This window comes from Cibotium barometz, chromosome 27 (assembly GCF_041138505.1).
Source record: "Cibotium barometz isolate CiBa-2024 chromosome 27, ASM4113850v1, whole genome shotgun sequence".
Lineage (NCBI taxonomy): Eukaryota > Viridiplantae > Streptophyta > Polypodiopsida > Cyatheales > Cibotiaceae > Cibotium > Cibotium barometz.
Genome location: NC_141072.1, coordinates 4,290,988 through 4,363,076, shown reverse-complemented (window position 1 = coordinate 4,363,076; position 72,089 = coordinate 4,290,988).

Here is a 72,089-nt window from a genome sequence, read left to right as displayed (position 1 = left end):
TATCTTTTCACTATGCTATATTATTATAGTAGTAAGCTTGTAAGTCCATGGCTATAGGACCTGCTCCAAATCAGAATGCATAATTACATACATGAGAAGGAGGAAAAAGGAAGATCGAGCACACACAAGAGGGGGCGGTTAAAGATTCAGATAAATGATTAAACCCCCAACATTGAAGAGTTTCGACTTTGGATTTAGAAAGAAGAAACGGATTTTTGACCATTCATGAATATGGATAGATATATATATGGGCATCTCCAACACTACAAGTGCATCCTCTATACATGCACCAGAGCATAGTCTAGAGTAAAGTTGAACAAGAACTCTCATGTTTGTTACAAATTTCTATTGTTTAATGACCCAACCCGCTTCACTGACACAGAGCACTACATAGAAACTCTTCTCATGTGGATAAGAGCCTGACAATCTAATAATCGTAATGCCATATAGATGCATGAAGCCGATCATGGTACTTCTCAACCGGAAGTAGGATGCCATTAGGCCAAAAAGAGGTCTAAAGAACACCTTGTAACACATCCCTCCTTTTGGACACCACATCCTTATTTTAGAGAACACTTCAATCAAGAAGGAATTATTACAAATTTAAGCTTGTAGACATACATTAAAAAAATTAACGTAAATTTACATAAATACATTTACAGAAGGGGTTTTCTTATCGGTTTTGAAAAAAACTCATAATTCTATAAAGAAAAAGGGGTCATTTTATTCATAAAAAATTTAAAAGTAAGGGGTTTTTTAAATAACCCTTGAATGCACGTGATACATTGGGTTTCTAAGTAGTGCACCCTCTGAGCTCAAAAGTTGCTCCATCACACCTCCACAATCAAATGTGTTTCTTTTAGAATCCACATGCTTATGCAAAAGTGCCCTCCCTTTGACCATATTGCATTATATAGTTTGTACTAACATTAAACAAAAGCATGACATTTAGTATAGTGCATTAAATAAGGTATATACGTAAGATTGAGATGAAGAATATACTTACTTCAGTGTCACATCCTCTTGCATACTCATGCTCTTCTCTTGTGATCACCTCTCCATTTTGCGATGCCATCGATATTGCCATACAAAGCCATTCTATATTGATCATATTTGGTAGAGGTTCCAAGCTAGGAGGGAATGGCAAGCATCTATTTGCTCTTCTGAAAGCTCTTCTCTCATCCTTTCGTGTATTTATTGCATCCTTGTATCTCCCAATCCACTTCTCCATGATGGGACTATTTACAGTGCAGAATGTATTCACCTTGTGGTGTAATGCTTTATCAACCATTCGTTTTGTCTTCCTTTCCCCTGAGGCACATTAGTGATTAGTCAGTCATCCTCCTCATTGCTCCACAATCGTGGCATGAAAGGATGTATGTGAGATAGATGTTTTGAGATATACACAAGAGACTCTTACATTAAGCATCCCTCTACCATGCTTGCTTCTAGCCTTTCTCTTTCTCTTAGAAAGTGCTTTAAGGTTTTCATGAAGCTTTCAAGAAAAAACATCCATTGAACATAAAAAACACCACACAACGCCACTTCATCAACCAAATGCACCACAAGATGCAATTGGCTAGTGAGAATTGTTCTAATAAAGTTGTCCTTGGTCGTACACACTGTCTCAATAGCATTGAGACGAGCCATCTCAATGGATATAGGATCTATCTCCTTTAAGGATATGTACCTACATACATAGCAATTATGTGTACTATTTACCAAAACATAACTTGTGAGCGTATGAGAATTCCAAATAAGCAATATAACTTACTAAATTTAAGAGAAGACTCATACCTCACCAAACGTCCCATTTTCTAAATAGCCTCTCTCACGTTCTTGTCTTCACAACCAACTATAGCAATTGGAAGAATAAACTATGTATAGAAAAAATGGAAGTTAGTATATGAGCTTACAAATTATGTACCACAAAGAGAAAATGAATAAGAGAATATTTATATACCTGTAGTATCTTGTGCTAATCATGTTTCTTAAGGCCATATAATTGTTCCTCTCATTTCTTTTTGGTCTTTGTGAAGGCACCCTTCAATGAATGCATTACTCTCATTTGTGTACGAAAAGAGGCAATCACACTTTTCACCATATTATGCTCTCTCTTGCTTAATACCCATGGTGCCTTTGGTAGGACTATTTTGCCACTCTCACTTTCAATTGAGCATGGACTTTGAAGGCGTCCAATGTTTTGTAAGTCATCCCTTGCACCCTCTGTATCTCTTTTACTAATTAAATGGTCCCAAATATTTGTTGCCACATTCTTGAGGATATGCATGGGATCTAAGAGATTCATTTCACACTAATATGGAAGTTGAAAGAAGATTGAGTGTCTAGACATCCAATTTGGTGGTGGCTTGGGAGTGCTTCTCCATGCCTCAAACCAATCTCTACCTCTCATCACAAGTGGTGAGACATCATGTGACACACATACTTGGGATGTAAAGGAGGGAGAAATCGATGATGTTTGTCATACACCACCTTAAGTGCAGAGGGTCTTTTTGAAACAAGTGATCATCCACAAATCGAACATGCATAATGTCTGAAGGTTGCCAAACCTATTTTAAAATTGAGATAGAGATATAAACTTAAAAGTTTAAAGGATAAAGCCTTATGCATATAGCGATCAAGTAGGTACCTTAGCACTTCAAGAACCTAGGATAGTCATGCATCGTCCAAAGCAAAACTCCTTTCACCTCTGCCTCGTGCCTATTTATTGGCCTTGAAACGTCATGTACTTTGATACTTGGCCATACTGTCTCAAGCTCCTCAATCAAAGGCTCAAGGTACACATCCATGTTTACCACCTTATAGTTGCCTGCTGGTACAAGGAGATCAAGCATGATATGACCTTTCTTGATTGCCACCCATGGAGGGAGGTTGTAATTCACCAATACAATAGGCCAAGTGATGTGGACTTGAAGCCAAATGGGTTAACACCATCCATGCCCAAGCCAAGACGTAAGTGACAAGGCTCATCTTTAAACTCTAGCCATTGATGCTCCACATGTTGCCATGTGGTGAATCAGCATGATCCTCATGATGCCATCGGTCGAGCGATGGGTAGCATGCCATGTCATGAGTTCTACAATTCCCTTACATTTAAACATGTGTTCAATGTGAGGAATGATAGGGAAGTGTCTGAAAACCTTTCAGGAAATTTTATCTCCTTTTGCAAAGAAACACTACAGCGGCTCTCTCCACATTGTAGACATTGTGTTGCATCTTTATATTACCCCTCTAAATAGCATGCAATCATTGCGACATGCATGTAATTTTGTATAATCCGTACCTAGAATAGAGAGCATTTTACGACACCCATTGTGTGAGTTCGGTAATAGATTTTGAGAGAAGAATCTTCTTGAGAATCCTACAACATAGGGTAAGAATTCATATGTCAAAATATTAGCAAGGAGAGTATATAGAACATGAAATATTTTCTATTGAGAGAATAGAATGAGGCGGTCTTACCAAAGAAGACTTGTGACACTTGCATCACTCCACCCATAAGTTGTTTGCAAGTTTAATAGCTACAAGTTTGCTCGCATTGTGGAGTACGAACATCCCTCATAAAAGGGGTTCTTACCTCTCAATGCAAGGTTTCCTCCTCTTGTGATATTGGAGCTTGCTCACTATCATCTATGCCCTCCCTTCCAAAGAAGTCATTCACCATGTCGTCCATGATGAGATTCTCTTCCTCCTCATGTGGCAATGGTGGAGGCACCTCATTCATTGGTCGGGGAAGATGATTCTCAGCCATGTTTTCCATATGAAGCCTTGCCACCTTCCGCACTCTACCTGATGTCACCGAATGGTGTGGCATGTTACCTAGAACTCTCCTATGGTTCTCCTCCATATGTCCGGGCATGCTCAATTGTTATACAATGTTGTCATATATACTAGCCCTTGCATTGATCACACACACATCAAATGTTTTCTCTCAACCATGCCTCGGATCCAACTTCTGGCCGTTGAGATGATCAATGTCAGATACCTTTAACCTGGCCAAAACTAATTTAGGGTTCATAAAAAACACAACAACATTTTTTTACTACTCTCAGGAGGTGAAAATCTGCTCCTAGCCGTTAAAATCTGCTCCTAGCTACAAAACTAGTAGTGAAACTTTGGTGGTTAGCGACCCGCGAACTGTGACTCTCGCCTAAATCACCGCCGACGGTTGTCAATACCTACCTACTTCCCCTATCCTCTGCACATGCACAACCTACGCCTGCAGCCCGAGTATTCTTCCCACCACACCTCTTCTCTCAAGGGTTTTGCATCAAATCAATTCTCCCTCTCCAAGGTGAGCCCTTTGTTGCTTTCTTCAAGGTTTCATGGTTTTGTTGAATCTTTGTCTTCTTCCAAGCTTCCATGGAAAGCTTGAACATAGCTTTATATGTGAGCTTTTCTCCCTTCCCCTCTCTCCTTTTCTCCCTTTCCCTCCCTTTCCTCTCCCTTTCCCCTAGCCCTAGCCTAATTCATAGAGCTCTAATAGAGAGCTTTTATGGAGAGCTCTTCATCAAAGCTTTCTATTAAGCATTCTATGCATAGAGCTTGGGTTTAGGCTTAACATAAACTAGTTTTTCCATTCACTTATGCATTAAGAGTAGGGTTTAGGGTACTCACCTCTTTTTTCTCTTATTCTTCTTGCTTACTAATGTGTTAATGAAGACTAACTTTTTTATTTATTATGTTTCTTTTTTGTAGGACTATTCAAGTGAGCAAGGTTTTGGGCATAGCCTCTCATACGGTAAGCTCTCTTTCGTAATTTTGGCTTATGCTTCTTGTATTTGTGTTTTTGCACCCTTGGGTGCCGGGGATTAGGGTTAGGTCAATAGGAAATAGGCTATATTCATAGCCCTCTAATGCATAAAGGCCTTATCCATAGGCCCTATGCATAGCCCTCTTATGCAATATGGTTAGGCATAGGTCTTATGCAATAGGGCTATGCATAAGCCTTATGTAAGAGGGCTTATGGATAGGCCTTATACAATAGGGCTTATGCATAGGCTGTATACATAAGGCTGATGCATAGGGATGATGCATAAGCCTTATGCATAGGGGTTATGCATATCCCTTATATGTAGGTCTTATTCATAGACTTATGCATAGGCTATGCATATCCCTTATGTATAGGTCTTATTCATAGACTTATGCATAGGCTATGCATAGCTATTGCAATAAGGCCTTATGCATAGGCATTGCATAGGGCTTATGCATAGCCTTATGTATATGCCTTATGTATAAGGCTTATACATAGCTATTCCAATAAGTCTTTATGCATAGGCGTTGCATAGGGCTTATGCATAGGTGTTGCATAGGCCTTATGCATAGGGCTTATGCATAGGCCTTATGCATAAGGCTTATGAATAGCGTATGTATAGGCTTATGCATAGTTCTTATGAACTAATAAACTAATGTTTTGATTTTATACGATAAATATTTTATAGGTCTATTCAAGTGAACAACCACCAAGGGTTCCAACCACAGCGGTTCATAGGATTCGGCTAGTAGAGGTAAAACCTCTTTGTTTATTCTTCTTCTCTCTGTGTTTTTCCACCCTTAGGTGCCGAGGATTAGCTTTAGGTCAAGAGAATATAGGCCTTATCCATAGCATATGCATAGGCTATTCATAGGGTATGCATACGCTATGCATAGACCTTATGAATAGGGTATGCATAGGGCTTATGCATAGGGTATGCATAGGCTATGCATACACTATGCATAGGGTATGCATGTGCTATGCATAGGCTATGCATGGCATGTGCATAGCATATGCATATGATATGCATAGCATATGCATATGATATGTATAGGGCATGCATAGGCTATGAATGGAGTATGTATAGGATATGCATAGGCTATGCATGACATATGGTTTAGACTCTACATACGCTATGGTTTAGGTCAAGAGATATGGGGCATTGTTATATGCTATCTAAAATGCTGCTTATGTCAGGTTAGGAGTGGTTATCGCACGAGTAGGTGGTTATAGTGGAGGGAGAGCTCTCAAACTTCTCACGATAATTCTCTTTGGCTATGGAAAGTCCTCAAAAGCTATCATCCAAAAGGGGCACTATCCACCCTGCTTGTCTAAGCATTATTGTAGAAGGTCGTAACAATGTCCTAATATCACATGTTGTATTTTTTGTCTAAGCTTGTGTTGTTGTTTTCTATTGGTTGTCTTGACATTGTCGAGGTAAGTGGCCTTAGTAATTCAACCTCATGTTTATTGCACCCTTGGGTGCCAGGTTTAGGAAATGGACTTATGCATAGAGATATGGGACATTGTTATATGCCATTTAGAATGCTGCTTATGTCAAGTTAGGAGTGGTTATTTGTGAGTAGGTGGTTATAGTGGAGGGGGAGCCCTCGATCTTCTCACTATCCTTGTCTTGTAAAATAGGAGTTGACTTTGGCTTTAATAGTGGGAAGCGTGTGTGGTGGCAAGTCCTCGGATGTTATCATCCAAAAGGGGCAGTTTCCACCCTGCTTATCTAGGCAGTATTGCAGGAGGTCTTAACAATGTTCTAATATCACATGTATTCTTTGTCTAAGCTTTAAGTATGGCTTGGGTTAGAGAAATTGTGTTTTTTTTACTATGCATGTATGTAGCAGCAATGTCGATCGACCCCTCACAAGACCCCGATGTGGCCAATCTACTATCCATTATAAATGAACGATATGGGTAGCAAGCTTGGTCTCAGTTTACACAGACAAAGGTATGGTTCCATGAAACCTTTTCACATACACAAAGTTAATATTTTATGCATTCTCTAAGTCTTATATTTTAATCTTATATGCAGGCGTGCTTTTACAGCCGGGCCAATCGATGCCATGGGGGTAGACTATCCCACTTGGAAAGTTGCCACCATGGGGGAAATCTACCCCACTTACTTAGTCAAGGCAGACCACGCCTTTGACAGGTGCGGGGCCAAGTGGTGTAGGCCCATCACAATATGGTTGTGATGATCCTAAACCACTTTCCTCTACTAGACCCACCCCCGCTCTCTCACATCATTCTTCACCACCATGAGGATGACGTAGTAAGGAGTCTCGGGGGGTAGTAGACATGCTAGCGAGGAGGAGCAGGGTGCTTTTTCTTTGGCAAAATTAGCACTAAGCCTCCCGATGCGTCTCCCCAATAGGGGAGCTCTTCATCTACACATTTTGAGCTAGTACCCAGGAGACGCATTCCACCGTTTGATCCATGCCTCCTACCATACAACATGGATTCGGATGGTGCCCTCATGATGGATGCACAAGGAAAGCAAGTCATGAGCCATATGCATTGCGAATGTGGAGCTCATGAACTCCTTCAAAAAGTGGAAAGCAAAAGATGAACTTTCTAAGCAATACGCTATCGATGTGCTTAAGTTGGAGTTTCGGGTTCCACATGCGGGCCTTTCCTTCTCCGAGGAGTGGATGAAGAGGCGGATCAAGCTTTTTCTCTCTAATAGGAGAGAAAATATCAAGAGAGAAGCAAAGAATAATTTGGAGAATCCTAGCATGTGTACGGTTGAGGAGTGGAGGCACACATGAGAAAGCACCCAGGTGCTTTTCAAACAGCAAGTGGCCCGAGTGTTTCCTGACTACAGAAGGAGGGGCCTGGCACTTTCGCTTTGGTGGGAAATCCTCCTTTCTTGCTCGTTTCATAAGTAATCATTTCTTCTCTTCTTTCATTTCATTTTGTACTATATTGTTTTCTTGAAATAATTGTATATTTTCTTAATTATTTTTTGTAGAGGGAGGTTGTTGGGCGTGACCCAACAAAGGAGGAGTATGACTATAGGTATAGAGCCCCCCCTCCGCAATTATGGGCATGGATGCGTACACGAGGTGTACGCTTGGATGAGTCCGTTTTGGGGATTCAAGAAGATGAAGTAAGTGAGCCTAAACCATTCTCTTTTCTACATCTAATTGTATTTTAATGCTGTTTCTTACCTTACACTTGATGGAATGTATGTAGAATGAAGGGGAAGAAGAAGATGAGGATCTAGATTATCAGCGTGAAGAAGCAAGTGAAGAGGACGAGGAATTGGATGATGAAGATTACTCGGAATCCGATGAGGATTCTAGTCAGACACTTGTTCATACCACTTCATTGTAAAAACTTTACACATATATGGCCAAAGTCCTAACAATTTCTGAAATATAATAACTTTTTGGGCTCAATTGCATTCTCCACAATGTATGTGTTTCTTATATTTGTGTTTGTGTTATAAATTTGAAACTGTGACTCTATTTTAATTTTAAAAAAAGAGCTAGGGCAGACTAGGGAGTCTTATGCAAACTCTCCAGTCCGCTCGAGCTGTCCGCTCGAGCTCTTTGTTTGCTGTGCAGAGCGTTTTCTGCTCAGTAGCGATATTTCGCTGCTATTTTTGCTGTTGAGAAAATCTTCAATATCTTTTTTTAAAATATTTTTTTAAAGAAAAAGTTTCAAAAAGTTACCCCCCCTCACTTCCCTCTTCCCTCCAAAAGTAGGGGCGTGTTTCTCTCTCCTCCCTTTTAGACTAACCCACTTTCCCCATCTACCACTCACTACACCCTCACTTGCAGCCCTATCTTCGTCTCCAACTTGAGGAAAGGTCTTTGCTACCACCTACTCAGAGAAAGCTCTGTTATCAGCCTCTTTCTCTCTCTAGAGGAAGCTCTGTTATCAGACTCTATCTCTCTCTCTCTCTCTCTCTCTCTCTCTCTCTCTCTCTCTGTGCAAGCAGGCACCTAATGCAATCTCTCATTAGCTTTCTTTTGAGGAAAGCTCTTTGCTACCAGCTACTCAGAGGAAGCTCTGTTATCAGCCCTTCTCTCTCTCTCTAGAGGAAGCTCTATTATCAGACTCTCTCTCTCTCTCTCTCTCTCTCTCTGCATGCAGGCACCTAATGCAATCTCTCATTTGCTTTCTTTTGAAGGTTTAGCTTTCTGTGTGTGTGTGTGTGTGTGTGTGTATGGATTTGCAGCAAACTTCTTTGAAGCTTTAGCTAGCTCTCTCTCTCTCTCTCTCTCTGAGCAGGTATTTGCTTTTTTGCCACATTCTTAACATTCACTTTCTTTTCATTTGGGCCATCTATGGCTCTTCAGTGTGTACGCAGGCCATCATCCACTATCGAGTCCATGGCTATTTCCAAAGTACAGGATGATGAAGGTTATTGGATTTCTACCGTTTTTAAGCGGTTCATGTGGATAACAATGCAGCCCAGTTTGAGGGGTGCACACAAGGTTCCTTGAAGGCACATGGCTTCCACAAGCCATCACTGGAAAGGAAGGACCTTAGAATTCAAAGTTTGCAACAAGGATGGAAAGCGGCTTGCAAAGGTGCAACATGTTTACACCTCAAGCCAAATACATCTTGAAGATGAGAACTCACCACGGTTCCCAACTAACTGTAAGTTTCAGAACTTGTTTAATGTTTCTTTGCTTTAGAGAAATGCTTGCATGAAGACTATGTGAATATCAAGAACTCCAATGTATTCTATTGTATGCAGATGTTTTTCCTTCAACATGTGTAGAATGGTAGTCTCTCTAGAATGTTTTACAGGGACCTTTGAAGCATGTCATGTTGATCTAGGTAGGCTTATGTATGCTGGGGAAACAAGTTCCGAACTTGCAAATAGAGGAGTATTTTTCATTGCTGCAACATATGTTGTGCCACAGAGGGGAAGGTTTGGAGCACTTGAGCCAATTTCTCCTCCTGCACTAAATAGCCCGGAATGGCCCATTCCAGACCCCACCACAATGGAGAGCTTTCAGCGCAGGATTTTCCATGACATTCAGTCAAGCCTAAAGGCTGCATATGGATCCCACATGATAAGTGTATCTCTTTTCATGCCTTTACATGTGTTTATTGCTATTTTCAAAGTAGGCAAGTTCCATCGCACCCCAACAATGTGGATAAGCCAAGATGGGGCCTTTGAAGCTCTAGATACATTTCTAAAAGGCGATTGGACAACCAAGGTGGCAGAACATCAGGGCGATGTAATAAAGTGCTCAGTGGTAATGTCAATGGTAAGATGCACGTATCAGATAGGCAAGCAAAATCTAACTATGGTGTACCCTATTAGAAGGTGGAAATGCTCGCATGGTGAATGGGAAGCTTTGGACTCTGATCTCTATGCTAGGGAGGAGGTAGAACTTCATATTAAAGTTCACCCAGGAGAGGAGCATACAGTGCTAGTTAATGATGATTGGAATTCTGCTCAGTTGAGAGATCGTATTGTCATGTCCTTTAATGTAAGAAACCAATTCAAGTTTGTTGTTTCTAATCGACCCATGCGTCACAGGTCAGAGAAACATACACTCTGTGTGTCATTGGAGCCCCCTAGGGTCCTTAGCTTGAAAGACTGTTAAGTTGCAGACTTAGGTAACATTTTAGAATGAGAGTGGCTATGGCAGACAACAATGGGAACACACCAAAGATCCAAATTCATCCTTCACCTCCCCCACTAAGGGAACGTTTCTTGCCTTACCCTCTTGTTTGTGTTTGTTTTGTAGGATTTTCACTGATTTACTCTCGCAAGATTAAGCTCTCTCTTGTTCTCTCCTGCTCAAGCCCTCCCTCGAGACTCCAATTAGCTTACAATCTCTCCCGTAAGTTCCCTAAATATGTCATCTTCATTTTTTTAAATGTATCTTCTTAGTTTTGATGTTGCCCCTGGATGTGGCCTTTGGGTAGGTAGATCCTTCAAGACCATGCTCCTCTCAATATCTCCACCGTACCTACTCCCCTGATAATGTCCCCTAATGAGTTTCTCTATTTCATCTCTTAAATCAGTCTCGAGCAAAGGGCTATGGCTCAAGCGTACTTTTCAGGAAGGGATGTCACTTCTACATAAGCATAATACCCCACCACCGCACAAGTCACACCGACGGACATTCCATGACGAGTCACACAAACCTCACCCATGACTCTTCGACTAATTCCAGTCGTAGAAGATGAGATCGCTCATCGAGTTGTTACTATGGTGACTCCACAGATGCTTCTACCCCTCCGTGTAAAAGCCCACCCATTTCCAATTGTGAGGGGACACCACGCTCACACTCATCCCGATGCTTCGACACAAATCCCTCTACCCCCAATCCAGCTCGATAACCAATACCGAGTAGTGAAGGGAAATGTGGTCCTCAATGATGTCGACAATGAGATGAAGACTCGCATTCGTGATATATGCCATATAGTTTTTGCCCATGATTTTATGAATACATGGCATAAACTCAATTTATTTACAATTTAGGTAAAGAAAGACTACATCATCAAAATCAAATCATGCGTGACTTTAGGCCAGTGAAGAGATCCATCCTAGGTGGATCAAAGATCACATGGTGGATGTCATGAAAGCATTGGTGCAGTGACATCACACGAAGGGTGAAGGTAGGGAGAGAGAAGCCTTGGTATTGTCACCAAGAGATTTGGGACGAGAGGTGTAGGAAGCTCAATGTAAACCCCCATGCCACCGTAGCAGATGTATAAACAACAGGAGGAAGCCAAGCAGATGCAGAGTGTAGAGAGCTCCCATGTTGGGAGCAGTGTGGCTGGGACGCTTTCTACACATACTTTGTAAGTATTAATAGTAATATTTCTCTCTTTTGTTAACATAATGTGCATTCATTACCATATTGGAGAATTTGGAAAATCTAAAGACTTTGAAAATTTTCTTTTTAATTTATTTTTTTGGTGCGTCTTAAGCATACAAACTCAAAAGTTTTAGAAGAATGTGCAGTTAGAACCTACTCTTTAAGATCTTTTTAGTGATATGTCACATGAAGGGGTTTTGCCAAAAGCTTATAAGGTTTACCATGGTCTCTTTTTTACAATCTTGCAAAATCGAAATTAGGATTTTTCAAATTCTCTAATATGGTATTATTTCATGTACATAAGAATTTATGGTTGGTTTTCATGCTTTGGTGGGACGAATGATATAGAGGAAAGGTATGCCTTAAAGCATGGCACATACGCCCTCCTCGAGTAACTTGAAGGAGAGGGTGTCAACATCGGTTGGACAGATGTGGTCCATATGGTACCCATGCTAAAGTTTTGCATCACTTGCCATTTCTCCATTTTTGCATTATGAATATTTTTCACACTAAACACCACTTAATTTCGAAATATCTTAAACGACACCGCAGCAGTTTGAGGAATTGAACATTCTATGTCTGCATACATTCCCGTAGTAGTCTTTATCAAAAAAGAACGAGTCTGATGTCTTGACATCGACGTCAGAGCTCTAGGTTGTTCGATCTGGCAACAAATTAGCAAAAATTAAACGGCGCTAGTTTGTAACAATATTGAAGATGTGGGTCAGCAGGGGATTTTGGAGGTGAACCATGTAATGGCATGGAGTGGTGCATTGATGAGAGCGAGGACGAGGTTGATGATGGCGGGCAAGCAGATGCAGCAAGGGCAGATGCAGGTGAGTATGGAGAAAGGGATCCATAGCAGCACACCCACTACAGAGAGCAGCGTAGCCAACAAAGCGAAGGGCAGTCCCAGCAGGAAGCCCAGAGGTCGGCACTCGCATCCGCAGCAGCACATGTCGTCGACGACAGTCCTCTTTGTTTTAGAGATGGAAAGTCGAGTACGTGTTGGCTGTTGACGCCCCTTTTGTATGAGACACAAAAGCACCCAAAAGCTAAGCGAAAAAGCAACCAAAATGTCTACGTGGCACTTGCCTGGTTTTTTTTGTCATGTGGGTCCCACCCCTCCCGGGGAAAGTCCCCTGCAGCAGCCCCAAGCCTCGGGCTATGTTCAATGTTCGAATCTCACCGTCAATGATCCAAATTTTTTTCATTGAGACACATCTATATATCTATATACTCGCCACGTGGCCAAAGGCCACCAAAGGAGAGGGTCTAGGAAGAAAGGAGGGAGGGAGAAAGGACGCTTTTTGAAATTTGGAAATTTTAGGCAAAATTTTCACACGTTTGAAAAAGTATTTTTTGTTCTATAGATTTGTTTTAAAAAATAACTAAATCCTTCTTTCGAGAAAATTACGCTTGGGATCACACCATAGAGAGAAAGAAAGAGAGGGTGCATGTGCATGTGCATGTGTGTTTGAGAGAGAGAGAGAGAGAGAGAGAGAGAGAGAGAGAGAGAGATAAAGAGACACATTAGATGTAAGATGCATTTCTTTTAGAGTAAGCACACCTTACCACGCATCCCCACCCATTAAAATTTAATTGATTAATTAAAATATGTGTGTATATATAAATTTATTTGTATTTATAAATGCACATATATATGTATGTATAGGTATACCGGTCTAAATATAATAAAACATAATATTATGTATAATATATATTTACGCGTGTGTGTGTGTGTGTGTGTGTGTGAGTGAGAGAGAGAGAGAGAGAGAGAGAGAGTTTCTATGTGTGAAAGACTGTTTGTGAGAAGAGTGTGTGTGTGTGTACGTGTGCGAGAGAGAGATAGATAGATAGATAGAGAGAGAGAGAGAGAGAGAGAGAGTTTCTATGTGTTGGAGAGTGTGTGTAAAAAGAGAGGGGGAGAGAGAAAGTGTGTGTGTGGGGGGGGAGAGAGAGAGAGAGAGAGAGAGAGAGAGAGAGAGAGAAATTCTATATATGACAGTGTGTATGTGGGGGCCCGGGAGAGAATATGCATTTGCATTAGTGTATGTGCAAGTGTGTACATGTTTGTGTGTGTGTGTGTGTGTGTATGTTGGAGAGAGAGAGAGAGAGAGAGCATATAAGTAGATTTTAATAAAATATAAATATAAATGTTATATATATGTGTGTGTGTGTGTGTGTGTGTATTTTTATTTACAATTTAAATACATACAACATCACACATGTCACAGTTGGTCGGATTCACTCACAACCAATTAATTCTCTTATCACACTTGGGTCACCCAAGATAAATAGTCAATATTATTATTCATAACAGTCCATCTTGCTTGGGTTGCAAAACTGACCTCAGTTCCATATTTAATTAGCAAGTGAAAAGAGCCAGATTATATTATCCATCACAGATAAAATCCCTCTCAACTCTAGATCGTGATGATAAATTATCCGCCTGTCAAAGATAAATATCACTTAGATTATCACAGACATCAAATGAGTATGCTTCACATACACCAATACAAGTATCTTTCACAAAAAGTAACATGAGTATCTTTCATAGACATTAACATATCTTTCACAAACACCAACACGAGTATCTTTCATAGATACCAACACGAGTATCTTTCACAAACACCAACATGAGTATCTTTCACAAATATCTCGTTAACCTTATTTGAAATAGAAAAGAGAATAATTTGAAGAAAGTATTTTAAATGAGGTGTTAAAGTTTAGATATTAAATGTAAAATAACAATAAGTTACATATATCCTTTGGTGATGAGTCGAAAAACATATCTGCATAATTGGTAGTTCACTCAAGTCCTCATAGTGAATGGTCTAATATGTATTTTCTTCCACGTATAGAAAGTACATATTAATCATTGAACTATCTTGACGAATAACTTGAATTTAACTAAGCACTATTCTTTGTCTATTAATTTTAGAGAATCAATAAAGATACCCAAGAATATTTTTTTCCCTCTTTCTTTGCAAAAAGGTCACCTATGGATTCTAATTTTCTTTTCATATTAAACAATGTATAAGATTTAGTTTTAGCTTTACCTTGCTAGTGGTAGAAATCATGATTGGGAGTACCGTCTTGCTTACTTTGGTCATCGTCGTCTTCGTCTTTAATCACATTCACGATCACAACTCGATTCTTTCTCTTTTCTAGGCACTCATATGCATAATGTCCTTCTTTGCTGCACCTGTAAAATATGCAATCACACAATGTTTTCGATCTCCACCACTATTGTTGATCTTCTTTGCAGATTCAGTTTTCTTTCTGTTTACTTGTAAAACATTGTCCTTCTCTGCTTCATCTTTGTGCTCAAACTTCTCAAAATGTTTAGACCGAGAAAACTGAGGAATATGAGGATTTGCCACTATAGTGTTCGTGAAATCCATTTTTCTTCTCACAGTTTGTTGCTAGAGCGATGACATTGCTACGAGAACGAGGATAAAACATGTTCACTTCTACTCCAATAGCTGGCTTCATAACTTCTATGAACTTCCTTCTTTGCTCTTTTTCATACACTTTCTCTATATATTGAAGTTGCAATAACGTTTGCCAAAATCTGTCAGCATAGGATGATCTGTTCTCCTTTTCGAGCTGTCTAAAAATATCCCATTGCTTTGTGGCTTTACTCTTATATGATGGAGGTAAGAAATCCTTCTTGTTCAGCTTCTGGATCTCTTTCCATGAATTTGGTTTGCATTTACTCTGTCTAATAACATTCCACCAAATATCTCCATTATCTACCAAATGGTTAGTAGCACATTTAACCTTATCCTTCTTAGAAATTTTTTCTCCAAAAAAAATTTATCAAGCTGGCTCAACCATGCGAGTATGATGTGTGCATCCTTTTTGCCATCATAATCCTGAAAAGTAAAAGCCTTTCTACTTGTGTCCCTTTCGAGACTCTTGAGATTTGAGAGTAGCTTGCATGCAGTCCTTGGATAGGGTCCTCCTAAGAATCCAAAGAATCAAATTCAAAATATGCACATCGTCGCTTCTTGTGAGTAAATTTCCGCTCAAGATCTTCTCTTTGATTACGTTGAGTGTCGAGTTGAGCTTGAAGTGCATTTAGTTAATCTTCGATAGTTGGTGGTTGAGGATAGGCTTCCATTGTAGAAAAACCAAGTAACTAATATGGAAGTGAAAAAATAAAATAGAAAAAGTTACAAGCTTATCTGAGTCTTATGAATTTCGAAAGAAGGCTTGTTGAAGCATTCGAAGTCAATTGTGTCCAATAAACAACAAGAAAAATAATCCAATATTGCCCTGTTCAAAATTTGAAGTAAGTCCAAAATTTGCAGAATTTGACATAGAGATGAATCCGTCACCAAATGGTAGCGATTCGTCAATTAATACCAAAGCTAGGAGCACACCATGGTAAAATATGAACTCTAACTTTTTGTGTGGAAGCTCTGATTTTTTTGAGAAAAATGTGGGAAAAGGACACACGTCAAACGCCATTAAATTTGGACGTGATTTATCCACCTTTTGGTAAATTACGAGCTTCGGGAAGTCATTTTTTGACCAAATTTGGAAATCCCACAATTTTGAGATGAGGTAATTTTTTGAGTGAAACGGGTATGAAAAATTGAGAATATTTTTTGTTTGAAAACCGGGCCAAATTTGGATGAATTTGGGCTGATTTTGAAGGGTTTTTGACTTAGAAAGGTTCCGCACATGAACCATAGCTTATCTTTTAGGCTTTTTGTACATGGAAGGAAATAGGATTTTTGTAAGCCATAGATCTTGCAAGTTCACCTCCACCATTGCAAATTCAAAATCTCCGATCCTTGACGAAAGTATGCAACTGTGGAGTACTTTCTGAGCAAGAGGCCGAGCCGAACACATCGAATGAAGCAGAACTTCAATCCAGAGCAGTTTGCAGATTTCCAGAGCTTTAAAGTATCCCTCCAGCTAGCTTCTTTGTTTTTGGCTTTGGGATTACTTTGAAGCTTGATCAAGACCTCTTACTAGTGATTACGAAAAAGCATATAAGTGTTGATTCAAAAAGCACTTAGTTGAGAATTTGTTTAAGCTTTAGTTGATTCTTTTGGAGTTGATTTTAACTGCTTTAGCTAGCCTTCAAAGTGAGGTCTTGGCCCTTCCATAAAAGCTCCAATTTGGTGAAATCTTTACCCTTTCATGTGCTTGCTTCTCTCCAACTGCAACATCAAGTGCAGCTAAATGTTTTCAAGGAAATAGCCCTCGAGAAAAAAACATTTTCTTGACTTTTCTTCAAGTATCCATAATCCAAATTCAACACTTGAATTTGCCATGCTCTAATACCACTATTATAGGACCATGGTACATGGAGATTCGAATATTACAAAAACTATATAATAGAAGAGATAAACCATAAACACCATAGCGTAATTCAAGAGCATAAAAATCAAGGAACACAAGATTGGGTGCAGTCTCCCCCTCAACGTGTGTGGCTCCACTCCCACACGTGGTATCTAAATCATATTATCATAAATTTAACCTGGGAGCCATAAATAGCATAGATTTTTCAAAATAGGGTTTTTACAAAATTGAACCATAGTCCAATGCTTTTAAAGTATCTCATAAAAATAAAACCTTGCCCAACATATATACAATGGGCCAAACCATACAAAATCAAATATATAGCACACATGTTCTTGGCTAGATAATCTCGTCCAATGTCCACCCTATTGTTCCAAACTCATGATTGATACTCAACATAGTCCACCATTTTGTAATCACAAAAATAATTCTAAAAAATGTAAATCACTTTCTACCATGCTTTGCACATAAACCATGCATCACGCATAATTAATTGGATTCACTCCCATGATAAAATATTATGAAAAATCTGACTCCCATGATAGGTGCATATTAAAGATGTGAAACAAGAAGACCAAGAGACCCTTGTAGATCATGAAGATAGAGTTGTGTTGATGTGGGAAGATTTGGTAGCATTGTGTGGTGGCTTGAAGCACTCTTGTTTGCTGGGACAGTTACATAGTATTGAGGAAGTGGAGTTCAATCTTGCAGGACGTGATGGTGAGCTTCTACACCAATTGTTTCTTTGGAGAGTTATGCCAAGTATGATTCCAAGATTGATTCAAAAGCCTACATAGATAAGGAGAATGTAGATTTGAGTTCATCTTCAGAGATGGAGATGGCGGATGTTTCCCTATTAGATGAGGAGATTCTTGAGGAAACTACTATGGCCTTTGAGGTGGCAAAAGAGACAAGTGGCTTGGATAATGGTATTTATGCTTATGCTCATTCCAATGTGGAGGTGATCTATGCCCTATGTTATGAATAAAGATATGTAGCTTGTGAACTTTATGATGGGGAGGATATTGAAGAGGTATGTTATGATGTTTCAAGATTTACATCTCAATGTGTTTCAAGAGCCAATCCGTGATGTATATGAGGATGATGATAGTTAGACATGCAATAATGTATGTGTAACCTTTGAAGATAAACATGAGATGGGTCTTGTGGTGAACCTCTGTGGTGGTCCAATTTCTAAAGAGTTTAAGGAGGATTGCTCTATGATTTTGAATTCTATTCAGGATGTGAATCCTCTAGACAGTGATATCAGTTTGATGGTGACAGATGTGATTCCTGGACCATGTTTAATGGTCCCTGTTTCAGTTTAGAGATTTTGTCGGTAAGCTTTCGGATTGTGAGGACCACTAAAGGTGAAGTGTTTGGTTGTTGGTTTTTCTTCTATTTTTGGAGACATTGAGGAGTGTCACGAGTGAACTTGGTGGAAACAAGGTGGTTGATCAGCATTCTCAAAATCTTCTAGATGTTATGCATGTGGTTACATAAGTTCATAGGTGTTTTCTGAACAAGTTTTTTAGTGCATGTGGTTGATTTTCTTGGATCTACCTCATATTACAGTGATTTTTATTGTTCCTAGCCATGGTGTTTGGTACCTTTCTTGTTATGTTTGGTGGAAAAAAGCTCTTGTTGGAATTTAGTGGATGGCTATGTTTATGCTTTCGATGTGTTTTCCTTGCATGCCAATAATTTTGACAATATGGAAGGATTCCTTTGTTTTTTAAAGAATACACATGGAAACAAGGGGGATGGCTTACCTCTAAGCTTATGCGGTGGAACATTGCTTGAGACTTGTGATGCCTTTGTGAAAGAATCTATTACCTATTTGTATGTGGACATGCTTGGTAATTATGTGAAGGAGTTATTGAATATTAAGAGTGATATAGTTTTTTTTGTGAGAAGGAGTTGCATTTGATGCCTAGGATGACATACTTGGATGTGGATTCAAAGAGGGTAGATGTAGGAGGCAACACATTTTCTTCAATAGTAATGGTGTGCGCTTTTACCGCACGAGTCGGAGCTGGGGACTTGCCGAACACCGTATGCGAGCCACGAATGGCTCCAAGTATACAACCAAGAACTGGCAAGCTCAAACAGAAAGCAAAGGTGTGTCACTCACCGCTCAAACCGCTGTCGTGAAGGATTCTCGTGTCGCAGTGAAGAAGGAGCCCCCGTCGCTACTCTACTACCTCGCCACCGCCGTGCCGCCACACAGTGCTCGATCTCTCTCTCTCTCTCTCACATACGCAGGAGAAGGGGACCGAGAAGGTAAGGCAAGAGCACACTTTGCATTCAACACATTGAGAATGAGAGTTTTAGGGTTACATTTGACTCTTATATGAAACCTAACCGTTCACACATGGGCGTCCACACATGGCCGGTCGATCCTAACCCTTATCCTACTGATATTCAAGGTGCACCTCTCATCGGCGATCACCCAATCCCTTTATCCTTTACATATGGTGCCGACAAGCCCGGCCCATGACTCAGAATACTTAAATTAATTACATGACGTAAAACATAGAATGTCTCAATGTCCGTCTCATAGGTTAACATGCCCCCTTTCCTGATGTAGATTCCGCCCTCGGAAGCTATGGTATGGTAAGCTCGATAGGGTTTGTTGTGGTAGACCGTCTGCAAAACAGGGAAGTAGAGTGAAAGTATGCTGGAATTCAAAAGATATAAAGTGTAATAAATTCAAGCATGTTAGACCACAATGGATGTTGCCTTGAGAACTTAGTTTAAGGGGTCACATGAATGAGCTAGCGTAGCAAATTAACAGGAGTTTAAAATTATTGAAAGTAAATCAAGAGTTAGCAAGGTGTCGAAGATTAATCAAGGTCTATAACTATCTTGGGCTATCGGGGATATGTCCTCTACGGAGTAGGGGTCAGTCATGGTCAATAGGCGAATTAGCCATTCTAATTCCTCAACATTTTCCTCTCTGGCTATAGTACATCTATATGATCCAATTCGGTTTTAATTACAGGATAGCACATGTGAAATATCTGAGAAAGGTACAGATGATACCTCTCACCAAAGGTGGATGAAGTGTGTGATGCTCTTGCATTTGCCATATCTGCAAACACAGATATAGCATCAGTAGCTTTATGACAGGTCAATCTAGTTCCTGATTGTATACGAATATTTCTCCTCTTAATTTGCTCTTGCTCTTTTTATTATTTTTTGTTTTTCTTTTCTTTTCTTTTTTGTGTATGAAGCTATATATATACATCCCCTTGAATTTGGCAATTACATGGTCAGGGGAGAAGGTTAGGGAGGAAGTAATAGAATGTCGAGCGTGAGTACATGCTCCCCCTTTCCTTGGGTAGATCATATTTTTTGCAATGATGTTGCAGCCTCTTGGAACCAATTTGTCCAGCTGGTCATAGGTGGTGATGTGGGCAGATAGCTTTTTATAACCCGTGTGGCCACATCAAATTGCAGAGATGGTAGTGTACGCTCCCATGAACGAATGGAGGAAATGGTCTCCGACGATACCTTTACAAGGGGAGACCTAAACTCATCGGTCTCTTGTTGGGTGTTGACAAGAGTAGGTGTAGAGCATGTAGAAACTTCTATATCAATGTGTGCCTGGCATGAGGAGCTAGAAGCTTCATGTGGCTCCCCCGTTCCTGAGCTAGGTGGTATTGATCGATATCGTTTGGGAATCCAAACTAGCTCTAGAAGAAGTGGTGTGGAGCACTTTGTTACCTTTCCCTTACCACGGTCTTGAATTGTCGTTGGGGTGGCAACATTTGGTTTGCAAGGTTTTACAGGTGATGTAGAGGGATTCAGCTTATGTTTTGGGACCCAAATCTGGTCATTCCCTTCGTACTAATAATTTTTTAGGAATCCATCATGATGTTAGGTTGCCTTTTCTCGGGTGGGTAGCTGCTTTCCTTCTACGAGGCTTCTTGTCTGAACGAGATTGAGCAGGGGAGGTAGCTGTTAACAAAGTTTTTGGGACCCATTTGTATGTACTCTTTGGTATATGGAGAGACGAAAAACTCTCTCACTTGTAGCAAGAGTAGTATGATCCACATGTAGCTCAATCCAATGGGATTTGCATCCCTTTCGGAGCTAGGGATTCAACCCGTACCGGTGCACAAAAGCTTATCCATTTGATGGAGAGAATGCTTATGGCTACCATCACATGACACTAGACTAAGCACACACACAAGCTCAACTTGCCCTCATTCCTACACACCCATTCATTCACAAATACAAGCAAGAGGAACACATTCACTATGCACACAAGCAAAGAGAAAGACCTCACTCCACTCCTATCTTCCTACAAGCATGCACACTCTCAAGCATCAAGCTTCCATGAAAGCTTCAAATCAATCCACATACTCAAAAATGAAATACTAAAAGCATGTATAAGAGTAAAATGATTAGAGAAGAGGATGAGAAAAGACTCATGACATTGCTATTGATTCAATGAAGAGATTTATCTCATACAAGATGTAGATGGGGTGAGAGGAGAGTCTTCACCTCTATGGAGAAGAGGGAGAGTAGCTCTCTCAAAGGATCTCTAGCATGAACTTAGCCCAAAGTGTCCATAAGCTCTCAAATGAGCCACTTTTTATACAAAAACTCTAAAACTCCCAAAACTTTCCATGTGGGATTCTTCTTAAGTCCACTCCCACACTCATCTACAACTTGGAACTCTCTACAAAAGCCCTAAAGAAGAATGTCACTTGTTTTCCTGCTTGCATCATTGAGTTGTATCCTTGCATTGATCACCACTCGTCCACTCGTCACGCAACACTCCCCCCTTCCTATTTTGCGCATGTCCCTGAGCGCGGTAGAAGCAAAAGCTACAAAAAACAATGGATACAAGTAAAGCCTTTTATTGAAAAAAAACCAGCAATGACAATCTCACACGTGAGCATACAAGTGAAAGGCTGATTAGAGTTTTAAAGAGTGCTAAAAGAGGTGAGTAAAGAATAGTCAAAGTGAGACTAAGTGGTAGATAGTGCTATGCAAAGGCAAGTGTGCTTGCACACCACAGGTTATGACCGCAGCCTCAATGTCCTACAAGTTTTTAAGTTATTCCTAAGTAGCAAACCTACTCCTAAATATGAGCGAGGGTGATTGGACCTTTTTTTTTTGGTGTGTGTGTAAAAGATGATAAAGAGGAAGGTTCATCCCAATGAGACCCAAGCAATGGCCAAGAGAACTCCGCCAAGAGAATCTAAAGGCCGCCATGTATCTCAAGGGCGACAGACCCTTTTCTTTCTTTTTGACATAAGGAGTACCCCATGAAGATGAGGGCATCGGTCTCGAGGGCCCATAATGTACCCCAGAGTCCTACCAACATCTATCAAGGCGATAGAGTCCTTGAAGGTTTTTTTCTTAATTATTTAGACGTCAATGTTCACCCCATGGAAACCAAGGCATCGGCCCCAAGGTGTTAAGACAACCCTAGGTCCTACCAAGCATTCCACATGGCTGTAGACACGTCATGTCTCGATTCACTTGTATATATTTTTTAGGGCATGATTTTTGTAAATTTTTTATTAATCCTAGCATCTAGTCCATACCTAAGAGATAGCTACCACTAGGGATAACTAATATACTTCGAGAGCATAAGAACTTGGCATACTCCGTTGGTATATATCCTACACTATCTTCAAATAGAAATACCTTCTACTAAGTCCTCTAAGAATCTAGAAATCACTCACCACATTTTAACAACTAATTTAAAACTTAAACCAGCCAACTGTGTGTGTGAACATGCAAACAATGTAACCAAAAGTTAAAAGCACATAAAGAACAAAAGATTATGATTTGAATACACCTGTTGTAGTGCTCGTTGATGTTGTGTGTTTGCATTGATGCATTGCTGATGCTGATTGCTTCTCTTTGCTCCTTGTAGGCATTGCATGTCTCCCCCCTTCCTAATTTGTTTGCACGGTAGGTGGACTATTGGGGCGTGTTTGTATGCTCTTGTTTAGCTGAGATCTCTGCAAAATGTTTATTAACAAACAAGAAAAGAAAAGAAAGGAATAAAATTTGTTATTGGTGCCAATCACCGAATATAGCCGAGGGGAAAAACCCAGTGGGAGAAAAGTGCCCTGGCTTGTTGATCTTATTGTGAAGTCGATGAGCTTACCCTTGCCCTGGTGGTGGATCCGTGTCCACTTCTGCTGGAAAGATGGTATCAATCACCTCAAGATGCAGGGACAACCCTGTACAAAAACCGGCCTCTGGAGAAGGTGGTAGAGGAAGGAGTGCTTCCTCGCTAAAATATGGCATTGGTTCTATGGGAAGGTTAAGCATACAATTTTGATTTTGGAACTGCTCAATGTAGGTACGCATAGTGATCCAAAATTGACATGTTGAGGCTTGGGGAAGGAGGGCTTGCAAGATAGGTGGTTGCAAGTCATTTAGGCATGTATCCCTCCATTGTTGTGCTTGTACCTCCTCAGGTAATCTACGTTGATTTGGTTCTCTCTCTGGTATTCTCACATTAAGAAGGTTATGGCGTTGGGGTGTAATTCCCACAATTTGTTTCATTAAGCCCGTGCCATATCGTCGAAAGTAAGAGCGGCATATCCAACAAATGTGTGAAGCTTCTCCTAATACGAGTCGTGCACACTCTTGACAATGTGGAAATGGGTGATGCTGTTGATAGAACAAAGTGACAAAGTGATGCCCACAGCAATTTTTACCTAAGGGAGCATAAAAGTACCTAGAATGAGTTTGAAAAGGAGGAGCACTATAGCCCCTTGATGTTCAGGTTGAGTACTATCAGGGTCAATGCATGGTGGACATGTATCGCGCCAAGTATCCATCAGGAGGTATCTGGGCGTAGAACAATGAAATTTAGAACACTCATATCTATCATTACAATTCCAATCAAAAACATTGTAGACAAGATCATCTCAAAAAGAACACAATCCTCTAAAGGTATAAGGAACCACATTAGTAAATGTGAGACTATTCAAACACTGATCTACCAAAGAGCTTCAATTGTAGTGTTAATGCCTTATCTTTGGTTTTGGGTATGTCCTTCTTAAGAGGTGGAAATTTTAGCAATTGTCGAGGAATTTGAGCCAGATAAGAGGATTTAGGCATTGAATTGCTAGAATCTATGCTCAAAGGAGACTCATGTGAAGTTGGACTTGTCTAGGTACAAAAGTTGATGGTGGAATTGTGTAACAAGGAGAAATTGGGACAACTGGTGTTTCAATACTTGTTTTGGGAAGGTCAACACAAGGAGATTTGTAGGTGCTATCACAACCACCTATCCTATCTTGAAGAGGTTGTGTTGATTTCCTTTGCATCCACTGATATGGAAAACCAAGGGTGGCTTTTGGAATCTTATTGATACACTCTTTTACCCCTAGCAAACCATGGCATTTAGGAAGCCAAATTGCTGTTGCACCCTCATAATAGCCTTGTGCTTTAAGAACATGCTTTGGGACCCAACGAGTAACAATCTGAGGTTTAGGCTTGGAAAAGATGTGCTTTTTAGGAGGCTTAGCAACTAGGCTTTTTAGGAGGCTTATCAACTAGGCTAGACGGTATCAGTTTGTACGCATCTTTGGGTAGCCAAATTGATAATTCCTTCTTGCCTGGCCTTCTTTGAGCAGCGACTAGAGTAGTTGGAACATGCCAGCCATGGCCCTCACTTGAGGACTCATCAATTTTGTGTTGGAGCTTCAAGAGCAGATTTTGAAAGTGGGTTGTGTAGGGTAGAAACACCACCCTTTTGACATGATAAAGCTCGTGGAGTAGTAGATCCCAATACGCAATCAGAATCAATTTGCAATTTGTATTGTCTATTCTTCCAATCTAATGAACAATTGGTAGCACTTAACCATGATCGACCGAGAACAGCCTCTACCACTGCCTTGGACTTACTTGCCACATAAAAGAGAATTGACATCTGGTGATCCTGAATGGACATCATAATGACACATTTTCCCTCTATAGGGTTATCTTCACCTGAGAAGCTTCATAAGTCAATAGGAATGTGCACAAGTGTTGGTTGTCCCAAGGCTATCCATGTGTCAAACGAGAGAACATTATAATCTGAACCAGAGTCAATTAAGGCAGAGACAAAGTAGGTAGTCTCATGAAGATGAAGACACACTTGAATATTGAAAGGATCGACATATGGTTCATCAGTAGCCAACTGTAAGGCCAACATAGAAGCCTTGCGACGCTCCTTGGCTTTTGCAACTCTAGCTTTAGCCTCTTCTTGAGCCTAACGTTTAAGTAGGTCAAGTGCTTCTTTCCGTGTGTGTGCAGCATGCATTTGTTGAAGCATGGCTTCAGTTAATTGTTCATTGTATTTCTTGAGACGACTTCCATTAATGAAGTTAGGCATTTGCTCACCTTCTAGTGTCTCTAAACGCACTGCACCACTTGGAGTAAGCTCATTAATCACAAACGGTCCTAGGCCACGTTTCTTGAGCTTTCTCTTATGCTTCTTAAGTGTGTACAAGAGCACAAGGTCTCCTTTTTTGAATCGGCCAGTTGTTACATTTCTATCATACCATTGCTTTTGTCTCCTCTTCTCGGCATACATCCCCATTACCGCCAATAAGCGGGTCTCATCAAACTTTTCCAATTCATCAATGCGTTATGAAAGCTCATGACCAGTCTAGTCCAATTGTTTAGCTACTCGTAGAGTAGGTACAAGAAATTCAATGGGAAGAATTGCATCTAGCCCAAAAGCAAGCTCAAATGGGGTTGTGCCCACAGATGTTTTATAGGCTGTCCTATATGCCCAAAGAACTAAGTGCAACTTTTGCTCCCAATCAGTCCTATGTCCCTCAACAATCTTTGTGAGTGCTGTGTAGAGAATCTTGTTAGTACTCTCAGCTTGTCCATTGGTCTGGGGATGATAGGGTGCAAAACGCTTGTGAATTACCATAAATTCTTGAAGAAAAAACTCTATGACCTCATTCACAAAGTGCACACCTTGATCACTAACGATTTCAATAGGTAAGCCATAGCGTGTAAACACGTACTCATACAAGAACTTGGCTGTGGTTCTGGCATCATTTTTGACTGTAGCCTTTGCCGCTACCCATTTGGTCAAATAGTAGTCAGTTGCGACTATAATATATTCGGCATGCGTGTGACGAGCTGGAGGTTTAATGGGACCCACAAAATCAATACCCCATTTTGCAAAAGCACGTGTGCTTAACATAGGCCGCAATGGCATATTGTCCTTTGTGATGGGAGGTTTGGTCCTTTGACAATCGTCACAACGTTTTACATATTCTTCGGCATCCATTTGTAAGGTTGGCCACCAAAGCCCAGACCACCTAATCAACTTAGCTGTGGTATTGCCCGAAACGTGTCCACCCCCACCTGCATGTGCATGAGTCAAGATTTTCAAGTAGTCAGCTTCACATACACACATGCGTAAGTTGTCATCCTTACCCCTCTTGTAGAGTTGGCCCTCTATCAGCATATAGTTTGCCGCTTCAACTTCAATAGCACGCTTTTGATGTTTAGGAATTTTTTGATCAGTCTGACCATGCTGAAGATAGTCCACAATATACTTACTCCAACTTGGTGTAGTTGAAATTTGGAATAATGTGACATTATGAATTGGCTGTTGAATTTGACATGAAGCACAGTTACGAATAAATTTTTCAGCATCCGCATGCATGGTAGGCCACCATTGCCCATCCTGAGATATACGTCGCACACAAGTAGTAGCTGATGCATGGATTCCACCGATACCCGCATGTGCCCATTCCAAGATCTCCTCATATTGGTCAGGGTTAGGTATAAGCCGCAACACTCCATCATTACCCTGACGATATAATCTTCCTAAGATTAACTTGAATGGTCGCCATAGGTCCACATTAGGACCCGCTAGTTGTATCTGCCCACTTGTCAAAATTTCTAAGATGGGTTCAGACCATTTAGGAGCTGTCTCTACAAGGAAAAGTGTTGAATCTAACATATCATCATCCACACCCACAGGAGCTTCGCCAGAGGTGATTCGAGACAAATGATCTGCCCTAAGATGAGTTGTTCCTTTTCGGACTGCCACTTCAAAATCAAACTCAAGAAGGATGATAAACCACCTCACAATCCTTCTAGTTGCACAAGGCTTATTCACCAAATATAGCAATGCTTGATGGTCCACAAAAATATGAATTTGTTTGCCAAAAGGTAATGGCGAAACTTTTTCACTACATATATCATGGACAAACCTTCTCTTTCTGTCGTGGTATAATTCTTCTCAGCATTGTTCAACTGTCGACTAGCATATGAGATTGGGAAATCCTTATTATGTTCTCCCGATTGAACCAAAATACATCCAATTGCAAAGTTTGAAGCATCAATATGGACATGAAAGATTTGGTTCCAATCTGGTCCCCGTAAGATGGGTGCAGTCACTAATGCTTGCTTCAACTTTTCAAAGGATTTCTCACACTCATCAGTCCAATTAAACTTTACAAGAAGAGCATATAATGGTCTGGCTAGGACAGCGTACATGTAGATGAATCGACGATAATAGCCACAATGTCCCATGAATGTTTGTACCCCTTTAGGGTTGATAGGCCAAGGTAATGAGACAATGACATCAATTTTATCCATATCTGTTGAAATCCCATTGCGAGAAACAATATGGCCCAAAATTTTCCCTTGTCTTACCATGAATTTGCACTTGTCAGGATTCAAGCATATACGATAAAGTTGACACTTTTGAAACACAAGTCTGAGGTGTTCTATGTGATCATCACGCTCTTGTGAGTGAACACATAAATCATCCATGAAGATCTCAAGAAATTGCCTAAGGTACTCCTTGAATACATGACTCATTAACCGCTGAAAGGTTGCTGGTGCATTTGTTAGACCAAATGGCATAACACGATAGGCAAAGATGCCATCTTCAGTAGCAAAGGTTGTCTTGTGTTGATCCTTTGGATCAATTGACACTTGATTGTAACCGGAGAATCCATCCAAGAAACTATATGCCTTTTTCCCTGCAACTCATTCCAGAACATGATCCGGGTAATGATCACGTACAGTAGCTGCATTTACCTTCTTGAGGTTTACACATACTCGAAGTTTTCTATTTTTCTTGGGCACCACTACAATAGGGGAGACCCATTCAGTGTGTTCAATCTCATAGATAAATTCTACCTCTAAGAGCTTGTCTATTTCTTCTTTTATCTTTCGTGCAAAATTCTCATTGTAAGTATAAGGACGTTGCTTGGAAGGCTTTGCATCCTCTCGCAATGGAATTGTATGCTGACATATGCTTGGATCAACTCCAAGGTCTTTATAACTCCAAGCAAAAACATCGCGATACTCCTTTATTGTTTGAATTAATAACTTCTCCTCATCTAAGGACAAGTCTGTGGCAATCCACACATAGCGAGGCTCTTCTCCTGGCTTAGCGATATCAATCTTTTTTGCATCTTCTGGACCATCATATGAAACCCCTGGCATGCTTGGCTTTTGTCGCATGGGCTGTTGAAGAACAATCTTCCGATCTTGAAGAGTGTACTGTGTGAAGTTGGGGGGAACATTGAGACCTTGTTCTTGTCCACTTGAGTCGTCACTCATTGAAGACCATGCGGTTTTGAGCTCTCCTTTGCAATCTTGCATCAGATTTTTTTGTTCAACCGTTGTCTTTGCACTTCCGACATTCTCTTTTGAATCGGTTTTAGACTTGAGTTTTGGTTTTTGTTTCTTCGTTTTTTTGTGATTTTTGCTAACAGTTTTTAGCTTTTCTCCTGGTTGGAATCCATCTGATCGTTTTACTTGGTCTTTGATACTATCTTGTGCTTGGACATAGTATAGATATCCATTCTTTCCTGAGAAGTGAGGTGGTGGTCGAGAGTGTTCATTCTTAAACTCCTCCTTTTCTTTTTGTATTCTCTCACGTCGTTCCCTCTCATCTTGTTTACGGATTCTCTTATGGCTCTTACAGCATTTACGTTTAGGTCGGCTTCGAGGGATCTCTACTTGAACCTCCCTTCCTCTCAAGAGTAGGCGTGCCTTTCCTAACTCTTCCTCAGGGATTATCACATCATTATCAAAATCAGAGTCCCATCCATCTTCCTTATCAGCATCATTAGCAGATTCGAGTGTTAAATCCTCCATTGAGACTTCCTCTACATGCAATGCTGTTGTGGATGCATCCCCATAGTACAAAACATCTAGAAGGTCACGTGGTTGTACCATTCGTATAGGAATAATGTCATATCCATCTGAGTCACAAAATTGAATTGGCTTAGGTAAAGCACATGTCGATAATGTTGCAAGGACATGACTCCATTCTAGTGGATCAATTAAGTGCTCAGGGAAGGGTTGTGGAATGTATGCCTCATTTGAATCACAAAATTGAATTGGCTTAGGTAAAGCATTCATATAGGAATAATGTCATATCCATCTGAGTCACAAAATTGAATTGGCTTAGGTAAAGCACATGTCGATAATGTTGCAAGGACATGACTCCATTCTAGTGGATCAATTAAGTGCTCAGGGAAGGGTTGTGGAATGTATGCCTCATTTGACTCACAAAATTGAATTGGCTTAGGTAAAGCATTCATATAGGAATAATGTCATATCCATCTGAGTCACAAAATTGAATTGGCTTAGGTAAAGCACATGTCGATAATGTTGCAAGGACATGACTCCGTTCTAGTGGATCAATTAAGTGCTCAGGGAAGGGTTGTGGAATGTATGCCTCAGATACACTTCGATTACCCTTAAGTCTCTCAGTGTTGAAATCCCTACATGAGGCTCCACACATCCATAGATCTTCTCGCCCATCTGACAATGTAACTCTTGAGCCCTCAGATGAAGCAGAATCAAACTCATCTATTGGAGACCTTGTTACATCACGATATGAGTGATTCTTTAGGTTGACCCTTGTGATGATAGAATCATGTCGGAGGTACAAATAATTGTATTCCCAATCTTGAATCATTTGAAATTGTCGCATGAATGGTCTACCCAATATCACTTCATAGTTTGGATGTTTTCCAAAATTCACTACTGCAAAGGTGTGCTCATATTCAATCCCACCTGTGGTGACCAATATGTTCTCAAGCAGCCCAAGGGGATGTTCTAAGCTTCCATCTGCTAGCTACAAGCGCATCCTGGTACTCCTAATAGCTGGTTTGCCCCACTTTTCCCAAATGGACCTTGTCACAATGCCCACTCCTGCACCACTATCAAGTATTGCAGTTGAAGCTACTTTTCGCACTTCTAATGGGAGGGTAGCATTTCCCTAATCATCCTCACAAAATTTTCCTACTTTGTTGATAGGAACTGGCATAACATGCTTTGTCTCAGGGTGTATAGTACAATGATGGTGACCCTTTTGTAGCAATACCTGTTCTGACAAACATGTGGCAATATCATTTCACAACTCAGGTCGAAGCTTTATCAAATCAAGCAAAGGTAAGGTACAAGCCACTGGTGCTGACAAAATAGCTTGCACGATACCCATATCCTTCTTTTTTGTCAACCTTTTATGCATGGAGGGTATCCTCAAGGTTTGAGAACAGTTCTCATATTCTCCCAAATATGATGGTAAGGTTTTCATTGTATGCTTACTTCTAGGAGAAACAATTGTTTGAACTTCCTCCTGGATGCTTGGGCGTCTAAAGTTGTTTTCTGTGGCCCTGGTAAAATCCACCTCAGAGAATGGAGGTGAAATAATAGAGGACATGTTCTCATTAACTTTCTCATGAACTGCTGCCCACATCTCATTTACCATGTCCTCGTTAGCATCAATAACTTCATCATTGCATGGGAAGGCAAAGCTAGGTGATGGCAGAATACCTTCTTTCAATGGGGTGTCAATTGGTGCAGACCTCTCGCTATGAGCTTGTGAGATGAGCTCACTTTTCATTTCCCGACTTGATGACACTTATGGTATGGTTTCTAATGTTGGCTTAAGAGAGGTTGGGCCCCGAGGGATAGGTGGAGGTGGTCCCTCAAGTATTGATTGAGCTTCCCTAATGAGTTGCTGATGTACAGCTAGATTTATCTTCTCCTCACGAGGGTTTGGGTATTCTTGAAGCTTCTTGGGTAGCTCAGATAAAGCTGCAATGTGACTTCTATGAGCATCAATGATGGCATCTAGAGTCTCGTTCACCTTATCCAAAAAAATAGAACCCCCAGAACTATCCTCGGTCGTACTAGCCTCATCTTGTTTAGCACTAGGCCCAGGTTGAGGTTGATGCTCCTCATGCACTTCTTGGGATGTAAAAGCTTGATCCCTCATGTTTTGTTTAGAGGCTTCTTGAGAACTAGTGGATGCACTCTTAGTTTGCTTGTTGCGGTTCTTTTTCCTCCTAGTGGTCCTTTTTCTATTGGAATGTAGGGTCTTGTCCACTAGATTTGCTTTTGCATCCCTAGTTCGAGGTGTCTCATCAGTCTGCATTTCGGCATTTCGTGTCTGTGATCTAGTCATGACTCTAAGTCGCACGACATCCTCATTCTCTAATGAAGGTGGTGATGGAACTGCCCCTACAAGGTTGAGTGAGACCTTTGGTTGAGAGGTGCCTTTCTCATGTGGTTTCAGCAAACAATCCTTTGGGAAGTGTTCTACACAACATCCTAGACAATATCTTTCAATTGGTGGAAACTGTGGTACTGTTGTATTGGATCGAGCTGCTTGCCTTGAGCGATGTGGACAATCATGAGCCCAATGGGGTTCTCCGCACTCATAACAGGGGCCCATTAGTTTGGCTTCTACTTTCCTTTGCTACCATTGACCTGAGGGGCCTAGAGTCCTAGGTTGGTAGCCGCCTAGCAACATCAAAGAATTTTGTTCCCCTGGTTGAGCCTCCCCAGTGCTTGGCTTGGATATGCGAGACTTTCAAAGAGATTTTCCTTGGATGAATTTGATGCATATTCCTTCTCCACATAGCCTGGGTTTACCAAGTCTCTACACATATTTGAATTGTCGTAGTCAACAACCCTCACAGGAGCAGTCCCAGGAGCAGAAGGTTGAGCTCCAAGAACAGGTCGTGCTTGCTCTTGTGCCATCGGTGGCTTACGTTCAAAATTAGTATACTGTTGATGCATTTGTGGAGTCACTCCACCCCTTTGCTGCTCACGCTCCTGTCTCATTCTTGCAATGTGAGTACATTCCTGTGTGGTGTGGGTAAAGTTCCAAGCACAGGATTGGCACCACTTCTTTGTGGGTTGATTTGTGACTAGAGGAGAAAAGGTATTACATTCTTCGGTTTTATGGTTACTGCCACATGCTCCACAAAGATGAGGACCTGTAGGTAGTACACTCCTCATTCGCTGCTGCTGTTGTTGTGGCTGCATGGGTGGGCGATAGGTTTGTCCCAATCTCCTTAGTACTAGGTTAGCTATTTGGTCTGGATTTACTAGCGCGCTAGACCCTGAACTTTGGTCACCCCACTGATCTCTAGGTTTCACCTCAGGGCCAGTACCATCTTGGAATTTGAAGTTATCGATGAAATCCATAGCATCATGGCAATACTCATTGAAATTTGTATGCTTCTTTGCATAGAGATGTGTATGCAGTGTTGAATTTTTGAGTCCTTTTAAGAAGAGAGAAATTAATCGACTCTGGGTGGGCTTCTCATCTTCTAGGCAACGATTAATGTACTGCTTCATCCTATTTACACAATCTCTAACACTCTCAGTCTCGCCTTGCTTGAAAGAGTAGATGTTTGCTACCGTGTCATGTTGAATCCCCATCAAGGAAAAAGCAGCAATGAACCTCTCTTCCAGAACTCGTAAAGAAGATTTGTCTGAAGCCTCTAGTGCCTGAAACCAAGCAAGGGCCTTTCCCTCAAGAGTGAGCCCAAATCCTTCAATTTGAGTATGCTTGTCAGTCACTTGCTCAGCTCGAACAGCTTGCCTAAATGCTGCTACATGGTCATATGGATCTCCCGACCCTTCATACTTCTTTACCAGTTTCTGAAGAGTTGATGGCCTTACTTGTCTTGAATACTCATCATAGGGCCTATGGCCTCTTGCTCTCAGTGGGAATTGTTCCTCTCTTTGGTAAGATGGTCCACATGCATCCCAAATTGGTGTGGGTTCCCTATTACCTGCCTCACCAACCCCCTCCAAAGATCTTGTTACCCGCATTTCAGGAGGTGCATTTATGGGAGGCCGAGTTGGCTCCCCTATCCTCTGATTGTCATAGTGAGAGAAACGTTGTTGTGGTGTGATCTGTGGTGGTCGCACTTTTGGTGTAGGATAATGTCTTGGTGCTAGAGTTGGGCTACTTGCAGTGGTCCACTTTGATGTTGAGGGTCCCTCTCTAGTGAACTCTCGTAGGGGAGGAGCAACAGTTTCTCCAAGAAAGGCTGTCTCTCCTGGTTTAGCTGTATTTGTTGAGAACACTTCCATGAATAATGGTCGTCCTTTCCACGTGAGCTCCCGAATCTCCTTCAAATCTAAGGTTCGGTATTCATTGGCCCATTTATCAACGATTCGGTTCATGTGTCCTGCAAGCTGCTCGACTACCACCACAAGTGCTAGAGGAAGATCTAGTTCTGGCAATCTAGTTGTGGCATAATATCCTTCTAAAGAGTCCTTATAGACCTCTTGAAGTGGGTCATCATGTAAGACCTTTGTCACTGGAATTTGTCGTACAAACTCCCATTGGTTCTCAGCCCCCTGATCCATTTTGCTCTTGCCTTTCCTATCCCTTCCCAAATTTAGATCTACAAGAAGTAAATCATCTATGGATGGCTTTGAGGACTGGGCATTGGATGGTCCTGGCATGTCCGGCTCAATGAGCCAATCATCTCTAGACTCCCTTGCTCTGGAAAGCTTTGATAAGTCTAAGAACTCGCTTTTAGAGAGCTCCCCTAATTTGTCTACATTCTCTGGATGATGGGTGACTTCGTAGCGAACACCATCTCCACCCATGTACATGTTACCCTGGTCATTGACTAGAGGTGCTCTATCAAGTTCTGAGAAAAAGTCTGCGATCTTAACAAGATACCGTTGTTGTGGATCCCTAAAGATCTCAGCTCCTTGAGCGTTCGTGTAGACATATTGAAGTCTCACATTGAGTGTTAACCCCATGGTGTCGGCTTCAAATGGATTAAAAGATCTTGTGGGTGTCCTATTTGGGGCTAAGGGATGACTATTTGACGGCCCTAGATTGTCCATGGACAATGAGCTAGTTGTTCTGGAAAGGATATCAGATTGGGATTCGGAAAAGGTTTCAGCAATATCTGCCAAATTTCCTACCGATTGGGTCCCACTTTCCTGCGTAGGTACTCTAGAAGGTGCCCTAGGCCCTATGGCAGTGTCTATAAGACGTCCCGACCGCAAGTGCATAAGGTCAAATTTTTTTTTTGGTTTTTTTTATTTTTTTAAATTAAAAATATATATATATATATATTTAAACCCTACCTAACCACTAAATGCAACTAACTTGAATATGTGTGTAAATACCTATCTTATTTTTTTATTTTTTTTTATTTTTATTTTTTTAATTCTTTTTTTAATTACACAAAAATTATGGATTACGCTAAAAAATACTAATTATGCAAAAAATTATAGAAATTTAAAAAAATTCAAGTTACACTAATTATGCAAAAAATTACAGAAATTAAAAAAAATACAAATTATACTAATTATGCAAAAAATTACAGAAATTTAAAAAAAATGCAAATTACACTAATTATGCAAAAAATTACAAAAATTAAAAAATGCAAATTACACTAATTATGCAAAAAATTACAAAAAAAAAATTTAAAAAATAAAAAATTACAGAATATGCAAGGAATATGGGCTCCAAAAAAAACACATAATTTACAAAAAAAATTTATTTTTTATTTTTTTTTATTTTTTCTTTTCCTTTCTTCTCTTCTTTTCTTTTTTTAAAAAAATTATTTTTATTGTTTTATTTTTTTTCTTTTTTATTTTTTTAATTTTATTTTTTTTTAAAAAAAATACAAACAACATAAAAATTAACAAATAAATAAAAAAATAACAAATAAAAAATTTTAAAAAAAAGAAAAAATACTAACCCTTTTTTTTTCTTCTTCCTTATCGCGTCCGGATTTTTCGCCGGCTCCGGATTCCTCTGCTGCGGTCGCCTTCACGTGCTCACCTACTACCGTCTTCAACACGGCCTCCGCCTTCTTCTCCTTGCCTGCTCTGCTGCGGGTGGTCCGTTGCCTTCGCCTGCAGCTGCTTCTTCAGCCTTCACCGGCACTACCCTGCTGACTGCGGCCCTTCTGCAGCTGCCACCTTGCGCCACCTACGTTGGCCACTGGTTGGCTTTTTTTTTTTTTAATTTCACCGCCTCGTCTTCTTCTTCGGGTGAGGAGCCTCCTCACTCACCTTTCCCCTAGTCTACTACAGCCAACAATCTCTTGCTGCCGGCCTTCGCACCAGCGTCCACTTTGCTTCCGCCGCTCTCCCTCAGCGGGGTGAGGCAGAGATGGCCGCCCGCCTTCTTCTCCTCATCTGCTTGCGCTCCACGCTGACCTTCGCCAACTCCTTCACAGCCAGGCGGCCAGTGCGTCCCCGGCCACTCCTTCACTCTGCCTTCCTAGCCGCCTTCCCTCGCCTCCCCCTTCCTTCGCCTTCTCACGTTCGTGTTCGCGTTCACTGCTTTGCTTCCTTGCATTCTCTTCGGTGCCTTTTTACCCGGCCTTCAACGGCTTTCAATCAGCCTTGGCCACTGCAGCAACGCCCTCGCCACCGCAGCTGCCTCCTAGCCAGCAGCCCTCGCCTCCCCGCTCTACTTGCAGCCAGCCTTCGGCCACCTCACCCGCAGGTCACCTGGGCCTCTTTTATTTGGGAAAGCCTTAGTTGGGGTCACTTCTCCTTTGAGAGTAAAAGGCATCAATAACAAGAATACCAAAGTGTTATCTATGCTGCAAACAGGCCCTGGGTGAGCAATTTTTTGGTCATGCCTACCGAGATAATGAAGAAACAAGTAATCCTTGGCCGAGCATTATTTTTTACTAATTACATACATGTTAGCGAAAAGCATGAAAGCATGAAATGACAAAAAACAATGAAGGTAAGCATAATGAACGGTACTTGAAAAAGCATAAAAGCAATAAAATATAAAAAACAATGCGGGAGAAACCTCAACCGCTCAATGGGTTTTTTCTTATCCTAACCTTATCCACTCACACCGGGATCGCACACCCGAACTTAACCTAATCACTCAATGGTTTTGCAACCAAAAGAGGAAATAGTGGTGGTTTCCACACACTCTCAACCGGATTTGAGTCTTCTCCCTGGTAGCGGCGCCAATGGAGAGACGGAAAACTCTCTCACTTGTAGCAAGAGTAGTATGATCCACGTGTAGCTCAATCCAATGGGATTTGCATCCCTTTCGGAGCTAGGGATTCAACCCGTACTGGTGCACAAAAGCTTATCCATTTGATGGAGAGAATGCTTATGGCTACCATCACATGACACTAGACTAAGCACACACACAAGCTCAACTTGCCCTCATTCCTACACACCCATTCATTCACAAATACAAGCAAGAGGAACACATTCACTATGCACACAAGCAAAGAGAAAGACCTCACTCCACTCCTATCTTCCTACAAGCATGCACACTCTCAAGCATCAAGCTTCCATGAAAGCTTCAAATCAATCCACATACTCAAAAATGAAATACTAAAAGCATGCATAAGAGTAAAATGATTAGAGAAGAGGATGAGAAAAGACTCATGACATTGCTATTGATTCAATGAAGAGATTTATCTCATACAAGATGTAGATGGGGTGAGAGGAGAGTCTTCACCTCTATGGAGAAGAGGGAGAGTAGCTCTCTCAAAGGAGCTCTAGCATGAACTTAGCCCAAAGTGTCCATAAGCTCTCAAATGAGCCACTTTTTATACAAAAACTCTAAAACTCCCAAAACTTCCCATGTGGGATTATTCTTAAGTCCACTCCCACACTCATCTACAACTTGGAACTCTCTACAAGAGCCCTAAAGAAGAATGTCACTTGTTTTCCTGCTTGCATCATTAAGTTGTATCCTTGCATTGATCACCACTCGTCCACTCGTCACGCAACAGTATAGTAAGTGGAGCCTTGGAGACCACACTGCCTGTTTTCACTCTTGGCATTGAAGCGTTAGAGGGGTGGCAAACAATCAAAGATGGTTTTGCCACTTGACTGTGATTTTTTGTCATCTAGCATTTTGTCCAGAGTTGATGACTTAGGTACGAAATTTTGAGCGGTCAGACCGAGAGCGGGTTCTTGCGTTGTAACTCGCCTGGTTGCCCAATCAATATTGCACTTGGTGGCTAACATCCATTTGCACCCTAAGTTTACAGTCCCCTCCATTGTACCAGTAGGCATAACCAAAAAGCTTTGAATTACGGTCCCCTTGTCATAGGCAACCAGAGTGTGTAGAATTCCTAAGACAGGGGTTTTCTTCTTGTTGATTCCTTTAACTTGGATAGCACTCTTGGATAAAGGTGGTTTTCCAAGTTGACACCACACGCCATATGATAGCAAATTGTGTTGAGCTCCTATATCCAATAATGCATTATACAGCACCTCCCCGTAAGGACTCTATAACTCAATTGGGTATCTTAGAGGCGGGTCAGATTCCAGTGAATCCTCCTCTGCCTCCTCGAAAAATGCTTGCATAATCCCCAAGTTGGCTTCTCGTTGGCACCTAGCATGCTGTTGACGTTCTTTGGCTTCAATTCTTTCTTGTATATTCTTAAGCTCAGCTTAATCTTTAGCTGCCTTCTTCTGATGGATTGCATGTAACTCCTCTTGGCTCAGGGGGTCATAGCATCTTTTGAATTTACTCCCATTGAGGAATCCAATAGTTTCAACTCCGTCGAGAGTCTCCACTCGGATGGTACCTTGCGGGGTAATTTCGCATACTCTATACGGTCCCTTACCAGCATATTTGAGCTTCTTCTTTTCGTTACGCACTCCATACATCAGGACTTTATCCCCAACCTTGATGTTCTTGTCTTTCAGGTGGCGATCAAACCATTTTTTCCTTCTATCCTTCTCCACAAGGGCATTGTACACAGCCAATTGTCTTTATTCGTTTAGCCGCTCAAGGATATACAGATGCTCTACTAAGGGATTACCATCCCAACCCTCTTGAGTAGCAACATGAAGACTAGGAATGACAAATTCCCACGGCATGACTGCTTCTTGGCCGTATACCATCTTGAATGGTGTGCAGTTAATAGCCACTTTGTATGCAGTACAATAGGCCCATAAAGCTGTCGTCGTAAGCTTTAGATCCCAATCCGTGCGATGAGCTTCAACTATTTTTGTCAAAACAGAGATTAAGGTCTTGTTGGTACTCTCGGCTTGGCCATTCGCTTGCGGATAATAAGGGGTAGATTTATGGTGGGATAATCATGAAAGTGACAATGGATGGTCTAAAGTCTATAGTCCCGTCAATTGAGAAATTGTTTATGGAGACTTAAGGTGAGAAAGGAAGGCTGATTCAAGGAAACTGCTAGAACCAATGCTTGAAATAAATCGTTTATCTTTGATAACACAGCCTACCCTAAGGAAAAATGGAGACAAGGAAATGTTATTGGATGAACTAGACAAAAGAATCTCTCGTTTGGGAGTGTTCATAAAAAAAGAAACGTGGTTAATTCCTTGAAGGTTTTAACCTGGGATGAGGAAAAGTGATTTGATGTGCCATCAAGAAAGTTCTTAAAAGGATTGATCCTGATGATGTTCCTAAGTATAGTTTACTTGCACATGATTCTAGAATATGAGAGAGATTAAAACTTTCATCATTAGAAAAGACCTTTGTCTATAGAGAATTTTAATCTACTTATAAATGATTATCTTCCCATGACTGATTGATGCAATAATTTGGAATGTATTACGAGATGTGTGAGCCCATGTCTTATGAGCTTCACTAGGGGCCCCAACTCAAGAAATGAGGAGATCAAATGACCACGATATTCATTGTGTCTCTAAGGACAAGGTTGACTCTATGACCACTCTATGTGTTGTTATTTTTCCATAATGGCTCATAAGGATTGTTAGGGATAGGATGGTGTAAGTGTTAAAGAAGGGCTACATGAATGGTGTTGTTAATATATATAAAAATTTATGTTATTGTTAACTTGGATGGGTAATTCCCAAGTGAGCTTATATTATAATTTCCAAATGATGTGTCAAGTATAATTCTCAGCCAAAAATGGATTATTCTTTGAAGTTTTTCTTTGTTAGATGTATGACGAATTAAAAATGAACCAATCTAACAAGTATGGACAATAATACTGATTTAAGAATTATTTTCAGAGGGGATCTGTCTGAGAGGCTAGTGACATCACCCATGATTTTGAGGACTAAAGTATTTGACTTGGACATTGATTATGATTTTTGAGGACTAAAGTATTGGACCCTGATAAGGGGGCCTAAAGGAACTAGTCTAGAGTATATTGGGACCTAAGTGGAACTGGTTGGGAGCATAATATTTGTGCATAAGAAGATGTTAACATGGATGATGGTGGTTATGATGATGTGGAACATGAAGATGAAAAGAATTGTTTTTCAAGGAAATGTATTTGTCTTTAAGAAATGGTTTTCCATATTGTCCAATCTATCTTGAAACAATAGGTGGTCATAGAAGGAAACTAGAATCTGGGCTAGAAAACTAACTAAGCATGTAGACTCCCCAACTCACCGAGATAAGGAAAACCCAAGTTGGGTCACCTTGATAAAACATGACTAATTTATCAAGAAAAATTGGTCCTAGGGAATAAAGAGAATGCGGGGAAGAGAGAGAGCTTGAGTTCCTTGCAAGCAAACACACACACACACAAGAGAGAGAGATGGATGGCTGAATTTTCTTCTCTCTTATTCGCTTCTCAACTACTCTATATCTAAAAGAGAAGAGTACATACATAAAGGGAAAGTAATCTCCCACAATAACATACAATGGTTGGTCCATAGTGTGAATCTTACTATATGAGCTGGTGCTATAACTATGCCATAACTCTAGTACTCCAAAGTGGCTGTCACACAACCTCTCATCCATTGGCAGCATATCAACCATAATCTCACTAACCATTCTAATGGCATAAGTGCGGAAGCTATCACGGAGGTGGGTCATCAATTTTCGCTATAGCACTAGTTGAGCTCGATATCTCAACACTCCCCCCTGATCTCAACTCCACACACTACACTCCAAGTAAGATCCTAAACCTATGGAGCTTCTCTATGCCCAATTCCTTTGTGAAGATGTTAGCCACCTGATCTGCTGTGCTGACATATACCAAAAAAATCAACTGTGGACTTTATGTACCTGAGATTCCATCTAGCCGCATTCAAGTGTGGCTTCCTAGGAGCCCACATAAACTGATTCACAAGTCTAACAGCATAGCTCAAGTCTGGCCTAGTAATGGTCATATAGATCTAGCTATCCACTATGTGTCTGTACATAGTGGGGTCCTCCAAAATCTCACCTGTATCTATGGAAAGCTTTGTGTTTTTCTCCAATGGCACTGAAATAGGCTTACAACCTGTCATACCATACTTGGACAACATGTCCAAGCCATACTACCTTTGCAATAACAAAATGCCATGAGGTGATCTCATGACCTCTATGCCCAAGAAATACCACAGCTTACCCAAATCATTCATCTCAAAATTCTATTTCAAAAGCCTCATGACATCATGTATGTTAGCATCACTATCACCAGTCATAATCAAGTCATCCACATATATGAATAATAGCATGATCCCTCTATCTGCCTTTTTCACGTAAAGTGAAAAAGCTTCATTCGATATCTGAAATCCAATGGTAACAAGATACTCCCCAATCTTTTTTTACCATGCTCTAGGTGCTTGCTTAAAGCCATACAAAGCTTTGCAGAGCTGGCACACAAAATATTGGTGTGCATCACTCTCATAACCTGGCGATTGCATCACTGTCATAACTTGGTGGCTACATCACGTATACTTCTTCTTACAAATCACCATGTAAGAAGGGATGCTTTACATCCATCTGATGTAAAAACCAACCCTTTTCTGCAGCCATAGCAATGACAACTCTTATAGTTTCCATTCTTGAAACCGAGCTAAATGTCTCCTCATAGTCAGTTCCATAAGTCTACGCATAGCCCTTGGCAGCCAATCTTGTTTTATACCTTCTCATTGAACCATCAGTGTTATGATTGATTTTATACACCTGCTTACATCCAATTGCCTCCAATGTTGCATTTGCATCCAATGCTGCCACCTCCTCATTCATGGCATCTTCCCATTTCGTATTTCCAAGTTCTTAATGAAAATAAGTGGGCTCCAACTCCTGTATTTATTTAACCATGTAAGCATAATGATGTATTGTATATTCATCATATCTCAACCTATCAATAGGATACCTAACCCTCATAGACCTACATACACCTAGATCATGTGTCCTCAAAACAACCTTAGTTCTCCTTACACTAGGAGTAACCACACCCTTGGTAATCCTTGCACCACGAGTACCCATAGTCGGAATGCGAAGTTCCTCATCAAGGCTCTACTCAAAGCCACTAGAATTACCATCCACATGAGTGACATGTTGACAGATCAGGCACTAAAGATTGATCTACCTTTTCATGATACATGTGTACCTACATTTGTTCTCAACCTGCTTGACCATGGACTAACATTATATCCACTGCTAGAGGACTCTCCAGGTCCACTAAACACACGTCATTGTTGCTCTACATGTGGTGAACCATCAACACTTCTTACATTTTCATCTTTTGTTGCCTTCACTGCTAGTGCATACCAGCTATTTATCTTGTTAAAGAAAACATCTCTACTTACTCGTATCTCAGAGAGATAGGGTTAGAACATCTATAACCTTTCTTCCCCATAGAATAGCTAATAAGATGCGTTTTGGATCCAACTTTATTCTTACTTTCATCTGAGAGATAGGGTTAGAACATCTATAACCTTTCTTCCCCATAGAATAGCTAATAAGATGCATCTTGGATCCAGCTTTATTCTTACTTTCATCACACGAACATGCACATATGCAATTGATATAGCCAAACACTTTCAAGTAGACACATCTAATCTTATGTATGTAAACTTCTATTCAGGCATCATACCATTAATAGCTATGGGTTTCCTCGGGGCATTCACCTAAAAATATGTAATTCACTACAGCACGTCGGGGGTATAGCAGCGTTTATTTTTTTGGCATGTCGGAGATTCCATTTGTTTCCCAGTAACGAAATTTTGCTGCTTAGCAACGTTTATAGCAGTGAAATTTTGTGGCTCCACATCGTTTATAGCAGCAAAATTTTACTACTGTGAGCAGCGCCTATAGCAAAACTACACTACTATTTTTGCTGCATGAAATTCCAGAGAGTTCTTGGATGCTGAATTTTAAGAATACATGTCACATACACACATAAAAATATGTATAGTTAAAAAAAACGTCCATTAGAACCCTTGGAGCCATGTTTTGAGCAAAAAAACGATAGTTGAAAACTTTTGAGAAGCGAAACAATGTCAAGATTATGAATCTATTCCATCTTGTAATAAATCCATATGTGTTGCTTCATCAATGTATATATCTAATGGAAGCTCAATGAAAATATGGAGTTCCATATCAATATCAATATCACTATCATGATCGAAAAAAACATTGTCATGATTGATAGGTGACTCATCATCCTCTTCGAATTGATATTCCTAGTGCTCTTGATCGGCCCTCTCCAAAATGTTTTCTTCATCGTCTTCTTCCAATGAGCCGATTTGAGGTAGTACTTGCACCTCATCTAGAGATTTGGCCTCCACATCTTGATCTTGAAAGATATGTTTCAACAACGAGGGAAAACTTATATAACATACCACCACTTTGGATCAATTTGATCGGCGTGAAACACAACCTAATATGACAAAGCAAAGGGGTTACACTTTTATTATACTACATCAAGATTTAATTTGGGATTAGTTGGGTTACTAACCTATTGACAGTATTGAGGTAGTACGAAAGTATCTTCCTCATCATTCCAAAACTTGGTGGAATCAATTTGAAAGAACCCATTTGGATGGTTCTTCTTCACGGTTGCTTGATCACCTCTATATATCACCTTGAACCATTTGGATGGTTCTTCACGGTTGCTTGAGCACCTCTATATATCACCTTGAACCATTTGACATCAAAGATGAATAGACTAAATGCTCTAAATCCAACCTCGAGAATATCTTGAATAGTTCCACAATCCTCAAGATTGTCCTCTATGACATTGGTATCATGTCTAGCAGCTCGACTTTCTTGCTCAAAAGTTGCCATCACACCATAATCAAACGTGTTTCTTTTAGAATCCATAAGCTTCATGAAAAAGTCTCTTCCCTTTGACCATATTGCATTATATAGTTTGTACTAACACTAAACAAAAGCATGACATTTAGTGTAGTGCATTAAACAAGGTATATACGTGAGATAGAGATGAAGAATGTACTTACTTGAGAGTCACATCCTCTTGCATACTCACGCTCTTCTCTTGTGATCATCTCTCCATTTTGTGATCATCAATATTTTCATATAAAGCAGTTCTATATCACATTTGATAGAGGTTCCAAGCTATTCCAAGCTAGGCAAGAATGGCAAGCATCTATTTGCTCTTCTTAAATCTCTTCTCTTATCCTTTCGTTTATCGATTGCATCCTTGTATCTTCCAATCCACATCTCCATAATGGGACTATATAGAATGCAGAATGTATTCACCTCGTGGCTTAATGTTTGATCCAGTATTTGTTGCCTTCCTTTTCCCTTAGGCACATTAGTGATTAGTCGGTCATTCTCCTCATTGCTCCACAATCATGGCATTGAAGGATCTATGCGAGATAGATGTTTTGAGATATACACAAGAGACTCTTGCATCAACCATACCTCTGCCATGCTTTCTTCCGACCTTGCTCTTTGTCTCACAAAGTATTTTAAGATTTTCATGAACCTTTCAAGGAAAAACATCCATTGAACATGAGAAACACTACACAATGCCACTTTATTAACCAAATGCACCACAAGATGCAATTGGCTAGTGAGAATTGTTCTAGGAAAGTTGTCCTCGATCATACACACTGCCTCAATAGCGATGAGCCATCTCAATGGATGTAGGATCTATCTCCTTTAAGGATATGTATCTACATACTTAGCAATCATGTATACTATTTACCAATACATAACCTGTGAGCACATGAGAATACTAAATAAGAAATATAACTTAGTGAATTGAAGAGAAGATTCATACCTCACCAAGCTTCCCATTTTGTAAATAGCCTCTCTCACCTTCTTGTCTCCATAACTAACTATAGAAATTGGAAGAATAAACTATGCATAGAAAAAAATAGAAGTTAGTATATGAGCTTACAAATTATGTACCACAAAGAGAAAATGAATAAGTGAATATTTATATACCTGTAGTATCTTCATGTGTCTTGAGGCCATATAATTGTTCCTCTCCTTTATTTTTGCTCTTTGTGAAGGCCCCCTTCAATGAATGCATTACTCTCGTTGGTGTACTAAAAGAGGAAATCAAAATTTTCACCTTATTGTGCTCCCTCTTGGTTAATACCCATGGTGCCTTGGTAGGACTATGTTGCCACTCTCACTTTCAATTGGCCATGCACTTTGAGGGCGTCCAATGTTTTGTAAGTCATCCCTTGCACCCTTTGTTTCTCTTTTACCAAGTAAATGGTCCCAAATATTTGTTGCCACATTCTTGAAGATATGCATGAGATCTAAGAGATGATTGATCTTCATGTCACACCAATATGGAAGTCGAAAGAAAATTGAATGTCTAGAAATCCCATTTGGCGGTGGATTGGGAGTGCTTCTCCATGCCTCAAACCAAGCTCTACCTCTCATCACAAGTGGTGAGACATCATGTGGCACATACTTGGGATGTGAAGGAGGGAGAAATCGCTGATGTTTGTCATACATCACCTTCTTAAGTGTAGAGGGTCCTTCCGAAACAAGTGATGGTCCACAAATCGGACATGCATGATGTCTGGAGGGTGCAAAACCTATTTTAAAATTGAGATGATTGAGATAGAGATATAAAATTAAAGTTTAAAGGTTAAAGCCTTATGCCTATAAGGTTCAAGTAGGTACCTAAGCACTCCAAGAACTTGGGATAGTCATGTATCGTCCAAAGCGAAACTCCTTTCACCTCTGCCTCACACCTATTTATTGGCCTTGAAACGTCCTCACGTGCGTTCAAGAGGTATTAAAAAAACCCCTTAACTAAAAAATTTTCCCCAATAAAACAACCGCTCTTTACTTATGAACTATCCAATTTTTTCTAAACTTGAATTAAAAAACCCCTCCTGTTAATGTAATCTTGTTAATTTTTCTCAATGTATCTAATTAAAAAACCCCTCCTATTGAACTCACGTAGTACACTAATATTTTTTGAGGTGAACCCCCTGAGATGTTACTGAATGGTGTGGCATGTTGCCTAGCATTCTCCTACGGTTCTCCTCCATGTCATCATCCGCACTTGTTCATGCCACTGCCTCATGAAGACCATATGTCTGGACATGATCAATTGTTATATGACGGTGTCGTATATACTGGCCCTTGCACCGATCACACACACAACAAATTGTTTCTCTCAACCATGTCTCGGAACCAACTTCCAGTCCTTAATGATCAGTGTCATACATCTTTAACCTAGCCAAAACTGATTTAGGGTTCATACATCTTTAACGTAGCCAAAACTGATTTAGGGTTCATATAAAACACATAACAACATCCAAAACTATAAACATAAAATTACCCAGCGTTTCGTTGCTACACACAACAAACACATCAGCATTTTTTTGCTGCCTACTAGCAGTGAAAATACGCTTTCACAGCTAAGCAGTGACCTGCAAACTGTGACTTCCACCTAAATCGCCACCGATGGGTGTGAATACCGACCTACTTCTCCTATCTTGCGCATGCATAGGCTATGCCTGTAGCCCGCCCGACTATTCCTGCCAACACACCTCTTCTCTCAAGGATTTTGCATCAATCAGCTCTCCCTCTGCAAGATACGCCCTCTTTCTTGCTTTCTTTAAGCTTTAATGGAAAGCTTCAATCTTTGCCTTATTCCAAGCTTTCATGGAAAGCTTGTTCATAGCTCAATGTGAGCTTTTCTTCCCCCCCCTCCCTCTTTCCTTCCACTTTCTCCCTTCCCCTCTCTTTCCTCTCCCTTGCCGTAACCCTAGCCTAATGCATAGAGCTCTAATAGAGAGTTTTGATGGAGAGCTATCCATCAAAGCTTGCTATTAAGAATTCTATGCATAGAGCTAGGGTTTAGGCTTAACATAAACTTTTTTTTTCATTCACTTATGCATTAAGAGTACGGTTTAGGGTACTTACCTCTCTTTTTTTATGTTGTTCTTTTTGCTTGCTAATGTGTTAATGAGGACTAACTTTTTTAGTTATTATGTTTCCTTTTTGTAGGTTTATTCAAGTGAACAAGGGTTTGGGCATAGCCTCTCATACGGTAAGCCCTCTTTCTTCATTTCGGCTTATGCTTCTTGTCTTTGTGTTTTTGCACCCTTGGGTTCTGGGGATTAGGGTTAGGTTAAAAGGCCTCTTGCAATAGGGTAATGCATAGCCCTATTGCGTAGGGCTTATGCATAAGCCCTATGGAATAGGTTTATCATAGCCTTAGCATAGGGCTTATGAATAAGGCTATACATAAAACTATTGCATAGGGCTTATGCATAACCCCTATTGCAATAGATTTATGCATAGGGCTTATGCAATAGCCCTATGCAATAGGTTTATACACAGCCTTATGCAATGGGCTTATGCAATAGGGATTATGTATAAGGCCTATTGCACAATATGTTAAAATGAACTAATTTTTTAAATTTTTGATATAATCGTTTGTAGGTCTATTCAAGCAAACAACCACCAAGGGTTTAGGCCATGGGTAGCTCATTCGTCTATAAGAATTCGTCTGTAAGAGGTAGTCCCTCTTCTTCCATTCTTTATTTATGCTTATTCTCTTTGTGTTTTTACACCCTTGGGTGCCAAGGATTAGGGTATAGTGCCTATCCATACCCTATGCATAGTGCTTATGCTACATAGCCTATGCATAGCCTATGCATAGCCTATGCACAGTGCTTATGCAAAGCCTATGCATACGGCCAGAGATTTCTGACGTAAACGAGAACATGTGAACATGTTAATAACACAAAAAATCTTGTGATCACATGTTATATTCACAAAGCTTTCGCAAGGGCCTTAAAAAATTATCTTTGTTGGGCATAAAAAATCTTCTTAGGTGGCCACTGATCTGCTATTATGTGAAGATGGTAACATGAGAACATGTGAATAGCTTATTCCCATGTGTACCCAAGCTTTTAAGGGGTTTCCAAATGGCAAGTGACCTGTTATTTTGTGAACGATAACATGAGAACATGTGAATTACTTGTTCACATGTGTTATTATCACAAAAAATCTTGTGATCACATGAATATTAAATCCCTGCATAGGGCTTATGTATAGTGCTTATGCATAGTCTATGCATAGTGCTTATGCATAGGTTATGCTTAGCTTATGCCTAGCCTTTGCATAGATTATGCATGGCCTATACATAGTTCTTATGCATAGTGCTTATGAACTATGTTTTGATTTATTATGATAATTTTTTGTAGGTCTATTCAAGCAAACAACCACCAAGGGTTCTGACCATGTGCGGTTCGTACTTATTCGGCTAGAAGAGGTAAGCCATCTTTTTCCATTCTTTGTTTATGCTTCTTCTCTTTGTGTTTTTGCACCCTTGGGTGCTGGGGATTAGATTTAGGTCAAGATCCTATAGTCCCTATGCATATACTATATGTAGGGTATTTATAGACTATGCATACGCTATGCATAAGCTATGCATAGAGCATGTATAAGCTATGCATAGAATATGCATAGACTATGCATAGGGCATGCATAGAGATATGGGACATTGTTATATGCCATCTAGAATGCTGCTTATGTCAAGTTAGGAGTGGTTATCCGCCGCAAGTAGGTGGTTATAGTGAAGCAGGAGTTCACGATATTCTCACTATCCTTATCTTGTAAAAAAGGAGTTGCCTTTGGCTTTAATAGTGGGGAGCATGTGGAAAGTCCTCACAAGCTATCATCTGAAAGTGGCATTGTCCATCTTGCTTGTCTAAACAGTAATGTAGGAGGTCTTGACAATGTTCTAATATCACATGTTTCCTTTATTGTCTAAGATTGCGTTGTTATTTTCTCTTGGTTGGCTTGACATTGTTGAGGTAAGCTCTCTTATTCATTCAACATCATGTTTATTGCACCCTTGGGTGCTGGGTTTAGGATTTAGACATGCATAGAGATATGGGGCATTGTTATATGCCATCTAGAATGCTATTTATGTCAAGTTAGGAGTGGTTATCCTCGAGTAGGTGGTTATAGTGGAGGAAGTGCCCCCGATCTTCTCAGTATCCTTCTCTTGTAAAAGAGGAGTTTCCTTTGGCTTTAATAGTGGGGAGTGTGTAGAAAGTCCTCAGAAGCTATTATCCAAAAAAGTGGCACTGTCCACCTTGCTTGTCTAAACAGTATTGTAGGAGGTCTTAACAATGTTCTATTATCACATGTTGTATTTTTTATCTAAGATTTAAGCATGGCTTTTGTTAGAGAAATCGTGTTTTTTTGCCTCATGCATGTATGTGTACGCAATGTCGATCGACCCCTCACAAGACCCTCATGTGGCAAATCTACTATCTATTATAAATCAACGATATGGGCACCAAGCTTGGTCTTAGTTTACTCAGACACAAGTATGGTTCCATCAAATCTTTTCACATACACAAAGTTAATCTTTTATGCATTCTCTAAGCCTTATTTTTTAATCTTATATACAGGCAGGATTACAATTAGGCTAATCGACACCATGGGGAAAATCTACCCCACTTGGCCAGTCAACACAGGGCAGACCACGTCTTTGATAAGTGCGGGGCTAAGTGGTGCAGGCCATCACGATATTGTTGTGATGAGCCTACACCACCTTCCTCAACTAGACCCACCCCTACTTCCTCACGTCCGTCTTTAACACAACGACAACGTAGTACAGGGAGTCTAGGGAGGGTAGTAGACGTGCTATCGGGGGGTGAGCAGGTTGCTTTTACTTTGGCAAAAGTAGCACTAGGTCTCCCAATGGCTCTTCATCTACACATTATGAGCCAACTCCCAAGACACCCATTCCATCATTCAATCCACACACCCTACCATACAACATGGATGTGGATCTTGCCCTCGTGTGATGGATGCACGAGGAAAGCAAGTCATGAACCGCATGCATGTACTTGCAAACCTAGAGTTCATAAACTCCTTCAAAAAGTGAAAAGCACAAGATGAAATTTCAAAGAAATACATCATTGATGTGATTAAGTCATAGTTCCCTATTCCATATGCGGGTCTTTGCTTCTCCAAGGAGTGGATACAGAGGCGAATAAAGATTTTTCTCTCTAATAAGAGAGAAAATATCAAGATATCAACAAAGAATAACTTGGAGAAGCCCAGCGTTTGCACAACTGAGGAGTGGAGGCATGCATGCAGCTTCATGTGAGAAAGCACCCAGGTTCTTTTCAACAAGCAGTGGTGGTAAGTTCTGACTATGGAAGCGAGGGGCTTCACACTTCGGCTCCGATAGAAAATCCTTCTTTATTGCTCGCTTGTAAGTAATAATTTCTTCTCCTCTTTCATTTTGTTTTGTACTATATTGTTTTCTTTAACTAATTGTATATTTCCATAATTGTTTTTTCTAGAGGGAGGTTTTTGGGCGTGACCCAACAAAGGAGGAGTACAACTATGGGTACATAGCCTTCAGTCTGCAATTGTGGATGTGGATGCATACACAAGGCGTATGCTTGGATGAGTCCATTTTGGGGACTCAAACAGATGAGGTAAGTGAGCCTAAACTATTCTCTTTTCTATGTCTAATTGTATTTTAATGCCCTTGCTTACCTTGTGCTTAATGGCATTGGATGAAGGGGAAGATGAAGAGAAGGATCGTGATTATGAGCATGAAGCAATAGAAGCAAGTGAAGAGGACGAGGAAGAGGATGATGACGATCACTCAGAATGTGATGAGGATTCCAATTAGATACCTCTTCATTGTAAACATTTTATGTATATATGGCCAAAGGTCCAACACTTTGTGAAATATAATAAATTTTGGGCTCAACTGCGTTCTCCACAGTCTATGTGTTTCTTATGTTTATGTTTGTGTTATAAAACTAAAATTATGACTTTGTTTTAATTTAAAAAAGAGATGGGGTAGACTGGGAAGACTTGTGCAGACTCCCTAGTCTACCTCATCTCTTTTTTTGTTGTGCAGAGCTTTCACTGCTGCTTAGCAGCAAAAATACACTGCTGAGCAGCGAACTTGTTGCACCGAAAATAGAATTGTTTCTAGCAACAAAAATAGACCAACATCTACCTACCCTTCTAGTTATAAAAATGCTACTATTTTTGCTGCTACCCCCTCATTCTGTTTTAGTGTAGATATACCACGTGAGTTCAAATCAAGGAATTTTTTAATTCAAAATTTTAATATAAATTTACATAAATACATTTATAGAAGGGTTTTTTAAAATTGATTTTGAAAAAAAAACCCAAAAGTCCATAAAGAAAAAGGAGTCATTTTATTCATGAAAAAATCGCAGGTAAGGGGTTTTTTAAATACCCCTTGAACGCATGTCATACATAGGGTTTCTTAGTAGTACACACCCCGAGTGGGTGTCCTATTCATAATGTACATAGCAATTGCTACTACATCAGTCCAAAACAAATGTGGCATATTCTTTTGAGCCATCCTTCATGAAGTAAATACCCGTTGAACGCATGTCATACATAGGGTTTCTTAGTAGTGCATGCCCTAAGTGGGTGTCCTGTTCATAATATACATAGCAGTTGCTACTACTTCAACCCAAAAATAATGTGGCATATTCTTTTGAGCCATGAAGGCACAAGTCACTTTTGAAATGTGCCTATTTTTTCTTTCTATTTACAATACCATTCTATTATAGAGTGTACTGCATGTAAAATGTCTCTTGACTCCCTAGTTTCTCAAGAAATCGCTGAACTCATTGGAAAAATATTCTTTCCCAAAGTCATTTTATTTACATGCTTTTTTTCTTCTCGACCAAGGACTTAAATCTCTGAAAGTGAGCAGACATCTCACTTTTCTCCTTTATAAAGTAAACCCACACTTTCCTAGTGTGGTCATGAATGTAACATAATACCTGCAACATACAATTGTTGCAATCTTGGTGGCTAGTCCCCACACATTTGAATGTATAACATCTAAGGGCTTTACACTAACATGTGTTTCATGTGGGAAAGCATGTTTAGCCTTCTTACCAAGCTGGCATGCTGCACATACTTTACACATACCCAAGCTGGCATGCTGCACATACTTTATACATACCATCAACCTTAAACTTTGGCAAACTTGTACCAATATTTTTGGCCTGCATAGACTTCAGTCGCTGTATATTCACATGACCAATGCGATTGTGCCATATTATGTCAATATCTTCAATGATAGTTGTTCCATGTGTAAACATGGCTACTTTTACCTCAGGCATGTTCACATCCAAAGTAAACATCGTGTCATTTCTGTTACCCTTTGTGACCACGCGATATTGATTTTGAAGTCTTCCACAAACCATCCTTGAGGATTAAACCTCACTTGCAAACCTTGATCAACCATATATCTAACAGAATCCAAGTTCTTTCTAATATTTAGAACATGAAGTACATCTGCCAACTACTTCATTTTGACATCCTGCATAGACAATGTCACTTTACCAATGTGCGCAATGGTATGCGTAGTATCATTACCTGTTTCTACATAACTTGGTTTTTTCATTTTTTGCATGTCTCTAAACCACTCACCATGACTGGTCATGGTGAGTGGTTTACGTGTGCAATGGTATGCGTACTATCATTACCTGTTTCTACATAACTTGGTTTTTTCATTTTTTGCATGTCTCTAAACCACTCACCACATGACTGGTCATGTGGTTACAGGCACCATAATACACATACCATATATCTGGAGATCTTGACACATCTCCTATTGGGGAACTGAGCATGTGTTGCATCACAAATAATTACTCACTTCTGTCATCACCATCTTGTTTACTAGATGATGAAAAGTTACCTTGATGTTGCAACTTTCCACTTTTAATGTCATTCTGTTTTTTATAGTAGTCCTTTGTCATGTTTTCTCGTTTGCCACGATAATAGCACTCTAATTTCTTTGCGAACCACCTCAGCACTCTAATTTCTTTGCGAACCACCTCAGCCTCTTTGGCTCCCCTTGCCTCTAGACTAGCCTCTTCCACATGTGTATGATTGCTATTGCTCTGCCAATCACTAGACTATTGTTGTCCAGAATTCTGGTGACCTATGCCTCTACCTATATTAGAGTAGAAGGCATGTTATGATATGTTCTTGCTTTGTGAAGAAGAGTCCTCACCTAGAGACTTTTCTTCTATGATCAGCATAGACACTAAGTCCCAAAAGTTGGGAATATTCTCTCTAAGTGAAATGGAGGTCTTGAATGGCTTTTACTCTTTGCCAAGCCCATTCAAACAGACACTCAACAAATCATCATCTTCCACTGATACACGACACACCCAAGGGATTGAATAATGCCCTTGATCTTCAAAGCATACTCATTCATATACATGATTTTCTTTTCCAGTGTATGCAACTCTTGTTTTAGCTACAATTTCCTTACCTTTGTATTAGTTTGGAACATATGCACACCAGGTTCTACCATGCAACTGTGGAGTGTTGGAAACATGTATGTGTCTGTGACATTGATGGAAAGACAATACATGCATTTCCTTGCACCTGATCCCATTCCTTAAGTGCCTTTATATCTTCTAGTGTGGCATTCTCTTCGGACAACTCTGGAGGCTCCTCATTTTCTCCTTTGACATGGTTCCAAAATCTTTTACCCATCATAAAATTGGTCATTCTAGACTTCCAAGCATGGAAGTTGTCCCTATCCATCTTGTCATTGACAATATGATTGAGTCCATATAAGACATTTTCCTGTAAACAATCAAAAACAAACAAATAGACAATTTCTATATGTAGCCTGTAAAACAATAGTATCTTCTGTGGACTATGCAGTAATACTTCAACACAACCTATATGTCACCATATCTGACTACAGTACATCTATATACACCCAATATCAACAATGCATGTGCAAACATTGTCTATACTCCCAAAATCCACTACTGCACTGTAATAACTAGATTGTGTCTATGATATTGATCGATTTCCAATACGTGAATTTCCTTGCACTAAGTGATCTGATCCCTTAAATGGCTTTATATCTTCTGGCGTGGCATTCTCTTCAGAAAACTATGGAGAATCATCATCTCTCCTTGGACATAGTCCCAAAATCTTTTACCCATCATAAAATTGGTCATTCTAGACTTCCAGGCATGGAAATTATCCTTCTCAATATTCTCATTGACAATATGATTGAGGCCATCAAACGTTTTCGTGCAACAATCAGAAACTAACAAATAGATAATTTCTATATGTAACCTATAAAATAGTAGTATCTTCTGTGGATTGTGCAGTAGTACTTCAACATAACCTATATGTCACCATATCTGACCAGAGTACATGTACATATACCCAACATCAACAATACATGTGCAAACTTTTTTTGTACTCCCAAAATCCAAGCCTGCACTGTAATAACTAGATTTTGACCATGTACAATTCTCTACCAGAACTTAAGATTGCTGAAAATACCTTGCAGTGACCGAATGGGACCAAATAAGATAAGTGGCCCAAAGGTGGACAAGATCCCCTCGAATCCTTTGGCCTCACACACATGTTAAGAGGGATAAAATTTTGAGAAATACTTCCTTATTGATCTACCCATTTTTAATCCAAATCTGGATAAGGAAATCTTCTAGAGGCTAGTAATATAGATCGTGAAATTAGAGTCTAAAGTATACGAGACCTAAAGAAGCTAGTCCAATGTATAATGGTCCTAAGGCAAGTAGTCTAAACAAATCTATATTGGCATGTGGAAGAGATGGACTGAGACCTAAAGTAACTTTTCTAGGACCTAAAGAAGCTAATCCAATGCATAATGGGATTAAGGCAATTGGTCTGAAGAAATCTTTATTGGCATCTAGAAGAGAAGGTATTTATGATGGTACTCGAAAAAAAGTAAAAAATAAAAATTGAAGTGGTTCTCAATGGAAATTGTTGAAAGTATTTCTCCTACTTCCATATTCCCTCTAAAGTAAGAAATTCATACTCTCTTCCCTTTGTGTGCTTTCGTCTTCCCTATCTCAAGCAAGAAACTCACAGAGGGGCAAGAAATTTGAATTTCAAACCAGAGGGGCGGTTCAAACGAGACAGACGGGGTGGCAAGCAGTGCCCAGGCACGCTTGGGCGGGAAATTTGAATTTTGAACATTTCAAAAACGAGAGGGGCAGCGGGGCATGGGCACGCTTGGCCGAGCGCGAGCGGAAACGAGGCGGAGGACGAGTGCAGCACGCGGGCATGCTTGGCCGAGCGAAAACGAGAGCGGCACGAGGATGAGTGCGGGCGGGAAATTGGAATTTGAAACATTTCAAATGAGAGGGGCGGGGCGGAAGAAGGTTTCGGTTTCGGTTTCTTCCCCAAGCCCAAGCCCAGGCCCAGGCCCAGGTCCCAGGTCTTTTGATTATAGTTAGTTTCAGTTTTGTTTATATACCCTTCTTCACCTACACCCCACTTGTTCTTTGGGATTATCCTAGCTTCCCTCTCTATTCCTACTTGCTTGTGTAATAGACAAGGCTCAAACTCAAGTTTGAGCCTTAAGCTTGAGCCTTGAGCTTGAGCTTGAGCTTGAGATTTCTTCTTTTCTTCCCTCTTTCCCCATACACCCAAATATACTTATAAACTATGCGATTAAAAATTCAACTACAATCTATATAATGCATAATGGCTCAAACTTGAGTTTGAGCCTCACAAAGGAGAAGAGTCTCAAATCCAATGTCCATTTGCTCATTTCCATGTCACATTCTCTTCACTAGCATATTGTTTCTCTCTATTGCTTTCTCTTTGTCTTTGCTACTGTTGTAACCACTCACCTTTGCCTTTTGTAGCTATGAAACATTGATGGCTAATTGACACCATACCTTGACTCAATATCCCAATGAAACGATGTGGCCACATGTAGAGGGTGATGAAGCCTACCTCTTGGGAAACTAGCATATACATGAGGTGAGGATTATCACTTCAATTGGGACCTCTTAATAGCAAACTAGCATATGAAGGTGAGGCTCAAACTTTGGTTGGAGCCTCCAAGCAAACTAGCATCTGTTGGGTGAGGTTCAAACTTTACTTTCAGCTTCCTAGAAGCGAACTAGCATCCACGGGTGAGGCTCAAACTTTTGTTGGAGGAGCCTACCCTTCTAGCTAACATATGCAAACTAATATATTATGCAAGTGAGGATGCTCAAGCTTTAGATGGAGCCTAGCAAACTAGCATTAATAGGTGAGATTCAAACTTTGGTTGGATCCTGAACTCATGTTGAGATTGAATTACATTTATAGTTTTGTGTACTACCGTAAAAACATTGCTTCAATCTTTCTTATTGAGATCTTGATTTTCTCAGGGATTGCAGGGTCTAAAACAAGGTGCTTCAGTGTTTCTCATTGATGGTTCTGCAATGAAGGCACACGGAGTTATTCATTCCATTAATGCATCTTAAACATGTGGTTTTTAATTCATTGATGAGACATGTGCAGCAATACATGTTCAACAAAGCTTTGATGACACATTTCTCATTCCATTTGCCACAATGGATGCAAGAACAATGTCTCAAGCAGTTGGAAGCATCATCAAATGGCCATTGGTCAACCTTGTTATGGATAAAGACATTACTAATACCAAAGAGGATAATTTTGCGGAACTTCTTGTTGATCAAGAAGATCACTTTATAGATAGGGAGAGCTGGAAAGAGAAAAGTGTCATCCTGTGGGGTGGGGGATGACAACAGATCTACATAACTTGGCAATGGAGTAGTATTGTTGGTCCACCCATACGAGGCTATAAATTGTAGAGAACTAGGGGAGAGTAGCTTGGGTGTCATTATAGAAGGATCTTTGCATCCAAGTTCAACTTGTGTTTCAGGTCTGAATTTGGTTAGTTGGTTGATCAGGCAACTCATATTTGAGAATGGTGAACCATTAGTGAAGGACACAGAATCTTCTTCTATTGATGAGGGTATTCAAGATCACTTCATGCAAAAAAATATTGACATCCTAAACAATTCAAGTGATGAAAAAGAGGATGATGATGTAGAGGGCAATGATGGCGATAGTTCTGATGACAGACACCATGATGCCATGATCACTGACTATGATATCATTGAAGGGACAAATAAGAAAAGGAGCTATGTCCATAGGGTAAGGGTAATGAAAAATTACGATAAAACCCATGGAGCTAGCAAAAAATGTGATGTTGCAAACATTCACAACGTCGTAACCATTGATTGTTGCGAGAAGCGATGTCAATTTGGAGATAGATCCAAAATCATGCAAGCTAGGGTACACTTTTGGGGATAGACCTATAGTACACGATAGACATTTGTACTGGATTGCATGGGCATGGCCTATAGACAAGGTCAAGATGACGAGTGCTTTGAGTTCACATTTGATGGGAAGAAGGTTTGTAGTAAAGCATGGTATGTAATGCATGGCATTGGTAAGTCAACGTTCTATAGGCTCAGAAAGAAGTTCTTGAATGGTGCATGTAATGTCAGTCATGGCAACAATGGGATAATATGGAAGGGCATGACACATGTTGAGATGGCAAAATCAATCATACAGGGCTTCATAGATAATAATGCCGATCAAATGCCACATAGGTCAAGGACAACTATGCATGGAGCCCGCGAGACCCAACGTGTTCTACCAGCAATGTACAAACAGGTGGACATATTGCGTGAAGTGAATACACGTCTCATTCGAATACCGGCCACTGTCACAACCATCATTCTCAAGATTGTGAAACATAGAGTTCAAGACAGTTAGTTTATCAAAAACCAGCACCTTCTCAAAATGCAACATTTGTATGGCAATCAAGGTCAAGTTGGAATCAACAAAAAATCAAGAGGAGCGTGCCAAATACATGGCACAAAGAAGGGCACACAAGTTGCAACAAATGAGTTGTAGAAATCTATACTATGCTTGGAGGAGTTCTTCCGAAATGAACCCAAACAGGTATTTGTGTATTATACATGATAAGATGGACCAGAGTAAGACTGCCATACCACAAATTAAACCAGTTCCTAAATCTCTCAATGGGGTTGAGAGGCTTCCAGTATCCTTAACAGGAATGCTCACTCATGGACATGGACAAACAGCTTATGGTCACTTTGCCTTGGGGTTATGGCCAAGTGATCCCAACTTCACAATTTCATCTCTCTCAAAATGTTTAAGAAACTTAGAAAGAGGAGAGCAACACATGTATGGTGACTTGAGCTCACAAAACTCAAATGCAGAACCACGAACAGATCTTTTTTATTGTGTTTTGTCTACTATGGCCCTATATCAGCATATGGAAGTGCTAAAGGAGAGAAACGCATATTGCAAGCAGAGCATTGAGGATGCAGATGTAGAGACACATGTAGAAACAAATGTGGATACAAAGGGAAATTGTTCTTCACATAGGCAGTCAGTCTTTCATACTAACACACGTGCAGGATAGGGGCAATGGCAATGCCTCAAGTTTAATGCCATCAAATTCAAGGACATTTTTCAAGAGATTGCCAAGGACGTTGTTGTTGCAACTTGACAATTGTGGTTTTGAAAATAAGAATCGTTATGTATTTGCCTATCTATCCCGATTGGTTGCACGAGGAGTGTTTGACATGGTGCAGCTTGGTTTTCTTATGGTTGGTCATACTCTCATGAAGATATTGATGCATTGTTTAGTCGCTTCTCTGAGAAGTTGAGGAAACAAACCATTTTCACATTTCCACATTTGATGAAGATCTTTAATGAGTGTGTTAGCATGCATCCAGCACCCTTTCTCCTACAAAAGGTGGCAGACTTCAAAGGCTTTATCAAGGGATGCTTACATGATGGAGCCGATAGCTTGATTGGACATTCAAAGCCATTGCAATTCAAGTTTTATATGAGTGATGGAATACCTTTGATGCAATACAAAGTACACCCCAAAAATGTTGATTGGTTATACCAGAAAGCGGTATAGAGTTATGGAAGAGAAATGACTAGGGAGGAGGACCCAAGCTTCCTGAAGGTTTTCCAAAAGTATTGCCACCCTTTGAGTATGTTAAGGAAAATGAGAAGGTTGTGGAGGTCTTAAAAAAACATGTCAATTGGTGGAAAGAGCACTTGCAAGAGAAAGGAGACCAAAGTGATTATGCTAAGTGGATCAATCCGGTCCTTGCCTATTGGGAGAATCTTATGCTACACATGCAAACCCCTAGTGCAAGGGAAGACATTGGATTTCATGACTTTTGGCCAAGGAGTGTATGCAAAAAAGCTAAGCCTCTTAACCTTCAAGTGGAGGATGATGTAGATGAAAGGTTTATTGTAAATGAGGACCATTATTGTGGTCCAATAATGCGCAACAAACCTGCTAAAGAGTTCAACCCGACGTTCATGAAAACTTAAAGAACTTTATGAGACAAAGAGCAAGTCCAGAAGCAAGCATGGAAGAGAGATGGTTGTTGATGTAAGAGTCTCTTGTGTGTATCTCAAAACATCTATCTTGCATAGATCCTTCCATGCCACGATTGTGGAGCAATAAGGAGAGCAATAAGGAGGATGACTGACTAATCACTAATGTGCCTCAGGGGAAAGGAAGGCAAAGGAGACTTGATAAAGCATTACGCACATAGTGAATACATTCTACATTGTAAATAGTTCCATCATGGAGAAGTGGATTGGGAGATACAAGGATGCAATTAATAGACGAAAGGATGAGAGAAGAGCTTTCAGAAGAGCAAATAGACGCTTGCCATTTCCGCCTAGCTTGGAATCTCTACGAAATATGATCAATATAGAATGGCTTCGTATGGCAATATTGATGGCATCGCAAAATGGAGAGGTGATCACAAGAGAACAGCATGAGTATGCAAGAGAATGTGACCCTCAAGTAAGTATATTCTTCATTTCTATCTCACGTATATACCTTGTTTTATGCACTATAATAAATGCCATGCTTTTGTTTAATGTTGGTACAAACTATATAATGCAATATGGTCAGAGGGAAGGCACTTTCGCATGAAGCATGTGGATTCTAAAAGAAACACATTTGATTGTGGTGTGATGGTAACTTTTGAGCTCAAGGGGTGCACTACTTAGAAACCTTACATATCACTTGCATTTAAGGGTTATTTAAAACCCCTTACCTTTAAATTTTTTATGAATAAAATGACGCTTTTTCCTTTAAAGAATTATGATTTTTTTTTCAAAATAGATTTAAAAAAAACCCTTATGTAAATGTATTTCTGTAAATTTACCCTAAATTTTTTTATGTATGACTACAAGCTTAAATTTGTAATAATTCCTTCTTGATTATTGAAGCTTACAAAGTGGTCCTCTAAAATAAGGATGTGTTGTCCAAAAAGAGGGATGTGTTACAAGGTGTTCTTTAGACCTTTGTTTGGCCTAATGGGGTCCTACTTCCGGTTGAGAAGTACCATGATCGGCTTCATGCATCTATATGGCATTACGATTATTAGATTGCCAGACTCTTATCCACATGAGAAGAGTTTCTATGCAACTCTCTATGTCAGTAAAGCTGGCTGGATCATTAAACAATAGAAATTTGTAACACAAACATGAGAGTCCTTGTTTAACTTTACTATAAACTATGCTCAGGTGCATGTATAGAGGATGCACTCGTAGTGTTAGAGATGCCCATATATATATCTATCCATATTCACCAATGGTCAAAAATCCATTTCTTCACTCTAAATCCAAATTCGAAACTCTTTAATGTTGGGGGTTTAATCATTTATCTCAATCTTTAAGTGCCCCTCTCTTGTGTGTGCTGAATCTTCCTTTCTCCTCCTTCTCATGTATGTAAGCATTCTGATCCGGAGGCAGGTCCTATAGCCATGGACTTACAAGCTTCCTACTATAATAATATAGCATAGTGGAAAGATAGATAGAGAATGGGGAGAATTTTAAGGTATTCTGAGATAGGTATAATGTGATGGTTACTTCCACCCCTATACTCTCAAGTAGAGCTCTCAAGTAGAGCTTAGATGGTGATCTAAACAGACTGTGGATAGAGGATGTACTAAATGTAGAGGTTGTGGATACTCACAAGCATTGGGTACATTAGCTTGTGAGTGATAAGCATATCCATATATAGTGGTGTGATAAGTATGTCCATATATAATGTTGTAAGTGGTGTACAACGTAGTGGTTACAATTGGAAATTGGGGGGCACTTCTTGAGAGGTCTCCATCCCAATAATGTTCAACTATGTGCTTAGCTATCAAAGTTCATGGCCAATTGAAAGTGAGAGTGGCAAAATAGTCGTAGACACCATGGGTATTAACCACATGAAAAGTGTGATTACCTCTTTTTGTACAGCAATAGGAGTAATGCACTCATTAAAGGGTGCCTTCACAAAAACCAAAAAGAAAGGAGGGGAACAATTATATAGCCTCGAGACACATGATTGGGATAAGATATTTACAGGTATATAAACATTCGCTTATTTATTTTCTCTTTTTGGTACATAATTTGTAAGCTCATATACTAACTTCCATTTTTTTCTATGCATAGTTTATTCTTCCAATTACTATAGTCAGTTGTGGAGACAAGAAGATGAGAGATGCTATTTACAAAATGGGAAGTTTGGTTAGGTGTATGAATCTTTACTTCAATTTAGTAAGTTATATTTCTTATTTGGAATTCTCATGCGCTCACAAGTTATGTATTGTGGTAAACAGTACACATAATTGCTATGTATGTAGGTACATATCCTTAAAGGAGATAGATCCTACATCCTTTGGCATGGCTCATCTCAATGCTATTGAGGTAGTGTGTATGATCAAGGACAACTTTACTAGAACAATTCTCACTAGCCAATTGCATCTTGTGGTGCATTTGGTTCATGAAGGGGCGTTGTGTGGTGTTGTTCATGTTCGATGGATGTTTTTTCTTGAAAGGTTCATGAAAATCTTAAAGAACTTTCTAAGACAAAGAGCAAGGCCAGAAGCAAGCATGGAAGAGGGATGGTTGATGTAAGAGGCTCTTGTGTATATCTCAAAGCATCTATCTCGCATAGATCCTTCCATGCTAGGATTGTGGAGCAATGAGGAGCATGACTGACTAGTCACTAATGTGCCTCAGGGGAAAGGAAGGCAACGAAGACTTGATAAAGCATTACGCCACAAGGTGAATACATTCTACATTGTAAATAGTCCCATCATGGAGAATTGGATACAAGGATGAAATCAATAGATGAAAGGATGAGAGAAGAGCATTCAGAAGAGCAAATAGACGCTTGCCATTCCTGCCTAGCTTGGAACCTCTACCAAATATGATCAATATAGAATGACTTCGTATGGCAATATTGATGGCATCGCAAAATGGAGAGGTGATCACAAGAGAAGAGCATGAGTATGCAAGAGGATGTGAACCTCAAGTAAGTATATTCTTCATCTCTATCTCACATATATACTTTGTTTAATGCACTATACAAAATGCCATGCTTTTGTTTAATGTCGGTACAAACTATATAATGAAATATGGTCAAAGGGAAGGCACTTTCGCATGAAGCGTTTGGATTCTAAAAGAAACACATTTGATTGTGGTGTGATGGCAACTTTTGAGCTGAGGGGGTGCACTACTTAGAAACCCTACATATCACGTGCATTCAAAAACCCCTTACCTTTAATTTTTTTTGAATAAAATGACCCCTTTTTCTTTATAGAATTATGAGTTTTTTTTCAAATTCGATAAAAAAAACCCCTTCTGTAAATTTCCCCTCTTCTAGTATCCTTCTCAATATCCCTCTTTTATACACAAAGGCATGGAGTAGAGGTATAGGTTTCCATAGCTCCCATCCTCTTTGCTCTCTACGTAGCTTGTGGAAGCTCCATTTGTGTGACACAAGTGGAGGTGGAGTGAGCCCCTAGCGGCCTCACATTAGGGAGTTAACCCTTATTAGGGTTGGCTAAGTTCTAGTCTTCGAATCGACCCTTGCATGATAGTTTTCTCTTCTTCTCTCCCTCTCTTATGCAAGGTTGCATGTTCATTTGGTTAACGTCTTTTGCAGTACTGTTGGGGATGGGCATTTACCTTAGGGTCCCATTAGGCAAAATATGGAGTTTCATCTTTGTCCCTTCCTCTTTGCTCTCTATGTAGCTTGTGGAAGGTCCATTTATGTGACACAAGTGGAGGTGGAGTGAGCCTATAGTGGCCTCACATCACATAGTTAACCCTGATTAGGGTTGGCTAAGTGCTACTCTTCGAATCGACCCTTACATGGCATTTTTCTCTTCTTCTTTTCCTAATGAGAGTCAAGATAATATTAGATAATTTGGGAAAAATCTCACACTTTGGGAATCAACTTTTCAATATAGTTTTGGCCATATCTTGATCATATTTACTCCAAATTTGTCGGAGATTGTAGATTTAGATTCTATTTTTAAATATCTTTCCAACGATATGTCACATGAGGGGGTTTTAACAAAATCTTGGATAGGTTCACCTTGATCCCATTTTTCAAATGGGAATGGGATTTTTCCCAAATTATCTAATATGGTGTTAGTCCATATTTTGTCTAATGTCCACACTTTATCACTTTGCTAAATCATTGCATAGCTCGATTGGAGTGCAAATCCATGGGTGGCTGTATGTTTGTTTGTTGTTTAATCTTGTCTACTTCAACCATGGAGTTCAATGGAGCATAAGAAGGTTGAGACTCTTTATCAGAAAAGCGAGAGACACAAGTGCCTAAACTTTGCCCTTGAAGTTGATAATTTTTTGTTTTCTTTGACATTTGTCAAACTTTGCACAAATAGATTAATCCCCTAATTAATCTTAGGTAATTAGGCTTTATTAAGCATTCTAGGTATCATTGGGTAGCTAGAGACTAGCTCTAGCCACCCATAAAAATAAAAACATAAAAATTAGGTTTTATTAAGCATTCTAGGTATCATTGGGTAATTGGAGACTAGCCACCCATAAAAAAAAACCACAAAAAATCTTAAAGGAAGGATCCAAAACCTTAGAAATCAGGGTAGTTGGATAGGCGCATTTTTGACTTTGATTGTCTTCCCAGAAGAGTATGGCTATATGCTTCTCATAGCCACAGTCGTGTCTTCCTTGTACCTCCTAACGAAATCCTTTATAATCTATTTCATTAATATGAGATTAAGGGAAAAATTAAGGAGAATAAATTGTATTTTTAAGGGTGTAATGAGCATTAAAAAGGGGCACAAATAGGGTATTGATGTACTGTCATGGGAATATCAAAGGGTGCCTATCAGAAGACATGTCTACCTTGCACAATTAAGAGATCTACTTGACCCAACATGCATACAATCATACCTTTAGAAGAGTATGCCCGTGTCTTCCTCAAGACATGCACATGACCTTCTCTAGCTACACCTATTCTTCTTTTAGGAAGCGTACACTAGTACCCTTCTATTAGCATGTCCGTGTCCTTCTCAAGTGCACGATTGTATCTTGATCACCCATGCTCATTCCATCTTCCAAGAGTATGCCCATACCTTAACCACCATACATACGTACTTTCAAAAAAAACACAGGATAACAAAAAATAGAAATTGTCCAAAGGGGGGTCCAACACTACCACTTCTCAGATTCATGCACTTATGTTCTGGGAAATTGGTGCGAAGTAGCCCTCTATCTGAGGACATAAATCCTCTTGACGCTCCCTTGCTTATAAGATTATACCCTTCGGTCAACATAGCGTGGAGCCAAAAGGTGTTGGTCTTTGATAGCACCAATGAGAATGAAGAGCATCCTAGCATGAGGCGTCCCCCCCCGCGCGACTTAGAGAAAGGAGAACTGGTGACTAGGTGCATGGATAGACCACTTACCTTGTAGCAAGAACGAGTGTCCCCTACACATTCACAAAGAAGTCTCGCTTTCAAGACTCTGAAACTTTATCCTGTGAAATGTACAGCTAGACAATCTGCACCCCAGGGATAGAGGCATGGAACACCAGGCTGAAAGAGTGCCCACATTGCCTCTAGACGATAGACCAGAAATGGCGTAAAGAAAGAGTAACCCAACCCAGAATAACCCACCAGTCTGGGGGGCATGCCAACTCGCGGGGTTCACCTTTAAAAAATTTAGTGTACCACGTGTGATCAAAAGGAGGGGTATTCTAATTCAAATTCTGGAAAAATTTTAACAGGATTACAATAACAGGAGGGGTATTTTAATTCAACTTCAAAGAAAAATCCATTAGTTCATAAGTAAAGAGGGGTGCTTTTATTAGGGGAAAATTTTAGTTAAGGGGTTTTTTAAATGCCCCTTGTACGCACGTGATACATATAATTTTTTAAAAGTGCACCCCCGGAGCATGCCAACCACAGGAATGGCCAAATCACATAGACCATTGCCCAACCTAGGGTAGGAACCCGCTCTCCACGGCCCTAAAACGTCCTATAAAAGGGGGAGAGCCTACCCTGCCCAATCCTATCAAACCGCTACAGCAAGAAGGGACCAGCAGTACTCGTCTCTTGCGGTATACGGTGTATACCATATGGGACCTTATAAAGCACAAAACCAGTCCTCCTTTGATACAAGGATCCCCAACGGTATATTATCCACCTGGCCTAGCTCCCCTGTCTATCTGACCCCAATCCACACCAGCTCCAGCCTTGTAGGAATAACTCCTAAAATGTTGAGGATAGCCATGAAAATCGAGAGGGGAGTAGCTGCCAGAATCGCACCACCAACACTAGTTCAACCACCGCCAAGACAAGGGCAAAGACAAGAGAGAAACAAGCCATCCAACGTCTTTAAGTTAATCACCAAGTTCGATGGAACTCGAGATTCCATACCACACTTAGAAATGTTTAATCACATATGTGAGGCATTCGTCCACATGGAAAATCAAGTCAAGGTGAGTGCCTTTGGCCTCACTTTAGATGGCAAATCTAGCCAGTGGTTTGGATCCCTAAAGGTAGAGGATACGCCACCTTTTAATCCTAGAAAGAGGCCTTGAGAGTTGGATAATCTTGCCAACTGAAGGAACACGATGGAGTCTAGTTGAGAAATTGCATAACATAAAATAGAAGGATGGGGAAACCATCCAAGACTACATCAATCAGGTGAGGTATCTCCATTCTTGTGTAGTGTTAACCACTCTAGTTAACATCATTTTTCAAGCATGGTCATGCTTCTTGTAACTGATCTTTTTGTAACCTCAAAAGATCTTATTGATAAAAGAGATATGGGATGACCGAGCTTACCACTTGTGTAATGTTGATCATAGGAATGAGATATACAAAAAACTAGAAAGCTAGTTTTGGGCACCCAATTGTAAATGGGCAGTCGACCATTGTAAAAAGTGAGCTCATATATATAAGACATTTTATGGAATATGAAAAGGGAAAATCCCATTTGTCTCAATTGAGTCTTGCACTCTCTCTCTCGCACACACACACTCTCTTGATCTTGTGGTTTCTTGCTTGTGTTATATATGCTTGCTTGCTTGCTTGATTGTTGTGTATGCATGGTAGAGATGATATTAATCTAGCTTCTCTTCTCCTATCCCTTCTCTTGTCTCTCTATCAAGATCCCTCTTACATGAATTTTGGCATTAAGTGAAGTTCGAGCTTTTCATAGATCCCTTCTTCTTTTCTCTTCACCTAGCTTGTGAACCTCCACTTGGGTGTGACACAAGTGGTGGTGAAGTGAGCCCCTAATAGCCTTACACATAGGGGAGTTAACCCTCATTAGAGTTGGCTAAGTGGTGGTGAAGTGAGCCCCTAATAGCCTTACACATAGGGGAGTTAACCCTCATTAGAGTTGGCTAAGTGTTTTTCTATGAGTCCACCCTTGCATGGTTCCCTTTTGTTCTTCTCTCCCTCTCTCATGTGCAAGATAGTATGTTTAGGTTAATATATTTGGTGTCGCTACCAAGGAGAGCACTTAGCTTAGGGTCCTCTACACATTTCATTTGCTAGAGTCTTCATTTTTCCCGATTAGAGTGCAAATCCACTGGTTTTTGCATGTTGTTTGAGCTTATTACTTGTTTGTTAATTTTGTTCAATGGAGCATTGGAGCATCGAAGTCTTTATCAAATGCGGTAGACACAAGTAGGTGTTTGATTTTGCTCCTGAAATTCATACGTTTTTTTTATTTTTGTTAAATTTTCATAAAACATATAATTAATCTCAATTAATAAGGTTTCCTTAATACATTCTAGGCATCAATAGTAGGTAGCTAGGGACTAGCTTTAGCCCCCATAAAAACCAAAACTAAAAAAAACAATTGGGAAACACTTGAATCAGTAGGAATCAGAGTAGAGTAGGAAACATTTGCATTCTAGATGAATGTATGAGAAGTGTATGCCCATTCCATTCTCAGTGTGCCATGGCCGTGGAAAGTTTGCCAAGCCATTCCATTCTCATGTGCATATCTTTTGATATCTTGAGCCTTTAATTTTGGCTGAGGGAATTTAAAAGGGAATAAATTGCATTAAACAAGGGGTACAACTACACTATCAAGGAATATTTGTAGGTGGTTGTCAGACTTGCACCAATAAAAATCTCTGAAAACTGGAAGTAAATGCGCATACCATTTAGATCATATGATCACACCATTTGAAGCTCTTATTCTCTAAAGCCATGACCATGGCAGCTTGCCACTCCCATTCGCTCTACCTTTTCATGTTTGTTCCTTCTCTTTTGCCCCAACAAGCATACACATATATCATCTTTGCCATGCCCGTACCATCTTCTTTGCCATGCCTGTGGCAACTTTGCCATGCCCATACCTTGTGAAGCGTATGCCCATAACTTCATATTTCACAAGCGCATGTCTATTCCTTCTCTAAAGCTAGGCCCGTGTCTTATGGGAAGCATACGCCTGTGTCATCTCCCTTATGAAGCATACACCCATGTCCTCAACAAAGCGTACACCTATACCATCTTGAAAACATACGGCCATACCATTCCAAAAATAACACACAGAAAAATAGACTATTTATAGTGGGGTTCAGAACTACAATCTCACACATTCATGCACCTACGCTTGGGAAAATTGGTATGAAACAACCCTCTTTTGACGCTATAAACTCTCCCAACTCTCCCTCGCTCATAAGGTTAGACCCATCGGGTCAACACAACTTTGAGCTAAACGGTGTTAGTCTTTGACAGCACCAGTGAGAGTGAAGATCATCCTAGCACGGGATGAGTTACTTCTAACCTTTAGACATGAGAACTAGAGGCTCAGTGTATGGACATAACACCTATCTTGGAGCAAGACCCTGCCTCCCCTACACATTCACAGAGAAGCCTTTCTTCGAGGCTCCACAACTTTATCCTAGGAAACACACAATCAGATGTGCCACATCCCAGGGAGAGAGGTATTGAAAGCCAACAGGAAAGAGAGCCCACACTACTGCTAGATCCTAGAGAAAAAAAAGGACAAAGTGAGAGTCATCAAACCCAAACTCATCCCACCAGTATGGAGGGCCATGCCTATCTCAAGGGTGGGTGATTCATACTAAGCCCAGAGTCCAATACTAAACCTAGGGCTAGATCCAGCTCTCCAAGGGCCTGAAACATCATATCAGAGAGAAAGAGCCTACTTGGCTCTGTCATATCATATTGGGGCACCATTATACTAATAATACCCACCTCGGGGAGCATATCCAGGGTACCACATGGCGCAACATGAGGCATAACCAAATCCTCCCATGAGACAAGGACTCCTAATGGTCTACTATCCTCCTAGGGCCTAGCTCCCCCACACTTATTTTTCCCCAACTAGCACCCGCCTCCAGCCATGGTAGGGAGCTACCACCGGAAATATTAAGGCTAGCCATGTAAATAGGGAGTGGGGTAGTTGTTGGAATCATGCCTCCAACACTAGCTCGACCAGTACAAGGCCTCAGACAAGAGCAGAATAAACCGGCTAACATCTTGAAGCTAATCATTAAGTTTGATGGGACTAGAGACCCCATGCCACACTTAGAGATGTTTAACTAGATTTGCGAATCTTTCTACCATGTGGATGACCAAGTCAAGATGAGTTCCTTTGGCCTCAGCCTAGGGAGTTGGCAAATCCGGCCAATGGTTTAGATATTCAAAAATAGAAGATAAGGCCACCTCCAAAGCCTTGAAAGAGTCCTTCAAGGTTGGATATTCTCGTCAAGGAAACAAGTGGAGTCTTGTTGAAGAGTTACATAATGTTAAGCAAAAAGATGGTGAAATCATCTGAGATTACATTAACAGAGTCATATATCTCCACTTCTGAATTAACACCCAATTGATGTCAATTAAACTCAATTAACATCAATTAACACCCAATTGATGTCAATTCAGCTCAATTGACATCAATCGTAGTTAATTGACACCCAATTGATGTTAATTGAGCCAAATTGGGCTTAATTGACATCAATTACACTTAATTGATACCCAATTAATATTAATTGAGACTCAATTAACATCAATTAACATCCAATTGAGTTCAATTGACATCAATTAATACCCAATTGAGTCAAATTGATATCAATTAAGTCTAATTGGGTGTCAATTGATCAATTGGGCTCAATTGATATCAATTGACATCCAAGTGGACTCAATTGACATCAATTGGGTGCCAATTGAGTCCAATTGACACCAAATTGATATCAATTGCATCCAAGTGGGGTCAATTAACATCAATTCACACCTAATTGATGTTAATTGAGTCCAATTAGGTTCAATTTACACCCAATTGATGTGAATTGGGTTCAATTGACACCCAATTGATATCAATTTAGCTTAATTGATACCTAATTGATATTAATTAGACTCGATTGACATTAATTAACACCCAATTGATGTTAATTGAGCTCAATTGACATCAATTGTAGTCAATTGATACCCAATTGATGTCAATTAAGCCAAATTAGGCTTAATGGACATCAATTACACTCAATTAGTACCTAATTGATATCAATTGAGTCTAATTAAGCTTAATTAGTATCTAATTGAGTCTAATTGATATCAATTAACACCTAATTGAGTCAAATTGATATCAATTAAGTCTAATTGGGTATCAATTGATCAATTGGGCTCAATCGATATCAATTGACATCCACTTGGACTCAATTGACATCAATTGGGTGCCAATTGAGTCTAATTGACACCCAAGTGATATCAATTGCATCGAATTGGGCTCAATTGACATCAATTCACACCTAATTGATATCAATTAAGCCCAATTGATATTAATTGAGTCTAATTCACACCCAATTGAGTCCAATTGCATCTAATTGGACTCGATTGACATCAATAAACACCCAATTGATGTCAATTAAGTCCAAATAGATACAATTAGACTCAATTGACACCTAACTGATGTCAATTGAGTCCAATTGGATTCAATTGAGTCCAATTGGGTTAAATTGGATGCAATTAGGCTTAATTGATGTCAATTGAATTAAATTGGATGCAATTAGGCTTAATTGATGTCAATTGAATTAAATTGGATGCAATTTACCCAATTGATGTCAATTGAGTTCAATTGGATGCAATTAGGCTCAATTGACACCTAATTGATGTCAATTGAGTTCAATTCATACCCAATTATTGTTAATTGTGTCCAATTGAGCTCAATTAACACCCAATTGATGTCAATTGGGCTCAATTAACATCAGTTAACACCCTTTTGAGTCTAATTGATGTCAATTGAGTCCAATTGGGTGTCAATTGATATCAATTGAGCCCAATTGATCAATTAATACCCAATTAGACTTAATTGATGTCAATTGGACTCAATTCATTCAATTTAGCATCAATTATAATCAATTGACACCCAATTGATATTAATTGACATCAATTAGGTGTTAATTGATATCAATTAAGCCCATGTGACATCAATTGTGTGTCAATTGAATCTAATTGATGTCAATTGAGCCCAATTGACATCAATTGTGTGTCAATTGATACACAATTAGCTTCAATTGGGCTCAATTGACATCAATTTGACTCAATTGACACCCAATTAGACTCAATTTTACTCAATTGACATCAATTGACACCCAATTGATGTGAACTGATGTGAATTGAGCTCAATTGCATCGAATTAGGCTCAATTGACATCAATTGACACCCAATTAATATCAATTGATGTGAATTGATGTCAATTGAGCTCAATTGCATGGAATTAGGTTTAACTGATACCCAATTAATATCAATTGAGTGCAATTGAGCCCAATTCAGCTCAGTTGTAATCAATTGACACCCAATTGATGTCAGTTGCATCCAATTTGGCTCAATTGAAACCCAACTGATGTCAATTGAGTCCAATTGATGTTAATTGGCACCCAATTGATGTCAATAAGGTTCAATTGATGTTAATTGACCCCCAATTGATGTCATTTACGTCCAATTGAGCTCAATTGACACCCAAATTATCCAATTGAAGTCAATTAGACTTAATTGACTTCAATTGTGTTAATTGGATATTAATTGATATCAATTAACACCCAATTGCTATCAATTAAGTCTAATTCGGCTTAATTGACACTCAATTTACATCCAATTGGGCGTGAATTGAGCTCAATTGTATCATATTAGGCTCAATTGACATCAATTGACACACAATCGATCACACAATTGAGTGCAATTGAGCCCAATTGATATCAATTATGATCAATTGACACCCGATTGATGTTAATTGCATCCTATTGGGCTCAATTGAGCACAATAGGATGCAATTAACACCCAATTGAGTGCAATTGAGCCCAATTGAGCTCAATTGATATCAATTGACACCCAATTGATGTCAATTGAGCTCAATTGAGCTTAATTGATATCAATTGACACCCAATTGATGTCAACTGAGCTCAATTGAGCTTAATTGACATTAATTGTAATAAATTAACACCCAATTGAAGTCAATTGGACTTAATTAATATCAATTAACATCCAATTATTATCAATTGAGTCCAATTCGACTCAATTGATACTTAGTTTACACCCAATTTATGCAAATTGGGTGTAAATTGGGCTCAATTGCATCGAATTAGGCACAATTGACATCAATTGACACCCAATTAATATCAATTGAGTGTAAATCAAGTGTAATTGAGTCCAATTGGGCTCAATTGAGTGCAATGATGTCATGGACAATTGAGTCAATTGATGTAAGTATAGTTAGATTTAATTGGTGTGTCAATTGAACTTAAGGCCAGCAAATTATACAAAACTTTTTTTGTGCCAAGAATTTTGAACTTTTGACATCATAAATGAGTCCAGAAGGCCCAAAAATGGTAAGAATGACTGTGAACATGATTTTTTTTATTTTTTTATTTTTTTTATTTTTTTTATTTTCCCGCCGGGAAAATGGGTTTTCCCGGCGGGATTACTGGCAGAGAAGGTTTTTGCAGGTCATAAAAAATGCCCGTGAATATACATTGTGATCACAAGAATTTTTATGTTAACAACAGGTTTTGTTAACGTGATCACGAAATTGTGAAGACGTTAATGAAATCCCTGGCCACAAGAGTGCGAATCCTTTTGCATATTGTGCGGCGGAGGAAACAACTCAGGACTGCCTCTATAGCTTTCCTCTCACACACTCTTGGAAATACACACACATAATGGGAGGCACCACTCGGCTCTCACAACAAGCCTGGCCGAGACAGGACACACACACACACAATGAGAACAAAGAGGAGAAGACACTACGTGAGACACCACTCAACACAGATGCCAAATACACACACTTGAAGGAGACCACTTAAGGCCAATTCTTTGATGGATTATCCCAAATAGTCTCAGCCCACCACACGTGGAGCAAATGAGCCAATACACACACTGAAATCTCCCACAACACTCAAGAAATGGAGCAGTAGCTTCAAACACAAGAGAAGCTTACACACAATTGAATAGCAGACAAACGATGAGGAATTAGGCCAAACTGATTGCACCACTGCGTCGGGAGCGGCCAAAAACCCCTTCTTAGGATGTTCAATTGCTCAAAT